We start from the raw sequence: 72,089 nt of genomic DNA on the forward strand, positions 1-72,089 counted from the left end.
TTTATGTTTTGTTGCTCAAATATATACATCAATAATTCTTTTTTAAGTAAAAGAAAGATGATACCCTCATGTTACAAAGAGGGTAATATATAGAAATGCGATATTTCATATGCTTGGCGGTAGATCTGTTCATGGGTCGGGTGGCCCGACGGGCTTGCCGGGCCCTCGGACGGGCTTGAACATACATTTGAGCCCGCGGGCTTGACCTCGGGCCAGAAAGCTCAGCCCGTAATAAATTTGAGCCGCACTCAGGATTTGTCAAAATAGCTCGGCCTGAGTCCGGTTCGGGCCGACCTATAGGTTAAACTCAAAAACCCTAATATCCTAAGTAACCCTTCTTCCTCATTCATCTCTTTCGAGTTAGCCGAACTGTCGAACCTCTCTTCTCTTCACAGTGACTCATTCATCTCACATTCTTAGGCAGCCACAAAACCGGTGAACACTCACCGACACAACCAATTAACTTCGACAGATCGGCGATGAGTCTTCTCCCTCTCTCTCTCTCTCGTTCCTTTTCTCACTTCTTCTCTCTCAAATCTTAGACACTGGCGAGGCAGCAAACATAGGCATCGGCGGCAAGTCCTCTCTCTCTCTGACACGAATTGACTTCACTTTTCATTGTCAAAATCTCAGCTCACTGGCGAACATAGTCACCGGTAGGTGAGTCCTCTGTTAAGTCGGGCTTTGAGCTCGAGCTTGAGCTTTGGGCTTTTTATCAGGGTCGGGCTCGGGCCCAAGTTATAGGCCCGTTGGTTGGGCCAGGCTCGGGCTTGGGCCTAATAAAATCTTGTTTATGAAGAATAAAAGCCCGGCTCGAGCCCAGACGGGGCCGGCCCATGAACAGGTCTACTTGGCTGAGTAGTAAATATAATTGAATGTAATCAAGATGCTTATAAGCTTGTAATGGAGTGTGGAGAGAGAATTGTTTTTTAAAGTTGTGTTAGCATGTTTGTACCAGATTAGATTAGTTTTGCATCTAAGATTATGGAAGCTAAAATTGAAAATGGTAGCTCTCCTTGCGTTGATGGCATACACAAGGATGTCTATAACAAAAATGCCAATTTTGAACAAGGTGTAAAAATGAAACATGTGAAATGATTTAAAACAAGGTGATATATACATGCTTTCTTTAAAAGAGGCAAATGACTGCTTATTTTAATAAAATTTAATTACAGTTTTTATAATTTAGGAATCTAGAGGTGGGGAATATTTGAATCATGTGCCTAAGGGGAAGAAGACAAGGGCACAAGAATTTAATCTGCTTCTCTAATATTCACGAGTATTAAGGTTTGGTATTTTTGGTATTAAAATTTTGGGTCATTTAATAGAACACCCCTATAATTTTACAGATTTTACTTAAACCTATTTTATAGTTTTCATTTTATTAAATACCCCTATAGTTTGCAACCTGTTACTTAATCAATCTGTAACTAAGATAGTATTTGTTTTGCCATTTGAAAATACTAATATGATCATCTAAACTGAATGGAAAATGTTCAAGGGCATTGACCCATGATTCTTTATTCCAAAAGTACCTCTAACACTTTTTCGACGAAATTGACCAAATAAAGCCAATTAGAGTGGTTGTTCATGTTTTACTGGGGCAGAAGTGACATTTCTATTTTTAGTTTTTTTTTAAATTTATTCAAATGGACATTTGGGTCAAAACTGTCATTTTCATTGGCATTTAATGGAAGGTCGATTAAGTAAATCGGTTGCAAATGGGGTGTTTTAGTAAAAAGCAAACTATAGAGTAGCTTTAAGTATATCTATGGAATTATATGGGTGTTTTAGTAAATAACCCTAAAATTTGATATTTTTTGTACTAAAATTCTCATACTATAAGAAACAAGGCATGGGAAAATAGTGAGACTGCTAAAGATAGATGTGATTAAGAGAGCCACATTCTAGATGATTTGCAAGTAAGTTATTGTCCACATGTTTTGAATTTTGGCATACTCAATATAGATTTGCAATATACTTATACCATACCATTAGGGATGACACTTTGTACCCTACCCAATAGGTACTCGCCCCAATGAGATTTTTTTTTTTTTTGCTTGAAAAGACAAATTTTAGGGTGGCAAATGGGTTTTGGGGGTCAGTACAAGGCAAGTCTACCCCTGAAACAGGTCAAAACCCAAAACTTTGTCGTGTATCAGTGAGTTATTTATACAATATGTATTAGCTGGCCAATACATTGCAAATTTTGATCATTGATGACGACAAAGGCTGTAGCAATTTAATGAGGTGTGGTTAGTTAATTGGGACTTGAAAAGGCCAAGGTTTCGAATGAGAGTTTAGGAGGGAAAATTTCCCCGTCCTTGGGTACCCGGGCTCTCCGACCTGGTGGGGTCGAGTATGGAGAGTGCTTTGATAGGGTCGGGGTCGGGGATGGGGTTAAAATTGAATCTCCGATTGGGTTTGGTGACAGGGATGGGGAATGCAATTCCTGCCCTGTTCCGACCTTGATTAATATATATAAATATATATAATATTTATATTATAATTACACAAATAATAAAAACTAAAAAAAGTATCATACAAAAACTTAAAACTCTCGACTCTTGAGAGTTTCTTAACTCTCTTCTACTACCTAAACTAATTAACTCGACACTTGATAGGAAAAGAAGAAAGAACAGAGGGTAGTGCCTAAAACTCAAAACCCTACCCTTCTTTAGTTCTTCTTCCGTTCTTAACCTATCCCAGTGTCTTCATTATCAGTAGTTGTCGTTGGTACTCTCTCTCTCTCTCTTTCAGGTGAGGCAACGCCTCAAGCCCACAAAGGTCCTCTCTCTCTCTCTTACTTTCAACTCAATGCTCACAAGTCATAGATTTGAAACTTTGTAACTCATGTGAATCAATGTGAATCTCAGTTGCAGATTTGAGATGGAGGAGCTTTCCTTTCCCTAATAGGGAATTCAAAAGCAGTTGGGGATCCAGGTTTCCGATGAGGAATTCATCCCTAGTAGGGTTGAGGATGGAAAAGCATTTCTTTCTCCAATGGAAATCAGGGACGGGGGATGGGGGATGATTTGGAAATCGGGGTCGGGGATGGGAAATGTAACCCCCGCCCCGTTGTCATTCCTAAGGAGAGTAAGAGCAAATAGGAATAGTGTTATTAATAAAAAAAGAGAGCAAATAAGAGTAGTGAAGTGCATAAGAAGGTGTTTTGTCTGAGGTCAAGGGCCATAAGCTCTCTATAATGGCTAAGCATTAACCTCACACAGGGCGCCTCACAACTACCTCACAGGCATATCTTACCGTGCATTGAAAACATTTCCCGTAAATAATAACACACAAGTACGAAATATTCTCAATGTACAATGGGATGTGCCTGTGAGGTCGAGGAGCAGATCTGTTCTCGAGATCATAATGCCTGCCATTAAGGTGAGAAATAAAATGATAGAATTGCCCTTTAAGGTCTATATTATGCCAATAATACCCTTGGCATTCCACGTGTCCAAATATGAGTGGAGATATGAACTTTTGCCACATAAATCCTTAATCTCAATCTCGCCAAACTTAACTGGCCTGACTTGAGACCTTTCTTGGGATTGAGATTATTCAATGGGTTTAGGTCACATTTTTTTATAGACCCCCTAACCCTAATCCGAGCCTCATGTGGTCGAAAATCTTAAGTCGGGCAACCCGCCTTTGCAGCCCTTTCGGGGGTTATGGGCTAGGAAAATAGGACACCCAGATGGTGATTACTCGAACACCATCTATTCTGAGAGTCGGAGAGAGTGAATTGAATTGACAGACTCCCTCCCTGAGCACGCGCCACGCATTCCAACTTGATCACAGAAAGGCGAGGGATCAACCACTGGAACAGCAGCAGCCATTTTTTTTTTTTTTCTGTTTGTATTTGGCCGAGCTGACTCAATCAAGTCTGTCAAGTTCGTATGAAATTCCTACAGCAATCGACCAGGAAATAGGTAATCTTCTAACAAGAGTCGTTATCGTAGGTATACTGGGCTGAGCTTGTTTTCTGAAAACACCAATTTATGCCAAATCACACTGGAACACAGGGTTTGCTCCTTTTTATTGCCTTGGCATAGATGTTTCTCGATATTCCGTCCCTAGTAAGAGGATCTTGACTTACTTCAATAGAGTTCTGGATCAAGTCGAGTTTTTGGATTTTGGAAGTGTTTGGAGGTGGGGGTGGAAAGGGTGAAGGCGGGATTTTCGAAGGTGTTGTGAGCAGAAGAAGATTGGTGTTTGATTATGGAAGACATAGAAGATTTGTTAGTTGGAAGTGGAGGAGCTCCACCTGGCTTTCGCTTACCATTGACGGCCGTGGGAATGAAGCCCAGGAGGAACAAGCCCAATAACCATGCCAGCAAAGAGCAGAACACTAAATTTCAAGGCCTCTCACCCACTTCCTCACCTGAAGTACCAGGCACCCAGGTTCTCAAGTTCTGTCAATCTTGATCAATTGTTTTCTTGAAATTTTCTGTATGCTTATCTCTGTTATTCTTGATGTCGCAGACTATTTACATGAAAACTTTTGGGTGCTCACATAACCAGGCAAGTCTTCCCTTTCATCCATTTGTTCTTCCCTTCCTTTGTTACCGCATGCTTGTTTGTGGGTTCATGCATCATGCTCCTTCAGTTCATGAATCATAATTTTCAAGCATTTTTGACGGAAGAACTCAGGAAAGAAAGAAGCATATGTAGATATTTAAGAAGAGATCAAGCTCTAATAAAATTTCTGACTCCAACCTCAACAATGCAATATAGATGTCAAAATGCGAGCACATTTATCAAACTTTTAGCATTTATATGCCCTCCAACTTTAGTGGGTGGCTTCTCAATCTTGGATCCAATTGGGTATTATGGTATAAAAAATGAGGTAATACTGGGAGGGGGGGTGGTGGTCTGGGACCCCTTTCTCACTTGAAGATCTCGTTGCAAAGCTCCGTAGAAAATGGGGCCTGTTGGTGGCTTTGGAAGTGAACTCGTGAATAGGGCTTCGCTGTCCTGTTTGCCGTCAGAGCAGGAGGCCTACTGAATTCTTAGAGAATGGTATGAAGGGCTGGTGGTTGAAGGTTTTAAACTCTGGGTGGGAATCGAGCACTGATTTGTGCTGGATTAGGGTGATTGGGTTGCTGCTTCATCTGTGGTGTTTAGTGGTGATTCAAACAATCCGTGAGATTTGCAGAGGCTATATCTAGGTTGATAACACTAAAGTTGAAATGGAGGGTTGCGACTGGGTTTGAATGGAGGCTTCAGTGGAGGGGTGTCTTGCCATCAACTGTCAGCATTGTTTCTAGTGGAGTAGTGTATGTTGTGGCAGTGTAGCTGAAATTTTGCTTGGGGTGGTTCCGTTGTGGGAAGACATTTTATTTTTGATCAATAACTCTAAAAAATTTCATTAATTAAGAAGCTTTAATATACAACAAGAAGTTACAAAGAAATCAGCACAGAAGCTGACCCAAGACAGAATTACTAAAGTGCCCAAAACATCTCTCTTCTTTGAACCCCTTGCTTTGCTAAGCTATCAGCCAATCTGTTGGCTGATCTCCTAGCCCAACCCACCTGAATAGACGTATTTCTAGACATCCATTTGAACCTTCTGAAATCATTCTTCAGCTGCTAGGTCACTCCTCCCCCTTTTTGCAACCATTTTATCAGAGTTTTTGAGTCTCCCTCGATGATCAGTCTACTAATCCCCAGCTCTTTGGCCTTCTCAACCCCATATACTGCAGCTAGAAACTCTGCCCTAGCTACATCACCCTCCTCCACAGGACCGGAGAACAACGCAAAAATGGAGCCATTTTCATTTCTAATGGCCCCCCAATACCTGAAGGGCCTGGATTACCCACACAACTCCCATCGAAATTCAGCTTCATCCAACCCTCTGTTGGAGGGGACCATGTTTCATAAATCTGTTGCCTCATAGTTGATGAAGTAGCACTAAGTCCCCAAACCCTGAAGAAGTCTTCAACTTTAAAATTTGAGAACTGCTTTAAGCTTTTTACCCAATGTTCCACCCTCAATGTTATTGTTTCCACAAGAGCTTCCTTGCATTTTTCCTTACTTTCAAATATTCTATCATTTCTTTCCTCCCAAATAGTTCAAAGTATTGCTGCTTTAGTGCACCTCCAGAGAATCCTTCCCCTCCTTGTCTTACCACTGCAACTATTAGGGTTGAATAAACCATCCAACCGGTCAGGAGAAGACCACCTGCACCCAAAAAGAGAAGTAAACCAATTCCAAATGAAGCTGACAAAGGGGCAAGATAAAAAAAAGGTGGATAGTAGTCTCACCATTCAACTTACACAAGACACACCAGTTAGGGGACAAGCACCTATTTGGCCTCTTCCTTTGAAGTACATCAAAGGTATTAATACAACCATGAAAGACTTCCCAACAAAAAACATTGATTTTAGGGGGAATAGGATGGTACCAAATTTCTTTGACTGGAAACTGAAGAGAAGACTGTGTGGCAATCATCGAATGAAAAAGGATTTACAAGAAAAAGATCCATCCGGATTAGGACCCCAAATTCTAGAATCTGACCCACCTTCCCCCAAAAAAACTGAATTCAGCAAACCTAACAACTCAGAGACTGCAAGCAGTTCAGATTCTCTAAGATTCCTATTAAAACCAAGGTTCCAATTCAATCTTGGCAAGTGAGAATGAGGAAATCAGAAATAGGCATTCCCTCGAACCTAGACAGATCACAAAGAGAAGGAAATTTCTCCCCTAAAGGAGTATCCCCAATCCACAAATCCTCCCAAAATCTGATTTTACTACCAGAATACAAATCATACCTGACGAGATTAAGGAACATAGGGAGGATATCATGAATAGCCTTCCAGGGAGCAGCCAAGTTAGCCCTACATAGACAACCAACATCCCATCCGTTGCATGACCTACCATGAATGCTTGCAACCACTTTGTGCCATAATTTCTCATTTTCATTTAGAAACCTCTAGAGCCATTTGCCCAGCAAAGCCTGATTCTTCATTCTAACATTACCAATACCCAAACCCCCTTTCTCTTTCCATTTACTCACCTTCTCCCATCTAACCAAATGATCATTCTTTTTTTCCCCTGGCTCCCATAGAAAACCCCTCATGATTTTTTCAACTTTCCTCACTATCCTTTATGGCATCCTAAACATTGACATATAATACACTGGGAGATTTGCTAAAGTGGATTTAATTAGTGTTATTCTCCCCCCCAATGAAATATAATTTCTTTTCCATGCCACCAATCTTTTCTCTATGCTTTCCACCACCGGAGCCAAAAAACTAGCAGATCTAGGATTATCTCTAAGGGGTAAACCCAAATATTTCATTGGCCACTCACCTTTCTCACAACCTAAGGAGCTTGCTAGAAACATTTACACCTAGATTTTTGTCTCTGGTAAATTTCCTCTTTCCTTAATACTTCTTCCAGCTCACACTTCAGCCTCCACCTTTCCTTCCTTTCCTCCCCACAAAGAATTCTAAGTGCTTCCTTCTTATCCAACTCCTCTACCCTTGAGGTAATTTTTTTCCTTAGACTCCACCTTTCCAAAGAGATCTTTATTCCAATCTTTTATCTTCTCCTTTAACCTCTTTAACTTCCTCAATAAACTAACACCTCTCCTTGAGCCCTTGCAACCAAGATTTAACCTTCTCCACAAAGGTGCGGTCTTCCAACCACATGTTCTCAAATCTAAATTGTGAAGAGTCACTGTATGAAGTTTCTTGTGCTAGGTAGATAAGGCAGTGATTAGAGGTAGCTCTAGGCAAAGCTTGAGAAACTAAGCTCTCCTACATAACTTCCTAATCTATTGAAAAGGAAATCTATCTAGTTTGGAGCAAATCAGCGACTCTTGAAAATTCAATCCCCTTGCACCCCGGATACTCCTAATCCATCTCTTGTCTATCTCCTAAAGTTTTGTTTCTTAAAATAACACCACATCTGACTTCTCCTTTTTGAGGGTTTCTCTTATCAGCCTTCTTTTCCTTGCACTCCCTAGTCCTCTCACATTCCAACTTAAGATCTTCATTCTAAATCAAACTTAAAGTCCAATGTTCTAAACCTTGACTAAGAACCTTCCACTCTTCTCCCTCTCCTCTTTCTCTCTTCCTTATCAAAGTCTATCTCACTAACCAATTTGTTCACTTCACTCTTTTTTCTCTTCCTTTGTCCCTCCCTTTATCCTTCATTGAGACACCTTCACCCCTAAAAGCTTCTTATATTTCTAGACAGCAAGGGTATTTGTGTAACATTGCAAGTTTAGAGGGCTTATATTTGGGGACATAGCATACTGAAGTGGATAAGCATTTTGTTCGAGGAAAGGTGGCTGTTGGAGAAATCTGCATACCCTATGTTTAGACAGGAGGTAGTTCGCAGACATCTTAGCTAAAGCAATTTGTAAAATACAATTAACTAGTGTTCTGGGCAAGTTGGGAATAATAGATATATAAATTATCTTGAGGGGTATTCATAAAAAAAGCAGCTTGTGTTATGGGCCCGTGAATAGGATCTCGTCACGGGTCGGTCCACGGGGAAAACCTCCTGTTTTCCCTTGTTCCTCCCTGCTCTTGATGAACCTATCTTGGCTGCCCTAATGGTGATTTGTCCAAGAGATCACCTAACTCTCCTTATTCTCTTCTTGACTGAAATTTTCGATGCCTTTATTGAATAATATCAACTCCTTAAATAGGAGATTACAAGAGATAAGAGTCCTACTTTTAGGAAGACTCCCTACTAATCTATCCTATTGAACTGATAAGATAAGATAAGACTCCCTTAATCTATCCTATTGAACTGATAAGATAAGATAAGACTCTTACTAATCCCTGCTACTTAAAGCAGATAAGGTAAGAATACTGAATAGATAAGATAGGATGAGAACACTAAATTGTTGCTACTGAGAACACTAAATTACTGCTGCTGGTGCACTAAATTACTGCTGCTGCTGCCGGCGCCCACATCATTACTCCCCTCCTGGACTACGAGCTTGTCCTCAAGCTCGAATTCAGGATGGGTGTCTTGAAACACAATCAAAGGAATCCTGGATAGGTGGAATGATTTTGCCCTCCTGGATTGGGTTCCAATGAAGAGGGTTCATCCTCAGACAGCTGTAGTGAGATACCAAAATTTGACCATGCGTAGTTGCATTCTTTGCTGCGGCCAACTGTAGCCTTAAGGTACTTCTGAGATGTCTTGAATTGTAGAGTACAAAGATTGTGAAGGCCAAGCTGGTGCCACTGAACCGCATCATCTAGATCCTCTTCTATTGCTTGCTTTAGCGTGTACAGAGCTCGCTCTTCCACTTTCGTCAAATCATTATGTCCAGTTCCAAACGTTGTTGCAATTTCATGCTGAGCCTTGTGAACCATGGCAAGTCCTGCCCATGCTATCCGAAGCTCAATTGTTGCATAGTCTCCTTCTCTGAGTATTGAAGCCATTTCATTCGCAGTCCACGAAAGTTGTTCAGTGGGATCTTGAGACCTTTCTGCATCCTTGATACGATGAAGTGCAACAACATATCGAGTTGACATGCAATTAGGCTCCAGTTTTGCTGCCTTCTCCAGGCACCTTCCAACACTTCTATGATCACCAGCCAAATAGTATGCATTAGCAAGATTCACCCAGATATGTGCAGCCCTAGGATCTGATCTGACTGCAGCTAACAAACACTCCTTTGCAACATTTGCAGCCGCAACATGAGGCATACAATCTCCTTCACCAGCACTTGCCCCAACACCTGCAACAACTTGAAGATATGCAATCCCAAGATTCTGCGACACCTCGACGACATCGGATTCTTGCTTAATCGGGACATTCTGGGTGTTGCTAACTTGCGCTAGGGCAACGACCTGCTGCTCGCCTGACGATTCTGCCACGTTTGGTCGGCGGCCGGTTGTGGTTGCAGCCCCTTCTGGGTTCCTTTCCTTGCTGGAAAAGTACAACTCCATCAAACGCCTTAATTCTCGGACGTCGCCTTTGATCTCACGCACCTCCGTGCTGTTTTCCATGATCTTGAGCTCCAGATCCTGAACCCTAGTCTTCAGCTGCTCAAGGTCACCCATGACGCCTTGCTCTGATACCAAATTGTTATGGGCCCGCGAATAGGATCTCGTCACGGGTCGGTTCACGGGGAAAACCTCCTGTTTTCCCTTGTTCCTCCCTGCTCTTGATGAACCTATCTTGGCCGCCCTAATGGTGATTTGTCCAAGAGATCACCTAACTCTCCTTACTCTCTTCTTGACTGAAATTTTCGATGCCTTTATTGAATACTATCAGCTCCTTAAATAGGAGATTACAAGAGATAAGAGTCCTACTTTTAAGAAGACTCTTTACTAATTAGGAAGACTCCCTACTAATCTATCCTACTGAATTGATAAGATAAGATAAGACTGAACTGATAAGATAAGATAAGACTGAACTGTTAAGATAAGATAAGACTCCCTTAATCTATCCTACTGAACTGATAAGATAAGATAAGACTCCTACTAATCCCTGCTACTGAAAGCAGACAAGGTAAGAATACTGAATAGATAAGATAGGATGAGAACACTAAATTGTTGCTGCTGCTGCACTCAATTACTGCTGCTGCTGCACTAAATTACTGCTGCTGCTGCCGGTGCCCACATCAGCTTGAGGGTAGAGTCTTAGAATAAGCGTTTTATCTTGTAATCAGATGTAATATTGTAATTTTACTCTATCTATCTATTAATAATGTTAAAAGTGGGAGTGAGGTCTAGATGCTGGACTTTTTATTCACTAAAATACCCTATTTAAAGTGTGCCATTGAGAATTTCAGCAACCAGAGACCCACTAAATTACTGAATGATGATGCATGGGCATTGATATTATTTTACCCAAAAATTTTATCAGATATAAAAAATATCCCTGAAATCGTTCCATTTTAAGTGTAGAATCTTTTCAGCATTTGACTTTCAACACCTATTTCAACAATTATAAAACTGCACCTCATCTTTACTTTTAGGAGATTTTGTTTTTCAAATGATAAGATCTAACTCTACATGGATTAAGAGTCCCATATTGGCAACAGCCCCATAAGCCTCCGATGACATGGTGAGGTTTTTTATAATTTGAAATGTGCAGACGGCTGTCAGAGTTTTGTTGGTTTCTGAACCAACCTGCAGCATCATTTTAAATGTTGAGCCAGTTCTGACTATAATTTTCCCTTTTCTTTTGAGTAATACCATCACAATTTATGTTTTATGCTTCCTTAGTAATGCATGTATCTGATCGACTGATCATTGCTATTTTGTGTGTATGTTTATTGCATATACTGAGAGTTGTTGCTCATTACATATTTAAGTTGCAAATTTAATTGTCATTCTGGATCTTTGCACTCATTTAATGTCATTGTATCAGAGTGATAGCGAGTACATGGCTGGTCAGCTTGCAGCGTTTGGATATGTGTTGAGTGACAATCCTGAGGAGTCTGACCTCTGGCTGATAAATACGTGAGAATGATCTTTCATGTTTCAGTTTTTCTTTCACAATTAGTAGACATACTTTTCTGTACTCTAGTCTGTTCTCTTTGGATTTTTTTTTATTTTCTTACAAGTAAACTATCATGCCTTTTATACATGCCTTATAGGTGTTACCATACTGATGATTGACAATATAGGCATGATATTGGGATTTTGATGCTATACTCTAGCTCAGTTGTTTTATGCTACATTTTGTGATTTATTTTTTCAAGCATCAGATGGTCTAAGCTCAGTTGTTTTATACAACCTTTGGTGTGTGTGGGGGGATCACCCTTTCTTGGCCCTTTTTCCTTGACTATTATAATCTGACCTCCATTAAAGATTGCTTGGTTTCCCATTGTGTTTCAGCCTCCAACAATGTGTTGCATTGGGATTTGGGATTAAGAAGGGATTTAAGGCATTCTGAAATGTCAGATGTCACTTCCATGTTTCCCATTTTAGAAGAAATCCACATTGACTCCTGTAGAGATGGGGACAGTGAGGTTTAAAGTTGTAATTTTACTTCTTGTTTTTACATATTCTTCCACTTTTATTTTGTATTATACTTCTTGTATCTTAGAGACAGAATTGTCCTTTTACTTTTCATTAATATAAATACGTTCCTCTCAGTGTGGTAAAAAATGATCAGACACACCTCAAATCTGTTCATCTTCTCTTGTTTTGGACTGTACTGACATGGTATCAGAGCAAGTTCAATCCTCTTGCTATTGATCTCAGCCCTCTTGCTCTTCAGTTGAGCATTGTTTTGGTCTCTCTCTCTCTCTCTTGCCCATTTACACTGGTATAGTATATCTTCTTGGTCTGTTTTGATTAGAACAAGGAGATTTGATTTTTCTGGGCTGGGATGCCATTCAGGAGATTTGATTTTTAAAGTGATAAGTATAATTTTGTTATTTATATACTGGATTTGAAAGCCAGCATGTGCAGGGGAAAGACTGCGTAAATCTGTCCTTCCCCAGACCCGCATTGGTGGGAGCCTTGTCCACTTGGCTGCCCTTTTTATTTGAAAGTCAGCATGTGGGAATGCAAATTGTAAAAGGAAGCGGGTTTCAAATGCTAAAATGAAGGAGCGGCCTCCAGTTTGGGGCCCAATTTATTTGGTTGAATGCTGTTTGTTCTTCAAGCCTTCATTTCTTTCATTCATTTCTTTTTTTGATACATTATACTGATTCCCAAACACCTCTCTACCTTGAAATGAAAAGATTGTTTCTATTTGATAGAGAAATATATGGTGTGTATGCATATAGACATGGGTGCATGTACACACGTATAGATGCCTGTATACTGTTAATTTCCAACTTATTTCGTTTCTAGTATGTGGCGTACCATTTAGATGGTAAATTAGCTGGTAGTTCACTTATAGCTTAGCTGTAAATTTTCTCAGTATCTTGATCTTTCTTAGATCATTTCCTTGCATTCTAGATTTGGAAATTCCAATTTTCTTAAGAAAAATGCTCAAAATTATTGATCTGGTTGAGTATTTTTCAGTATTATGAGAAAGAAAATGTAGTTAGTCTCTGATTTTGATCTTGAACATACATTCTTATAAGATGTTTTTTTTGATGAATACATTCTTATAAGATGTTAATTCACATACTACAAACAGATGTACTGTAAAGTCTCCTAGTCAGTCTGCCATGGATACTTTAATTATAAGATGTAAGAATGCGAAAAAGCCATTGGTGGTGGCTGGATGTGTACCTCAAGGCAGTCGAGATCTAAAGGAATTACAAGGAGTTAGTATAGTTGGAGTTCAGCAAATTGATCGTGTGGTTGAAGTTGTAGAAGAGACTCTAAAAGGTCATGAAGTGCGACTTTTGAACCGCAAGACATTGCCTGCACTTGACCTTCCTAAGGTATCTTAACATTTCATAACAATTATGACTATGTGCTTGTGAGTTGGAACTTGTGGCCATGCCATCTTTCCTTATGTTGTTTTATAGTTGGTGTTTCAATTATTCTTACATTTGGTTTTCTGTTTTCTTATTTGAGAGAGTTGTATTAATGTGGTTCTTCCAACAGGTGAGAAAGAACGAATTTATTGAGATTCTTCCCATTAATGTTGGTTGTTTAGGTGCTTGCACTTATTGCAAGACAAAGCATGCTCGTGGGCATTTAGGTAGTTATACTGTGGACAGCCTTGTAAGTACCTAAATAATAGACATGATAATTGCTTTAAAATTTCCGGTGAAGATTATTTCAAGCTTCAACACATGTTGCAGGTAGAGCGTGTGCGGACTGTTATAGCTGATGGAGTGAAGGAAATATGGCTAAGCAGTGAAGATACTGGAGCATATGGTAATTCATTACTGTTGTTTCTAATTGTTACTCTACTCTTTTTTTTTTTCCTGATAGCAAAAGTAGTTCTTGCTTCTGAACTATCTTAACATGGATTGGATTAAATAACAAGCAAATGCCAGGTTTAAATGATTTTCATAGATTTGATCCAGTGCACTGCCTTCTTCTTTGGATGATATCATTTGGGGATGGCAGGTAGTGGCGAGCCCATCTTCTTCTAGGAATTCCATCTCTCAAATTTGGTTCTCATCAACATCGCTTCAGTTTGGGCAATCTAAGATGGTCAGGCACAGGAAGAGAACCATGGACATATTATGGCTGTTTGTTCTGAGTCTACAAGGAATTCTACAAGGGCATAATTGATGGCTCCACTGCAAGTTTTGATTGAAGCTTTGATTATAGAGATATCTTTGAATGGAATTCAAGAGCAATTCTGGGTTGAATCAAAAACAATACCAACTATCTATGAACTTTTAGACACAGTGGGAGATATTAAAAGATGGTTAAGGAATTGAGAATAATATTGACAATTTACATGGACCTATCTGAAGGGGGATTACAAGGGCTTGCCTATCACATTAAGGGGGGTGCTTGGCAAACTTGTAATGCAATCCATTCTTTTTCTCACAAATTAATTAAGTTTCTGGTTACCAATAAAAAATAGAAGGTTTTCATGATTCTCCTGGCATTCTTCATATCTTATCCATTGTGTCTGTTACAGCTCCCAGACTTGGGTTTACTATGTTTACTTTTCTGTTTGATGAACATTTAAAGAGCATTATCTTTTTTTGATGAATAATAAAGCATTTCATTAAAATTTTTTTAAGATGGGTTTACAATTAATACAACATTTAGTTTTCCCAAGAAGTGTGAGATGCAGCCTCAAAAGTCAAAATAAATTACAGTGTAGCCCAGAAAAATTGACCCCTGTTCATCCCTTGCTTAGCTAGTAGCTCTGCCAGCCCATTTGCCGATCTTCTCTCCCACTGAATTCTGACTGTTATGTTGGTTCGGCTGATATGTTGTTATTCTCTTGTCTGGGCTGGGTATTAGAGTCTCTAGTTAATGGGCCTTAGTAACTGGGCCTAATTGTATCTTGTGTTTTATTAGACTGGGTGTTCCATCACTAATCAGGGGCATCCTGGTCCTTTCATGTAAATTATGTATTACTCTTATATTAGTGAACAGTGCCGGCTGATGAACAGTGCCCATTCGAACACATCAGACTCTCCTCTCTTCTTCTTCCTCTTCTTCTTCTCAGCTCTCTCAACAGGTTCAGTTCGGCAAACATGGTATCAGAGCTCTAGGTCTGGTCGTAGAACACCTCTCTCGCCTGGTTACAGCAGCTGTCTCGCACTTCTCTCTCTATCTTGGTACTGCAAGGAAACCCTAGGTCTGGTCGTAGAACACAGCAGAACCTATACCTAGGGTTTCCCTTGGTTGTAGGGCCCAAGGGGAGTTAGTCCTAGTAGCTGATGCCCTAAGAGATACATAGAGCAAGGTGTAGCCATTCGGCTAAGTGAGATCTGTGTAAAACAGATCTAGAAGAGAGGATTGATTTCAGCAGTCCTAGAGCAGTTTGTGGGTGAAGGTTAACCTGCGATAGCAGTGATTGGTGTGTGGTAGAAGCCACAACAGCTAGGTCAGGGTTGCAACAACAGTGGCCAAACACAGCAGAGTTTTTTTATTTTTTGGCTCGGCACTTCAACTGGTAGTGGCAGCTTGCGACAGTAGTGAGTGGAGCAGTACAGCAGAGTGGGAAGGGTATTACAGCCCTAAAACAGACCCTCAGGTCTGAGATTACAGTGCTGCAAGGTCCGGAAGTCTGAAGAGGTTTCACATAACCTGTGTGACAGTTTTGGTACTCTTGCAAGTCGGAGAAGATGTCTTCCATATCTGGGGAAGTTTCTTCTAGAGATATTAGGACTAGTGGGAGGTCTCCTAATCTGGAGAACCCTAATTTGCACAGCCTACAGATAACAAGTGTGTTACTTGATGAATGCAACTTTAGGGAATGGTCTGTTTCGGCCATGCTATTTATCACATCCCGGGATCTTACAAGCTATTTGGACGGGTAGAAGAAAGAACCCGAAATAGAGAGTGCTGAATATGCTGTTTGGAGAAGAGAGAATGCTATAGTCATGTCCTGGCTGCTTGCTTCAATGACTCCCAGGGTAGCTAGGACGGTTCAACACTTCTCCACAACTGCCAAGATATGGGAGAAGGTGTCTAAGACCTATGGGCAGAAAAAGAATAATGCCCGAATCTATAGACTGAATCGAGATATTGCTGCCCTGAAGCAGGGAGACATGAGTGTTGCTACATACTTTGCTACATTAGAAGGATTGTGGGAAGAGCTGGATCACCACCTCATCATAGACTGGGAGAATGCCAGAGATAAGGAGAAACACGACAAACAAGTTGAAGAGGGTAGAGCATTCAAATTTTTGACTGGCCTAGATCCGGTATATGAGAACATAAGGTCCCAAATTCTGGGAAGAGATGAGATGCCTGATCTACATCATGTCTACTATCTTGTGAGAAATGAAGAGGTGAGAAGAAAGGAGATGCTAGTTGATGCCCAGACTAAATCAGTAGAGGAGTCTATAGAACATTCAACTCTCATTTCTACAAGCCAAAGGGGGAACAAGTTCTCTGACAAGAGACACCTGAGGTGCACTCACTGTGGGGGAGAAAAACATGTGAAAGAGAACTGTTGGGTTCTCTACCCTCATTTGAAACTAGCAGCATTGAGGAAAGAGAAGAAGCACCAGAAGGGCCATTCGGCAAGTGGTAACCTAGCAGCAAGTCACAGTGATGGAGGTTCCAAACACTCATCCACAGTTGCTTCCTCTTCTTCGGGATAGACTACCAGTTCCCAAGGACATGGGCCTATGGATTTCACAACTGATGAGGTAGAGGTACTTAGCTGGGCACTGGCCCGCCTAAGGACAAATTCTCTTGCTTCCACCTCTCTTGCCAGATCAGGTATTGTTTCAGCCTTTAGTGCAACTAATTCCATTGATCCAGCCTCTTGGATTATTGATTCCGGTGCAACTGACCACATGACTCACATGTCTTCCTTATTCTCTTCCTATCATTTAATGTCTGGTCAAGACAAGATGAAGTTTGCTGATGGTTCCCTCTCTATCATATCTAGGAAAGGAGTGGTTGACCTAAGCAAGGACATCTCCTTCAAATCTGTCTTACATGTTCCTAATCTCTCTTCAAATCTTTTATCTGTTTCAAAACTTACCAAGAACTTGAATTGTAGCATAACCTTTTTTCATACCCATTGTGTTTTTCAGGACAGTTTGACGAAGAGAACGATTGGGAGCGGTCATGAGCGAGGAGGCCTCTACTACCTGGATGCAGACATCGGTTCAGCCCTTCAAACATTTACTACTAGTGGCCAATTTAATGTGGAGTCATTATCTAAGCTGCACCTGTGGCATGCTAGACTAGGTCATTTACAGTTCTCGTCATTGGAAATGTTGTTTTCGGAATTGTTTCAAGGTGTGTCAAGTCAAAAGTTAGTTTGTGAAGTCTGTCAATTATCAAAACAGTGTAGAACTGTGTACTCAACTTCTAGTAATGAAATTCAAGCACCTTTTGACTTAGTGCATTCTGATGTTTGGGGTCTTTCTCCCATTGTTTCTGTGGATGGCTATCGATACTTTATCAGTTTTATTGACCACTATTCTTGATGCACATGGGTCTACTTATTAAGGACATGAGATGAAGTGCTGCGGGTAACCATGGCATTTTGCAAAATGATTGAAACACAATTTGGCAAGAAAATCAAGCAATTCAGGTTAGATAATGCTGCTGAATATTTCGAAAGATCCTTAAACTTGTTTATGGAGGATGCGGGAATGATTCACCAGTCATCTTGTGCTAGTACCCTCCAACAGAATGGGGTTGCTGAGCGCAAGAATAAACACTTATTGGAGACTGCACGAGCTTTATTATTTCAGCACAAGGTTCCAAAAGTCTATTGGTCTCAGGCAATCTTCACTACATCATATCTGATAAACCAAATGCCATTTAAGGTCTTGGGAATGAAGATTCCATTTTCGGTTCTTTGCCTTCATCTCCCCGTTTTTTCTCTTCCACCGAGGGTCTTTGGGTGTGTATGTTTCATACATGTCAAAGATCCAAAGAAGACAAAACTGGATCCTCGAGCTACAAAGGGAATCTTCTTGGGTTATTCTCCTACTCAGAAGGGATACAAGTGTTATGATCTAGTCACCAAGAAAAGATATGTCACAAAAGATGTGGTGTTCTTTGTGTCTCAATCCTACTTCCAGTCTTCATCGAATCCTCTTCAGGGGGAGACTAGTAGGATGGAAGAGGACCCTCCGGTTGATTCTTCTATTCCCCATTTCTTTGCGCCTCTCTCTGCCTCGGATCTTCCATCTTCTCCTCTTGATCCTCCTAGTTGTGGTATCCCAGGTGAATCTAGTGAGGATCTCATTGGCCCAGCTACTACTAGTGATGTGGAAAATGTTACTAAAGGCTCCAACAGGCAGCAGAAAGATATCAAAGTTACCTACAATAGAAGGAAGAAGAGCCCTCCAACTCATGACAACAACCAATTGGACTTGGATCAACCTGTCTCAGTAACTCAAGGTAATCCTATCAATTCCTCTGACTTGGATCTTCCAATTGCACTTCGTAAATCTACTCGTTCTTGTACTATCAGATACCCTATTGCGGATTTTGTGTCTTACTCACACTTGTCCCCTAGTTATTGTTCTTTTGTGTCTGCTCTCTCTTTTGTGCATGTTCCTACTAGGTACTTTGAGGTTGTGTCTGACCCAAGGTGGAAAGAGGCCATGAATGAAGAAATGAAGGCCTTGATGAAACAGGGACTTGGGAACTAGTAGATCTACCAGAAGGGAAAGGTACTGTTGGATGCAAGTGGGTGTTCACCGTGAAGCATAGGGAGGACGGGTCCATTGAAAGATACAAGGCTAGACTCGTGGCAAAGGGGTTTACTCAAAAGGAATATTTGCTCCCGTAGCAAAACTCAACACTATCAGAGTCCTACTCTCATTAGCTGCAAACTTCTCATGGGAGCTTCATCAGTTGGATGTGAAGAATGCTTTTTTAAATGGTGATCTACATGAGGAGGTATTCATGGATCCTCCACCAGGTTATGAATTTGGCAGAAAAGTGTGTAGACTAAGAAAGGCACTATATGGCCTTAAACAGTCCCCTTGTGCCTGGTTTGAGAAGCTATGTGGAGCTATGAAGAAAGGTGGTTATACTCAAAGCGGGGCAGATCATACTCTATTTATAAAGAAGAGGAGTGGGAAACTTACTGCTCTTATCGTCTATGTAGATGATATGGTAATTACTGGGGATGATAAGGAGGAGATCAACAGACTGAAGGAGGTCCTAGCTGCTGAATTTGAAATCAAAGACCTGGGTCAACTGAGGTACTTCCTAGGGATTGAAGTTGCTAGATCCAAAGAGGGCATCTATATATGTCAACGGAAATACATCCTTGACCTTCTACAAGAGAGGCATATTGGGGTGCAGGCCAGCAGATACTCCAATAGAACCGAATCATGGTCTACAGGAGTCAGTGGGAGAGGACTACCCTGATAAGGAGAGATACCAGAAGTTAGTGGGGAAGATAATTTACTTGTCCCTCACTTGTCCCGACATTGCTTATGCCGTTCATGTTGTTAGCCAGTTTATGCACAATCCCAAAATTCCTCACATGAAGGCTATAGAAAGAATTCTCAGATATTTGAAGTCTTGCCCTGGGAAAGGGATTCTGTCCAGAAAAAACAATAAAATTGAAGTTGAAGGATATACTGATGCAAATTGGGCTGGTTCTGTGGGTGATAGAAAGTCGACTTCAGGTTACGGGTCCTAACACTCAGGGGACCACATACATCAGTATGTATAAGGTCAAGCGTGCCAGTACATCTTTCAGGCTTACCGATAAATGGCCTCTTTGTCATCTTACTCTGAAGGCAAGGCTCATAAGTGGGAAGATCTTCTACAGTTAGAAAATCCAAAGGACCATCCTTTACCAGTCTTGTGATTCCGTCAATATCGATATGGCCAAGTCGGTAATGCCACAGGCACGTGGGATTAACTGTATCACGTGCTCTTTTCTTGGGGATTTCGGCCGACGTAGTTTCGGCTATGTTAGTTTCTAGAGAAGGATGTAGAACATAGAGACCGTTTTCCAGTTTCCCGTATGCGATGAATTTATTGTTTCTTTTAATAGTAATCGTATTACTGAAAAAGACAGAATATCCATCCGCACACAGTTTTGAGACAGAAATCAAATTTCTTCTTAGATTTTGCACAAAATGACAATCTTTAAGTACAATATTTCCTTCTCTAAATTTTAATTCTACGGTGCCTATTGCCGTAGCTGCAACGCTTGCAGAAGTCCCCAAGTAGAGCATCACTTCTCCATCATTCAGCCTTCTGCTTACCTTGAACCCCTGCAGTGAGTTACACGCATGAGTTGAAGCCCCGGAGTCAATACACCAGGACGCAGAAGCCACCAATAAGTTAGTTTCTATGACACAAGATTCGAAATTACCTTTCTTGGATTCCAGGTACTGAGGACAGTTCCTCTTCCATTGGCCAGTTTGTTTGCAGAAGTGACATGCATCTGCTGTCCTGTCCTTCTGCTTCTTGGGCTTGGTAGTCTTTTTCTGAGGTTTCTTTGCCTTCCTCTTTTTCTTGCCCGTTTTGTTAGCTTCAACAAGCATCACCACAGGCTCATCCTTCTTAAGTAAGTCATTGGCCCTTTGCAACATGTTGCTTAGCTCTTGGACGCTGACATTCAGCTTGTTCATATTGTAGTTTAATATGAACCCATTGAAGGAAGAGGGCAAGGAGTTCAGAATGGCATCTACTTGAGTGCCAAGATCTAGCTCAGGTCCAAGGGCTTCCAGTTCGTTAATGTATCCCATCATCCGAAGACAATGGTCGTGAACTTTCTGCCCCTTGGACATCTGAGCGGTCATGAACATTTTCAAGACCTTATGCCGAGTAGAACGGTTTTGCTCTTCGTACATTGTTTTCAGACTGTCCAATATGTCCTTAGCGAGTTCGATCTGATCGAACTGCCTCTGTATTGAGTTGTCCAAAGAAGCAACGACATAGCAGCGGGCTAGGGAGTTTTTATCCTCCCAATCTTGGAATTCTCTCCTACGGGCTTCAGAAGCCCTATCACCCGGACGTTCCGGGGCAGGAGACTTGACTACCTTGTCCAATTTTTCAGATGTTAAAACCAGCATTAGGTTACGGTACCAGTCGGCATAGTTTGGGCCCTTAAGCTTGTTGTCGTCAAGAAGCTTTGCAAATTGTCCGTTTGCCATTTTCTGATAAAACAACAAATATCAGTCCACAACCTTATTTGATTCATGTTCAAATCATAGACATGGATTTTAATCTATGTTCCATTCCCATTTGTTCATCTCTGAGTTTTCCCTCCTGCTTAGGGACGGAGACAACGACTTGTCTCTGGAAATGTGGGAAACCACGTAGGGTGCATGGAGCCAACTGTTTCAGCTGCAAAACCCCACCACCTTTCTGTAAAGGATCATGTCCACTCATCATATGAGTTTTCCCTTTGGCCTCTGTCAGACAAGGTTCAGAGCCGTTTTCAGGTAAACCTTTCTGTCCAGTGAGTGTTCACCCATCATATTCGTGAACGCCAAGGTACCGTGAGAGAGTTCCCATTTTCTGGTGAAGCCCCTCCCACATCGGTTTATGACGCCCCTATCATCTTATGAAACACTTAGACAAGCCCAACAGCAAATGGATAGCCCATTTTCTGGTGCGTTTCCTCATTATTGAAGGACCCATCCTCATGCTAATGATGGAAGGCCTTTATAGAGTTCATCACATGAATCTCCCTATCACGTGCACTCATATTTACTGGAGGGAACAAGAATTACGTCCTAGTTTATTTTAGGTCAAACCAAAGTGGCTCCCACAGACTTTCATAAAGCCAGATTTTGGTGGGCCTAAATCGGCTAGGGTTACGCATGTAACATCTTCAGGAGGTGTGGGGCCCACCATTGAGGGAGGTCATCCAATGACCAAAAGGGACACCATGGCAATGATGTGCATTCAGCCATGGTGTGCGCAAGAGCCACTATCGAATCTGCATGGGCCAAGCACTTATGGCCCATGAACGTAGCACATCACACATCCATACATCACATGCAGGGAGGAATTGATCCAATCAATTAATTATCTGTAAAAGCCCATTTGAAGTCCATTTGAATCCATAATAATAACAATTAATATCATCTAGGTATATGGGCTGAATCAGGGTTACCCAGTTCAGCCCATATAGCTTGTTCTTTTGAAGTGGGCTTTTGGCAGTTTTAACAATTTAAAACTGGGCCTTATAGGTTGGGCCGAATTAAATATCCAATTAATTATCAATCCTTAGGCCCATATGAACAAAAATTAGGGCTGATATACAGCCTTAATCGAACTCTAGATTCGGTCCAAACAATTTGAACCAATCTTGGTTCGAATGGGTCTAGGGTTTGATTTTTAATTAAATCTTTAATTCAAGAAAATAATCTGAAATTAAAGAACTGATAAAAGAAAACAAGAATCAATCAATCCAGGGCTGTTCGTACAATCCATCCTGCAAAACAGAGGTTAGATCACAGAATGCAGTTTCACAAACTGCAAATCGCTGGTAGCGAATGTCACATCTGCGAAATCTCCTTCCTTGCGCTGCCATCTTTGATTCAAAAATAAAATGAATAGAAAACCTAATTTCTATTATATTTACATCAGATCGAATACCTAATACATTGAGTCAAAAAATAAAAAAAAATATTTACAGACCAAATGTAATGATTAAATCAAGAAACTGCAAATCTTGCAGGTTCCCTGCGCAAACCAAGAATTCGATCTCCTTTTGTACGAACAACCCATAAATCAAGAAAATCATAAAGAACTATTCTAAACAATAATTAGATTTATATAAAATTAATTTCAGATTATTCGGCTATTAATTTTGGGAACAAATTTCCCAAAACCCATATCTGCGCAAATCGGGTAGAACACCTTCTGCCCATTTGCGCAGGTTCAGATCTGAATTAAATTGATTCAAGATTTGATCTGGGCTCTGGTACCACTGAAGGGATGGGATATCCATCACATGGACGCCCAAGTCTTGCGGAATGGATTGGGCGAATTTCAAAAATTTCTCCCATCTTTGCAGGGAATCGAATTCCTTATATTTGAAAAACATGTTTTTCAAGGATCAATCTTGAATCAAGAACCAAAAGGAGTAGGAGGGAGGATGTACCTGATACAGAGAAGCAATATCTCTCAATGGAGGTGTTCACGCCCAAGGAAGGATCCAAAATCTGCTCCCACTGAAGATGGCGCAGTGCAGGATGGAGTAGAATCAGCAATGTTCTTCCAAAAGAACTTTGACCCTTCACAAGAATCAACTGGACGGCTTGTGAGTACAGCTCCAACCAACCTTTTCCCAAAAGATTGGAATCAAGATCAGATCTTGATTTCTCCCAAGAACTGGAGATCGAACTGAAGGTGATGGCGGCAGCAGGAAGGAGGCGGCAAGAGAGAATTCGTAGGGTGCAGAAATCTCTCTTTTTGTGATCTTCAGCTCTGAAGAGAATTGAACATCAATCACTAACTGTGTATCGCCCCTTTCTTTCTTTCATAATCTTAAAGGTCTTAAAGGGATCAACTCCTAATCCCATTAGGAGTTGCTAATCCAAATCATATTTGGATTAGAAGTCCCTTTAAGTGATAAGGGATAACCCTTATCTTATCTGCAGATCAGATCAGCCATCTCCTAATCTAATTAGGAGGCTTCTAGATCTAAATATCATTTAGATCTTGGACTCTCTAAGTGGATAGGGTCTAGGCTCAATTCTATCAGCTGATCCATCTCAGAATTCGCCTCTTTAAGTGACTGATCAAATCAGCCCAGTTCGAAATGGGCTTAAGGCCCATTTAAGGTTATATACTCACTTAGCCTTCCAAATTGCTGCCTAGTTGGGCTTCCTTGTATGGCGTGGGACCCAAACATTGATTTACACATCAGCCACATGGGTTCAGCCCAGCTTTTGTTACAAGGCCTGGCCGAATACATTGTTATGGACAGTGCACCCCCTGAAACCCATCTTGTGGGCTCTATGGGCCCAACACTTACCCTAAGTGGTCCTTGGGCCAAGCCACCTTGTAACACCCAGGGACTGTGGGCAGATGCAAGATTAGCCCATCAGGTATTATCCTCAATGGTTTTACACTTAACCTCTCAGCCCATAATGATCAAACACTGCCCGACAAGGGAGGACCTCTCCCTCGACTGCAAGGAACAGTGTTGCACTCTCCGCTTACATGGATCTCGGGAATTAAAACCTTTTGCAAATCATTTCGAAACCATAACATATATATCTTTATATATAAATATATTTTGTAAAACAAAATCTCAACAATTGAAATCGGTTGCCGGCAGTCTTGGTTTCCATTAGAGAGAGTGCATCCCCCGATCATTACCTTTGTCCGACAAAGGGGCTGATCCTGTCACTATGATCACCCACTTAGATGAATTCTCGGACTGTCCCAACATACCCAGGTTTTGACCCCTGCTAAGGATCTCACTGATTGGTACATCAAAGACAGCCCAATCCAGCACCTAGTGTAGTATCATAATCGAGTCTAGGGGTCAGGTGTAACTTTCCAGTTTTGCCCATCTATATCTAAGGTCCAAGGCAATACTGAAAATCTGGTCCGGTTCAGAGGTTCTATTAATCCTACACTGCATGTGCTTCGGGTCTCACCCTAGTAGCTGAGACAAGCCACCCCAACAGTTGGCCGCACATCAGTGTCAGCCTTGGCAGGATAAATCTCCCCAGACTTACCCAATGGCTGTGAACATTCTAAACTAACACAAGTCTCATTAAGTGTCCAGTTTAAGGGTATTACACAGAAACACACCACAGGAACATGAATCAAATGTGTACTTTATTCATTTACAATAAATTCATAATGTACATAATTCTGATTGAAGCCAAGGGCATACAACTGTCTAACAGCTCCCACTTGCACTTAGTGGGGAAGTTAATTTACTTGTCCCTCACTCGTCCCGACATTGCTTATGCCGTTCATGTTGTTAGTCAGTTTATGCACAATCCCAAAATTCCTCACATGAAGGCTGTAGAAAGAATTCTCAGATATTTGAAGTCTTGCCCTGGGAAAGGGATTCTGTTCAGAAAAAACAATAGAATTGAAGTTGAAGGATATACTGATGCAGATTGGGCTGGTTCTGTGGGTGACAGAAAGTTGACTTCACGTTACTGCACTTTTGTTGGGGGAAATCTAGTTACATGGAGAAGTAAAAAACAGAATGTTATTGCAAGGTCTAGTGCAGAAGCAGAATATCGAGCTATGGCTCATGGTGTTGCGGAACTGTTGTGGCTTAAAATTCTTCTTGGTGAACTGGGAGTGAAGGTTGAGTGTCCTCTCAAGTTGTACTGCGACAACAAGGCTGCTCTCAACATTGCAAATAACCCAGTGCAACATAATAGAACAAAACATATTGAGACAGACCACCATTTTGTTAGAGAAAGAATAGTCACAAGAGAACTCTACATTCCTTACACTCCCTCAGAGATGCAAATTGCAGATGTTTTAACTAAAGGGCTAACCACAGGGAAATTTTTGGACTTACTGGGCAAGCTAAACATGATTGACATCCATGCTTAGCTTGAGGGGGAGTGTTGGTTCGGCTGATATGTTGTTATTCTCTTGTCTGGGCTGGGTATTAGAGTCTCTAGTTAATGGGCCTTAGTAACTGGGCCTATTTGTATCTTGTGTTTTATTAGATTGGGTGTTCCATCACTAAGGATGGAGTTACTGATCCAGGTGTCTTCCAAGAAAAAACCCAATCTCTAGTACACACATCATACTTGATTAGGCTGAGGAATTGGGGAAGGATACTATGACTAGCCTTCCACAGAGAGTTCAAAGTAGCCCGTCGAGACACTCCAGCATCCCAACCTCTAGGTGCACATCCATGAATACTTCCTATAACCTTATGCCAAAGCCTCTCTCTCTAAAGGCCATCTCCAAAGCTATTTACCCAACAGAGCTGTGTTCTTCTTCTCTATATTACCAATCCCCAAACCCCCTTGCTCCTTACTTTTGCATACTATGTCCCACCTCACCAAGTGATATTTTCTTCCTTCTCTTGACTCCCACAGGAACTCTCTCATGATCTTCTCTACTTTCAGCACCTCCCTATGTGTCATCTTAAAGAATGAAAGGAAGAAAACTGGGAGGTTTGGTAAGGTCAACTTAATTAAGGTGATGTGACCCCCTAGAGACAATTCCTCCTCCAAGCTGATAATTTCTTGGCACATCTTTCAATGATTGGGATCCAAAAACTTCCTTCCCAAGGGCTGGCTCCTAAAGGCATACCTAGACATTTCAATGGCCAGCTAGTAATAGGACATTTAAAGAGCATTATCCACCCTAAGATATAAAGGTTTAAGTTTTATTATTTTCGTAGACATGCCATGTATTGAACTGTTACCATCATTAAGAGCAGAATAACTAATAAAAGTGAATGTCTATGTTTTTCACCAATTTTCACATCTTGTACATGGAAAGAATTTATTCTCTTTCTTGGGTTTATCTACATCATTACAAATATATCTTGAATAAGTTCTAGGGTTCTGGATCTTCTGCAGGTCATTATTTGGGGGTTAAGTGACATGTCTACGTTTTTCACCAATTTTCTCATCTTTTACATCTGAAAGAATTTGTTCTCTTTCTTGGGTTTATTTGCATTACAATGAATGGCTTATTTATATCTTGAATAAGCCTAGGTTTCTGGATCTTCTGCAGGTCGTGATATTGGGGTTAATCTTCCAATTTTGCTTAATGCTATTGTTGCGGAACTTCCCCCTGACAGGAGTACAATGCTTCGCATTGGAATGACTAATCCTCCTTTTATTCTTGAGTACTTAGAAGAGATAGCCAACGTTCTGTCTCATCCGTGTGTATATTCCTTTCTTCATGTACCTGTTCAATCTGGAAGTGACTCAATTCTGACTGTAAGTGCAAAGTCAATGTGATTATATTGTTTCTTCTGAAATACTTGGTCAACAGCCATATTAAAAATGTAAACTTAGGGTCTACTAGCTTTAGAGGTGCAGTTGTTGTATGTAGGCTCCTGAAAAAATGACTTCTCTCATTTTTCAGGCAATGAATCGGGAATATACTGTGAGTGAATTCAGAATTGTTGTAGATACTTTGATGCGACTTGTACCTGGGATGCAGATTGCTACTGATATTATTTGTGGATTTCCTGGTTAGTGTGCATAGCATAGTTAAAACTTTGGCAGCCTTGTCTACTTCTTTATTATCTTTATTGTTTTTTGGTAGTACCTATTAAAATGTGTAAAAACATGGCCTTGCACCTGATGTGTTCCTTGTAGGGAACATTTCTGGTTTTTGAGATATGATTTATAACCCTGTTCTTTACTATATAATGCTTATACTTTTCTTTGGCCTCATATTAAAATGGCATTCCAAAATTTTATTTCTTTTTTTTCCTCGTTTTCCACTTTCTCTCTCTCTCTCTCTCACACACACACACATGCAAATGCATGTTCCACTAAACTAGTCTATAGCACATTAGTAATATCAATATCCAAAAAGTTTCTGCCTAATAGAAGATCTGTTTGTAGTTAATTCTTGTGGATGTTTCCTTTCTTTTTGATGTTTTGGTTAAAGTTTATAGTTCATTATTGCAAACAAATACATTCAAAAGAGCGATATGTACACAATCAGAATGCAGATCCTGGACCTCTAGCAGGCTCTCAAATTGTTTATCTGCTTGGGATCTGAGCAAAAATCATGCTGTGGGGGTGGGGTGGGGAGTTGGGATGGGATTCCCAGGTTGTGATAAGATTGATGCAAGACCTATCTAAGGATCCTGAGCACTAGGCACATTTAGAATGGACGACTAGTTCAGATGGATCCCAAGGTCTGCATACCGACTTGATAATCCTCTTCAGGGATGCTTATATGCTTTAATAAAGTAATCAGGTTATTTTTCCAAAAAGAGTCAGCAATATTGAAGGTCAGCTATCTTGGAGGATCTTCTACTTCTGTTGTGTATGATTTATTTAATTCTTGTATGCTTGCCATCATGGAATGGAGTCTATACTGCCCTTTATTGATTCTTGCTTTTAACAATGTTTATTCAGTTATTGATTGTGTTGACATCTCCAAGAAGGAAAATAGTAGATTGGAGCATGTTTTAGCTCAAAATTGTTCAAGGGAATAAGAATATTTGTGAGAAAGTACTAATTTGTTGCATTTTTAGGTGAAACTGATGAAGATTTTTCTCAAACAGTCGGCCTTATTAACGAGTACAAGTTTCCTCAAGTTCATATTTCACAGTTCTATCCCAGACCTGGTATGCTGTTTTGATCTCTGTTACCACCTTTGTTTCTAATCAAATATTGATGCGTGATGTAGCTGAATGGAATGACAAAACAGGATTTATGTAGCCAATCCCATATGGTTGGGACAAGGCTTAGATGATGATGATTGATACATGATATAGCTCTAGTTATTACTTGGTTCCATTATATGTGGTTCAGTCCTCCAAATCTGAGATTAGTTTCTGATTACAGCAACAAAAAGAAAAGAAAAAAGGGGAAAACAGGAGGAACAAGAAGGTTGAGAAGAAGAAGAGGAAGAAGAGAGTTCGATAATTCTCTCTCTCTTACTAATCTTTTATTAATCAGACTTAATCAAGGTTAATTACAAACCTGCCCTTAAGTGGGCAGCCAGCTTATCAATAACTTAAAAGAAAACTAAAAAGAAACTAGCAGGCCCATAAAGAAAGGCCCATTAAAACATAAGTAATAAAAAGAACACTACTTAACAAGAGAACAAGCACTAGGGCCCATTCAGCCTAGTCTCTCTACACTCCCCCTCAAGCTGAGTATAGATATTAATCATGCCCGGTTTGCTTATATAATGTATCAACTTCCCTTTTGGAACACCTTTTGTCAAAACATCGACTATCTGTTCTTCGAAAGCAACAAATGGCAAGCAGACCTCCCCTGAAGCAACTCTTTTCTGTATAAATTGTTTGTCAACCTCTATGTGCTTAGTTTTGTCATGCTGGACTGGATTATGAGCAATGTTAATAGCTGCCTGGTTATCACAATATAGAATCCTTGGCTTCTCACAATCAATACCCAATTCTTCCAAAAGTGACCTAAGCCACAATAATTCTGAAACTTAATGTTCCATTGCCCTGTACCCTGCCTTAGTTGAGGATCTGGCCACTACAGACTACTTGTTACTCCTCTAGGAATTAGTGTTCTCTGCCACCATAGCACAGTATCCTGAAGTAGATCTCCTATCATCAATACATTCAGTGTAGTCAGCATCAGTGTATGCTTCCACCTTCATGTGTCCATGCTTAGCAAACAAGATACCTTTCCCCAGAGTACCTTTCAAGTAACACAAAACCCTTTGCAACTGCTAAATGTGTATCTCTGGGGGAATGCATGAACTGGTTAATGACACTCATCGCATAAGAAATATCTGGCCGGGTCATGCAAATATACAACAACTTCCCAAGTAGTCTTTGAAACACTCCCCGGTTAGTAAACAATTCACCTCAGTAGCTGAGAGCTTATGATTTAAGTCAATAGGAGTGGAAGCCGGTTTAGCACCAAGTTTATCAATTCCGCTAGTAAATCAAGAACATACTTGCGTTGAGAAATGAAAATACCATCCTTAGACTGAGCCACCTCAATTCCTAAGAAATATATGAGGTCACCCAAGTCTTTGATCTCAAATTTAGTATTGAGAAATCTTTTGAGACTAGTCACTTCCTAAGTATCATTACTAATAACCACAATGTAATCAACATAAACAATTAGATAGGTCACCAAGGAGTCTCTCCTCTTTTTTTTGATGAATAATAATAAGTTTATTGATTCAGAAGCAAATTAGAGTGAGTTCATACACCATCCCAGTGAGAGGCACGAGCTGCAACCCCTCATTGAAACTTACAAGTAAACTAGGAAAGAAAAACAAGAATCACAACTGAGTCCAAAATAATTCTTCCCTATTTACTCCTTGCTTAGCTAACACATTTGACAAGGTATTTCTTGATCTCCCCACCCACTGTACAGTGACCAACATATTCCTTGTCAACCAACTAAATTTCTTCATTTCATTCTTGTATCGCCACATAGCCTCTTCAGAATTTTTCAACCAACCCACCACCACTTTGGAATCCCCCTCGATTATTAGTTGTTGTACCCCCAGCTGGTTTGCAAATTGGACCCCTTGTACAACAGCTAAAAGTTCTGCCCTGATGGAATTCCCAATTCCCAAAGGACCTGAGTAGAGCAACAAAATCTCTCCCTTCTCATTTCTCAAAGCACCCCCACTCCGGATAATCCTGGATTACCTATGCTGCTTCCATCAAAGTTCAACTTAATTGAGCCTTCGGGTGGAGGAGACCAGCTTGTAATTGATTTGGCCTTTAAAGATGAACACCTTGCTACTGCTGATCAATTTCTCCAAATGTCATCAAAGGAGAATTGATGAAAGATTTCCAAGGTCTTCAGCCAATGTATTGCCCTGTTTAACACACAGTCTTTCAAATCATGGCTGTTCCTTTCCTTATCTTGAAAAATTCTGAGATTCCTCTCTTCCCAAAGAGTCCAAGTCAATGCAGCACGAGCACATCTCCACATAATTCTTCCTATTTTTGTAGGCCAATAAAAGGTAGAATGGTTGAAGAGTATGTGAACTTCTGCTGGTAGACTCCAACTACCCCCAAACAACGAAAGTAGCCAAGCCCAAAGGTTTGCAGAAAAGGGACAAGATACTAATAGATGGTAACAATCCTCACCGTGAGCTCTACAGAGGATACACCAATTAGGAGAAATACAGAGAAAAGGTCTTCTCTTTTGTAGGTTGTCTAAAGTGTTTACTTTCCCATGGAAAACTTCCCAACAAAAAGCCATAATTTTTGGGGGGACTGGCCTACACCAAATTTCTTTTGACGGAAAGGGTTGGTGAGTAGAAAGTTGAGAGATGGACTTGAAAAAAGAAGCACAAGTGAAGGTTCCATTGGGTCTAGGAGTCCAAACCCTCTTATCTGGCTTGGAGGGATCCAAACAAACCTGATTAAGACACCCGAGCAAAAAAGAAAGAGACTCAATTTCAGCATCCCTAAGTCCTCTACGAAAACCAAAATCCCAAGTAGGATCTAAGGGTGTTCCCAAGGGTGAAACAAATTTTGAGACCACCTCTTTTTTGTACAAAGAAATAGAAAAAAGCAAGGGGAACAAATCCTTTAATGGTGAGTCTCCTACCCAAATATCCTCCCAAAAAAGGATAGAGTTGCCAGAACAAACTTCATACCTGATAAAATTGAGGAATTGAGGAAGGGTGTTGTGAATAGCCTTCCATGGTGCTGCTAGGTTAGCTTGCCTCGATACACCAGCATCTCATCCATTCTCTGACCTCCCATGAATGCTTCCCCACCACCTCATGCCACAATCTCTCTCTTTCCAAAGGCCATCTCCACAACCATTTCCCTAATAGAGCTTGATTCTTTCTAGTTACCCTCCCAATTCCCAAACCCCCCTCTTCTTTACTTCTGCACACAATTTCCCAATTAACCAAGTGATCATTTTTCTCTTGTCCCGGCTCCCATAAGAAGTCTCTCATCAATTTCTCCAGCTTCCTAGCTTCCCTAACTGGTATCCTAAAGACAGACAAATAATAGGTAGGTAAGTTAGCCAATGTAGCTCTTATTAGGGTAATTCTTCCTCCTAAAGGACAGTGATCGGAGGTGACCCTGGGTAAAGCCCTAGCAACCAAGTTTTCCAAACTATTCTCCCAAGCAAGGTTAAAAAGGAATCTATTCAACTTCGAGCACAAAGGGGTTTCCTGAAGGTTGGACCAAGTGTAACTGGCTTGCAGCAGAGGTATTTCCTTCAGTTCACAATCTTCAATAAAACCTTTAAATTTCCTCATGCTTGTTGAGATTACCTGTTGGGGATTACTGGTTTCATCAGAGAATCTAATGACGTTAAAATCCCCTCCCAGGCACCAAGGACCATCCCATAGCCCCTTAATGGCATATAGTTCCTCCCACATCTCATTTCTCTCTCTATAGGAATTAGGGCCATAAACATTGGTTAAGACCCATACACACCCATTTTCTACATTCTTGCACTTAATGGAAACTGAGAATCTGCCTATCAATTCTTCCACTACTTCCACCACATCCTCCCTCCATAGTGTTACAATCCCCCCCGAGGCTCCCCAAGAAGGAGACGAGCTCCAACCTAAACCTCTAGACCTCCAAAAACTCCTCACCCATCTCCCATCTAATTCCATCAGTTTGGATTCTTGTAACAGCACAATATCAGGTTTTTCCCTTCGGAGTAGGTCTTTGATCACCCTTATCTTCCTTGCACTCCCTAACCCTCTTACATTCCAGCTAATAATTTTCATCGATACAAAATAGCAAAGGAACCCAATAAGAGGCCATATTCTCCTCATTTTAGGCCCTTCCTCCTATCCCCTCTACCACTGAATTCTAGATCCCCCTCAATGTCTGAGATTAGCCTTTCCACTTCAGATATTTTTTTCTTATTTGTTCCTCTTTTCCCCCCCTTCCCAATTTCTCCATCCTTTCCAGCCAATGTTTGAGAAAGAATTTTACCCTTCTCACACTTATTTTTGCTACAATATCTTTCTACGAGTCATCCCTTTTTATTTTGTTCCTCCATCATCATACATATCAACTCCCAAATTCTATCCGCCTACCCCTTACTACTTCCTTCCAACACCCTCTCTCCTCCTTCCACTATCACCCTCTCTCTTGCATCAGAAATTCCTGGATGGGAAGCTGGGATATCTATTACAGGCATAGCAAACAAGTCAGTACCTAAAACAGAATTGACACCCATACCTGATAGAACGGGGGTAGGACTAGAATCACTGAAAATAACTTGCTGACAGGCGGCACATGGTTTTAAGGCCTTTCCCCTTTTTGGACAAGGTTGGGAAGTAGACATGGTGAAAGAGTCACTTCCTGACGACCTACCCACTTGGAAAACCTTTCTCTGTGTTTTCGACACTGGAATACCTGCATCCATCCTCACGGCCGATTCTTGTCCCTCTCCACCAACATCTTGTAATTCATTAGACTCAGGGTCAGCTCCCTCGACGAAGGTAGGAGGAGTTTTCACAGCTTTAGAACCAATTTCTTCACCATTCCTAGTCTTCCTGCCACCTGCCTCTTCAGTCTCTTCCTCTAAGAACAACTCTGTATGCAAACTTTCTGTTTCAAGAAGATCATTGTTGCTTTTTGGAGACAAACTTCCCAGACTTAGCGTTTCGTCTCTATCAGAATCGTCATTGCTATTTTGTTCACTCAACCAATCTTCAAGCCCTGTTCTGTTCTCATCACTAGGCTTCATGTATCTCGGGTTGCGCCTATCTGGTGAGAGACGGTTCGCCTCTCCTCTTAACAAATAAAGTATGATCAAACTGAGTCTATGTATAACCGAAAGAAACAAGAGCAGCCCAAAATCTTTCAAACCATGCTCTAACAGACTGCTTGAGGCCATAAAGCGAATTTCTCAATTTACACACATTTCCTTTCCATACACCCTTGGAGATAAAGACATATAAACCTCATGTAAATTGCCATTTAAAAAGGCATTTTTAACATCTAATTGGTGAAGAGGCTAATCAAAAGTAGCAGCAAGAGATGGCAAAGCTCGAACTGAAGTCATTTTTTCCACAGGGGCAAATGTCTCTAGGTAATCAACACTGTACATCTGAGTATAACCTTTAGCAACCAACCAGGCCTTGAACCTCTCAATAGTGCCATCAGAGTGATACTTGATAGTGAATACCCATTTACAACCAATTGGCTCCTTCCCCTCAGGCAAGTTCACAATGTCCCAGGTATGGTTCTTATGCAAAGCATCTAATTCAGTCATCATAGCATCCCACCATTTAGGTTTAGATAAAGCTTCTAGTACAGACCTAGGGACAACATGTGTAGAAATAGAGGCAAGAAAGGAATAATAGGTTGGGGAAAGAAGGTTGTAGGATAGGTGTTTGGAGATGCAATGGGCTGTATACTTCCTTTTGCCTTTGCGAAGGGCAATAGGAAGATCAAGGTCTGTGAAGGTATCAAAAGGGATAGAGGAGGGCTGACCTGTTATCTTAGTAGTGACGGGAGGTGGAAGAGGCTCAATTGAAGGAGGGTAAACAACTTGCTCACACCTTAATCTTCGTCTTTGGTACCACCGTTGGAGTACAGGATGAGAAGTAAATGTCGGAGGATGAGGCAGAGGAGGAGGGGGAGCTGGAACATGTGAAGGAGACTCGATGGAAGAAGACTCAACAGAAGTAGATGACTCAAGAGGAACTAGAAGAGGAACAACTGGGGACATGGCAAACAATTCATTCGAATGTTCCCCCTCAGGAGAGGTGCCAAAGAAAGAAATAGCCTCTGCAAATGTGACAACCCTAGATACAAGACGGGTGCCACAGATTGGATCAAAACAACAATATCCCTTCTGTGTGGAGGCATACCCTAAGAAAACACACTTGCGTGCTTTAGGCTCAAATTTATGTCTCCGGTGGCTGTGAACATGGACGTAGCAAGTGCACCCAAAAACTTGGAGGGTAGGAGAAAATAACTCCTTAGAAAAGAGAAGGCTAAAGGGGGTTTTGAAACCTAGAACCCGGGACAACATACGGTTGATCAAATATGTAGCTGTAAGGACAACATCCCCCCAAAACTTAACAGGAACATGAGATGCAAAGAGGAGTCTTATTGCCACCTCAACTACATGCCAATTCTTCCTTTCCACCACTCCATTCTATTGTGGAGTGGAGGAACAACTTCATAGGTGTGTTAATCGAGTACCCCAGTAGTCACAACATGAGACACCTGCCTAGGCGTTGCCTTGACAACTATGGTTTCCTGTCTCAGACCACCACCAGTAGTCACTGCATGATTTTCCCAGGTTGAAGGTGGGCCATGTAGTTCATAACAATAGTTAATAGTATGTCCTTCCATACCGCTATGTGTACACCTCCTCGAACCATTACTACATCCTCGGCCACGGGCTCCCCCTGAATCTCAACCTCCAATACAACCACCAGCACAATTATATATGGGTCCATCACCACCACCACCACAACCAGGCTGAACCTCTCGGGCTCCTCCTCCATCTCCATGGCCTCCCCCTCTTGTAACTGCAAACACAGACTTATCTGATATAGTGGAGTTTTCTATAGGTCCAATCGAGATCCTCCAGCGACGGGCGAACATCTCTTCAAGAGAGGGAAGAGCAGATCCTCCTAGTATCAGTGCTCTCACCAGTTCATATTCAGACTTTAACCCTACTAAGAATCTAGTGACATCCAATTGCTCTCTCTGTTGTTGCTGAATCTTGACATCAGATGTAAGGGTGTGATACACATTCAACTCATTCCGAAGATTTCTCATACTAACATAATATTCCTCAAGATTTTGATTACCCAATTGCTGATTAAAATACTCTTGATACAGTTGGTAAACCCTAGTTGTGTTGTCTTGTCCAGAATAAAGCTTCTTTGCATGATCCTAAACCTCCTTGGTTGTATCTAAGAACATAAAGTTCACACTGATCTTGGGTTCTATACTATTCTATAACCATGTCATAATCTGTGCATCCTCTTGCTCCCATTCATCGTACCCTGAGAGTCATCTGAGGGTTTATCTTCCTTCACATGCTTCACTTTCTTCTTAGCTTCCAGAAAAACTTCAACAGATTTAGTCCAAGGCACATAATTCTCACCATTTAGTTTGATAGATGTCATCTGCACATCTGCACATTCAAATAGTCAGAGAGAACCATTACACTAGACTTGCTTTCACTACTGTCTCCCATGGCTGCAAAAAAAAAAAAAAAAATCACTAGTCTGTCACTCCACTTCACTAAAGAGTCACAACACTACACCTCAACAGCTTATTATTGCTAGAGTGCCTACTGTCACAAGTTTCAGCAACAACACTCACTTTTGTTCACCACTTTCAGCAACAACACCACTGCTGTCTTCCACTTTCAGCACCATAAACCACCAAAATACACCTCACGTGCATAGTATTAGGTTCTGCAACACATCGAAATCTATTCCTCCCTAAAACAGTCATGCAACCTACCTATTTTAACCCCCCAAATCAGACTTCTGCTGTCATTCAACTACACCACTGAAACCAGCCCAATTTTGAATCGAATAGAGGGTTTTCTACCAACCGCACAAAACAGCCACAACACCACCCATTGGAGGCATGAAAACCTCCATAACAAAGAAACGATCACTCCTTTTTAGCCTCTCTTTGGAATCTCCTATCGGTTAGTGAGAAACCTGCAAAACCCTAGGAGGATAGGTGCTGAAAAGGAGAAAACTGGGTTGGTCTGAACTGGATTATATTGGCTCTGATACCATGATAAAGTTCAGACCAGTGATATTCTTAAGTTCAAAATAATGAATAGAAATAAATACTGGAGAAAGATTAGGAGAAAGAGAAGAGAAGAGAAGAGAAGAGAAGGGGAGAAAACAAAGTCTGGTTCTATTTATAGCTTTCTAAAACATTGTACAAAGTCTATTGTGCCCTCACTTAAGTGTGGGGCACATCACTTAACTTATGATCTACTTGTAACTACATCGGCATATAAAACGATGTAAATTGACTATACTACCCCTCAACAGCCGACTCTAACAATGGCTTGCATGACAACTTCAGAACGTATTCTTTGTCTATAACCTTAGTTTCTTTGCTTTTGTTAATGATTTTGGAACAAGACAATAATTTAAAAAGGTGTATGCATATGCTTCTTTTATCATTTCATAAAATATCATTCTGCATTTTGCATGTTTTTCAATGACTCCACCGTGTCTATAATTTTTACAATATTCTCATACAACATTTCCGACATTTCTAACATGTTTCTTATGTTTGGATGACCGACATTTCCACCAACACCGGCATTTTAAACCTTGCTCCTTAAGCTGCCTATGTAAGAAATGGCTTTTGCATAATATTGATGAAAATTTTATCTATACTGTAACAAGCTTATATGATACCAAACTCATGCATATAATTTCAACATTACCTACATCATGTGGATCACTCATAATATGAGAACTCAAATGTCTGCATATTAGACTATAGAACAGAAGACATGCAGTTATTATCTGTTACTCCACCTGCTATGAGCTATTGAGTTCCAAATAATGGTTTGCACAACATTACAATGCTTAACATTTTATATAAAAAAAAGACAATTATCCAATGTTGGTCCCAGATATCTGGGGTCTTGGGAGGGGTAGACTGTGTATGTTCCTAAGATTTGGCATTTTTTCAGACTAAGTGGCCACCCTCAGACTCGAAACTATGTTCTTATGTTTGCCAGCCCGAGATTTTACCATTACACCAAGTAATGACCCCTATGCCTAACAATTTAAATATTTACTGTATATAAGGGTACTCTTGTTATATGCAAATATTCTTATTATGAAGTATAAGAATAAGGGCACTCTTGTTATATGCAAATATTTTGGGTTGTCACTTTATTAGTGTTATACCTTTTTTAAATATAAAATCTTCATGTATATCAACTCATCTATAAACAATTCTAGGGAATAAATTGTAATATGTGATTTTTTTTTTCCCAGTTTGTAGGAGTTATTTGTTTTGACCCGTGTATTGTAATGACAACGGTTTATCTATCAATTAAGTAAACAATGAGATTAATTCAGATTTTTGAAGAACATCGAGATTAATTCTAATTGAACAGAAAGCAAGTGAAAGAAAATAGGGAGAGAAGAGAGGAGAATGTGGGAATAAAAAGAAAATAACCACATCTGTTCAGTTGATATTTTTTCTACCTTATCTCTCAGTAATCATGCGGCTGCAGCTGGATATAAATAGATTATTAATAAGTATCTAGTTGCTTCAATTACCCTGTTAAGTAAAAGTTATAAACTAGAGTGTCCTTAATAATTCAAGAGAAATTCCAAACTACGCTGCCACCCATAACTATGTTGATTATATACTCTTTTACATAAAATAGCACGGGATCACTCTAAACGTTCCAACAATTAGTTCTATTTATATTATCTCTTCATGTATATCAACTCATGTAAAAACAATTATATGGAATAAATTCTAAATACGTGAGTGTATCAGTTTGTAAGAGTCAGCTCTTTCGATATTGCCATGTCTCTGTGCCTATGTTTTGTATGTATAGGAAAGGAAAATATGGTAATTTAAGAATTAATTAGGTTTTGTATTCCTATCTGAAGAATAACAGTGATTTAGCTATCAAAGAAGTAAACAGTCCAAATTGGTTATGGCATGAATAGAGGTCCTAAAGTACCAGTACCTGCTTATGAAATTGACTATATCCTATGATTTTGTGGGTTTACATAGTGAATGCAAATTTTCAGTTGATACTCTGGTGTGCATACAGGAACGCCTGCTGCAAGGATGAAGAAAGTTCCAAGTAATATAGTTAAGAAAAGGAGTCGTGAATTGACTTCAATCTTTGAATCCTTCACACCATATCAGGGAATGGAAGGTCAAGTAGAGAAAATATGGATCACTGAAATTGCAACTGATGGAATTCACTTGGTAAGACAATATGCGTGTACCTTTTTCTGGTTGTATTTTATTGCTAAGTGTCAGTAAAGAAACCGTATTTATTCTATAATAGGGGTCCTGGTGAACATCCAAGGAAGTAAAACTGAAAGACTGGGTGGTCAGTCATCATAGGAGATTTTCTACGGTCCTTCTGATTGGAAGAAAGCCAAAAGAGTGAGGGTGGTTTGTATTTAGACTGTTGGCACTAATTCAAGCAGGCATAAGTTTTCCTTGAGGGAGGAATTTGGGTATAGATCTGTGCCACAAAGGAAGGGCATTGGCACAAGGATCTGATAACCTTAAAAGAATGGACCTGGGTAAGTTTAGGTTGTGCATTTCTCCTCATCTTTCCAGCAGTCGATGAACTATAAAACATAGGTTGGAAAGGTGGTGCCAGGAGTGACTGTAGTTCAATCCCTTGTTCATCCACCCTAGGAATAAAATCAGTATGTTGTTCGATTATACCAGATTCCTAGTGTCAAATTCATGACAACCTAAACCATCAATTGTGGTTTAAGTTATGTAATCTGTCCTTTGTTTTTTGTCTTTGCGATATCTATGTTCTTGATGTGCTTTTAAGTTGTTATCTAATCTGTTCTCATGGCATGGCTCAAGGTGGGTCATACCAAGGGATATGTGCAGGTTCTTGTAAATGCTCCTGAAAGCATGCTTGGAACATCAACCAACGTAAAGATAACATCCATTGGGAGGTGGTCAGTGTTTGGTGAAGTGATTGACACTCTTGACCAAATACCAGACACTACATTCAGCGGAATAAAATCCACTGTGGATAAATTTCATCTTTGCTCTGATCTGTACGAGACTTGTGCATGCTCAGGACAGCCAGAGCCATGTGCTTGTGCAGAGCAAAACTGCAAGGAGCAAAATGTTGTGAGAAAAAGCACCAACACAAGGGCTGACAAGTCACTGGAAGAACAAAAGAGTAGGAACCCAATTGGGTGGTTATGTAGGAGGCGAAAGGTTCAGAGGCCAGAATGCATGGTAAATGGACATGCTGTGAAACCTATCGAGAAACAAGTGATGAGGAAAAGATTGGGTGAGCTGGGTGTTATTGATTGGGCTCTACTATTTGGGATACTTGTGAGCTTTTTTACAATTTTAGCCTTGCTTTTAGATCTGACTTTTAGGATGCAGTCGTCCAAATGAAAGAGAATAGTGTATCGTTCACATCCATAAGTTCTTTTAGTGATTAAGCTGCAAATTTTGACCCGTGTATTGTAATGCCATATATTATTTTTTTAAGGAAATGCATAAATTTTGCTTTCATTAGTAAGTGATTTTAGGCATCGATGTTCCTATTTAATTAAAAGCCATGGATTTATCCTATACTTTGGGGGTGGTGACACTCAGGTCGTCAACTTTGAGTGGTTATACCGAACTGTCTATTTGAAAATCCTTTTGTGCAGTCCTGATATTGAATTTGTTGAACTGGTTTGGGAGAATGTTAGATTCTGATGCAAGGTCAGTCTAGTAGAACTCGAAAAAGCCCCTTGTGAAAAGGTCTCACAAAATATATGGAGTTATGGGATTTCTAATGTTTCAAGGCGCACATGCTGCAGGTAACTGAAGGAATGAATACTAATACCCACTTAACGTTTCCCTTCGTTTTCCTTATTTGTTGTGACTTGTGAGAACCCAAAGTCTTTCACTTCTAATTTATGACAGAAGAACTTAGACTGGATTCCTTACTGTTCCATTTTATCTCCAGTTGGTAGGTTGGAACTCAGCTGCTCAATAGGCTGTCTAGTCTAATGTCTGGCTTCAGTCCTAAAGGCGTTGCTCCCAATTCATAAGTTGCAGGCATGCAGCCTTTCATCTCCTTGGTAGCTGACAAGGTTCTAGAGATTCTGGAGTAAAGAGCCACAAAGAATGGTTTCATGCGTGGGGAAGAATATATAAAATATGCGTGTATATGTACAGGAAAAGAGATTCTTTGGTGGGTGGGGGAGTTTATTAAGGCCTATTTGTTTGTTCCGTTGTCTGGTGCTGGTGCTAGTTGGGATTCACATTCTTTCTTACACTTGAGTAGATAATGGTGGGTACAGGCGTACAGCCAATGTTTGATACATAACTAATAAATAACATGGTCTGGACAAAATAGTCTCACACTCTCAAAGAAGCATGTCTGCTTTGGCAGGCAATCTTTTGAAGAAATTGAATGGTACTGAAGGCATCCTGTTCCTGAACCTGGGATGCCGTAAGAGATAAAGCCCCACCAGCACTGCTACCACCTGAAACGGTGTCACATACAGAAACACGGCCAGCATCAAAGAGAAGAAGATGAAAATAGCAGTGGCCCTTGGATCACGCCAACTTAGTATGCCTTGAATCCTTTCCCCCTGTGTTGCCAGGTCCCCAGCCACCGTCTGCACCTTTCCTGCCACGCTACGCAACCTATCATACCTCATCCTCACAATGTCCGGTGGCCGTGAAGTTGGGAAGGTGTCAAATTCTTCGTCTAGCTCATCCGGATGGGCCATGTCTGCCTGTGACAACTTTGTGTCCATGTAAGGTGGGTGCCTTGGCCTAAACCTGTAGTTCCATATACCAATCACAAAGAGGTAGAGAAACACCGTGGGTAGGATCAGTTCTGGGTAGCAAACCAGTATGAAGAAGAGCACATGCACCAGGCAGGACGTCACTGGGTTCCTCCAGTTGCAGATATCATCAAACCATCTGAACACAGCCGTGATTATAGTGAGAAGCGACATTATGCGGTGGAAGTTGGCCTTGCTTCTCCTGAGGCTCCACATGTGGGAATCCACATCAAGCATGTATTCAACAACCTCCCTCCGCAGCGGTGGCTCGGCGCGAGCAAGTCTAGACGCCACTATCTGCATTGCCTGGAAGCGAAGCATGTCTACATGCCGGACTGGAATTGGCTGGACGTAGTGCATCTTGGGAAGCAATGGCTTGGAATAGAGGGTGATCATGTTCACCCAGGCTGTGCATGTGAAGCGCACTGCTAATTGGAGCTCTCCCGTCTTCTTCAGACCACTGGTCTGGAGGGCCAGCAATGGGTAGAAATGGGTGTATATGCGATCAGTCTCCAATGTCGATAGCCGGATTCTTACCTTTCCGATTCTCTGGTCCTTGGCGTCACTGCCTCCATTAATTTGACAGTTATCAAAAACGCCAATGGTGATTACAGTGCAGGGGTCGTGTACCTCCCAAGTGTACTGCTCATTCCATCGAGGCGCCAGACTGTTGAGTTGGGTTCGTGTTCGAATCCACTTATTCCCATACTTGGCAACGCAGTATGCATCGGTTGTTCTGCCGCTTTTGGTCTTCATGGGTAGCAGATTTCTGGCACTCAGAATTCCCAGCTCTAGAATTCCAATACTGGGTTTCCTGAGGTGCTTGGAAGATGGCTGCAGATCACTGCTGTAATGTGTGGACTCATCGAGGACATGGTATCCTGTATCTAAACAGAGTCGGATATGAATCTTGCTAGAGAATTTGACCTCTTTCTTCTTCTCACCCTCTGCAGCAGCTTCTTCACTTGATGATGGTTTCTCAAGGTTGAACCAGCGAGGGTTGGGGAACTTTTGGGGATCAAGTCGTGGTGGGGCAACTGAAACGGGCAGTGCCATCCTTCCCAGGATTTCATCCTTACCAGGCCCGACTCTGTCCTCGACGGTGATGACTAAGAGCTCATCCAATGGCTCGGATGCCACAAACATGAGCTCTTCATTCCAGATTGGATTGACAGAACGCATTTGGGAAGTACGACTCATCCTGAGCTGGTTCCCCAGTTGTACCTTGACGTACGTGTCAGGAGCTCGGCCTTTGTCGGAGGGGACAAGGTCCTGAGCTTCAAGAACAAGCAGTCGGAGATAGAAGAGTTTGGGAGAGAAGTAGACCTGTGATCGAGTGTTGGCAAGCTTCTCAGGATTAATGGAGTGAGCATCAGAGTGCCACGCCTCGGAAAAGCACTCGTCGGCTTGGGTGCCCACCCACACTGCCAGCATGATCTCCCCCTTCACCTTCTCGCCTTTCTTGTCCTCCAATCTGTACCACTGCGGTGCCAATGGGCTGTCCGGCGGGACTCGCAGCGGAACCTCTGTAAGATCGAAGGCGACTCGACCCACAAAGTCATCCTTGCCTATGTCCTTGTCCTTCACCACAATCTCCAGCATGTTTGCCTGAAATTTGTCCTTGGAGAAAGCAAAGATTTGCCTCCATACCGGATTCTGGTTCTTCTCGAAGTGTTTTGTGGACCCTTTGTAGTTGCCCAGCTTCACTTCCACGTACGGGTCGAGGCTCCCTGTTACGTCCATGGCTGGAAGGTCCTTTGCTTTGACGACATTTACATACAAGTAATGCATCTGCTCGACGAGATCGTAGGTGCTTGCAGTCTTGTCGCCACCCCTGTACCCCATACGGGCTGCCACCGACGGGCTTGTCTCCACCAGCCCGAATTCTGGATGTTGTCTCAGGACCTGCATATTCATGGCGGTAGGTGGACCGGCACGGGCATAAGCACTGCTCATTTCTACTGTGACCGGCTTGTCCTTGGGTGGTTGGGACTCAAACGCAAAGCCAGAGAACAATGGCGTCGGACCAGGCATTGGAGCAGGAGCAGGACCGGGAGGGGGAGCACCGCCAGTTGCAGTCCCAATTGAGTAAAAAGTTCTGACTTCCTTTTCCTTCTTTTTCTTCTTCTTTTCATTGCCCTTGCTGTCTTCTTCGAGCTTGTTTGTGTTGAGTTCCTGCAGAGGAGGAGGCTCCACAACACCGGCGGCATTGGATTGTGGAGGTGCAGAGTATGGTGAGTCATGAGCAGCATAGAGTTTGAGAGCGATGTCACCGCGTATATTGGAGAAGATGCCTCTTTTGTCAAGAGGGTAGCGTTGGATGGTGGCTTCAGACTCGGTGTAAGGTACAGAGACGCCGGAAATCCTTACTCGGCCGAGGAAATTCTTGTGATGACCACCACCTTTCCGGTCGTTGTATACGATGACATCAATGATCTTGTTGGGAAGATCATTTGGGTCTGATACATTGAAGACAAGCTTCTCATTCCAGGCCGGACTGAGGTCTTTGGTCTTGGTCTGAGTGCGGTGGCGCTGATCATCAAAGTCTACTTCAACGAAGGGACTGGCCGATCCTTGCCCATCTTTGGGCATGAGGTCGCTGGCGTTCAGAACCTCCACAATCAGCTTTGTCATGGCGATGATTCAGAAGAGATGGGCAGAGGTTCAGGATTAGAATTCGGCCTCAAAGCAGAGATTGAAGTGGAAAGTAGGAATATACAAAGAGAAGAATAGTAAGACTAGGGGAAGGTGGGGGAGGAAAAGGAGATAGGAAGAAGAGTAGGCGGTGGGTGGTGGATGGTTTTTGAGTAAGAAGACAGAATTGCTAGAGTGAGGAGAGAGAGAGAAAGAAGGTTTAGTGAGAGTGAGGTGTCGTTTGGTGGAGGGAGGCTGGGCCCATGCGTCTACATCTCTGATTGAACAAGAGATTCTGGTAACTCAGTGAGAGAGAGAGAGGTGTAAACTGTAGATTACCTTTTGATGGAGAGAGAGAGAGAGCAAAGGCTTTGTTTGTTTATTTATTTTGATTGAGAAGAAATCATCTTCTCCTTGAAACCAATGAATGAACGATTTTAACAGAATTCGGCCTTTTTGACAGAATTCTTCCTTCACAGGGATGTTAAGCTGACCCACAATTAATAGCAGCAGGTGGGGAGTCAACTTTTGAGGCTAAAATAAAAAGTTCAAGTACTGTTTTCTCCTCTTACTCTGACACAATTCACTCAGCCGACACATGGTATTCGGTTGTCCGGAATGAACTTCGAACCCGATCCGATTGAGTGACCCGGATTCAATGTTCCGCTCTAGTGGGTGTTTATTCGGATTATACATTTGAATGATTCAATTTATTAATAACTAATAGGGGTTTGGAATGGGAATTGAAATGGGCTATCCTGATTTCAACTGTTTGGTTGGGTGGAATAGGAATTTCATTCTCATTCTTGCTGGAATGACATTCCCCTATTGAGGGAATGGCCATTTCCTATTCCTCCATTGGAAATGAAATTCTATTCCTGCTGATTTTAATTTCCATTTTCATTCCTGTCTGAACCAAACAGTTTATGGGAATGGACCATTCCAATTCCGATTCTGAAAGATTTTGATTCCGATTCCGATTCCGATTCTGACTACGAACCAAATGGACCCTAAGTTACTTGGCACCTGGGATTATATGCTGAAGATATATGATATTTTGATCATTTTTAGTTTAATTTATTAATGGTATTTAACATTGAAATTTCTCTAATGTATAAGTTTCGGATTCATATTAATATATCCGATTTCAGTCTAAGTATATCCTCTTCGATCATCTATTTGCATCACTATGGATATTATTTTATAAGGTTATGTTTTGTTTGACATAAAATAAGAAAGAAACCACATTTTAAAAGAATTGATTTATCGATGAGAGATATCAAACTTGAAAAAAAAAATGTTGTATACTTAGAGTAAGCAATGTTTTCAAATTGATTCAGACGGTTGGATCATTCGATTCGGGAACTGTCCAGGCAATCAATTCTATTTTACCCCAAATTATTGATATGTTCAAAGGTTTTTGACCATTTTTTATTTTTTTTTAATTTTTTTGCTAGAATAGATCATTCGTTTGAACTGGATGATTGAACTGTAACTTAAAAACCGGTGAATAAAAAGGTTTCTATTTCGGGTTATTTTTTAAAACATTGAGAGTAAGTGCTGTTTTTTTTTTCACAATTTTTAGTATAAGTGGTTTTGATGTTAGTAACATGGCAATATTAAAACATAGGGGAGATTTCTCTCTCTTCTTTTGCCATCCATTTCTCTCTTTTTTTTTTGTTTGATTGCATTTGCACTTATATATGGGGAATTTAAAAAATTGTTTTATGAGGGGATATGGACAAAATAATCTACTTTTATAAAGTTGATCCATTTACTAATGGCTTTTTGTTTTTGTTTTGGTAATGGGTTGATTCATGAGGGTAATTTTCAATCACATTCATAGAGCATTCAAGGTCATAATTTAGACAATAACCGAGTGATCTTAACCATCCATCCAACAAATTAAATGATTGAGTTGAAATTCTGAATGTATGGCTCTGATGTGATAGCAATTAGGCGATGGATTGATGCGATAAACTAACTTCAGACATTTAATGGAAGATCTCTATCGTTGAATATATAGAGAAAGGTGGGCCCCGCAACATGGAAGTATTGGTGTTGTATTGTCAAAGGCCTTTCTTGGAGTTGGGTATTTGGGTAATTCGAGGATTGGTCCCCAAAATGAGAGAATGAGAGAATGAGAGAATGAGAGATGGAATATGTGTGGGGTAGAGGATGGTGCGTGACAGAGCACTGAGAGAAGGCTGTGTGGTTTTGGCTTGATTGGGCTTGACGCTCAGGTGGAGGAGCAACTGAGGATATATACACACCACACTTACCAAATGCTTTTGAGAATTGCTGAACAGATAATAATAAAAATGATAAAAACAGAAAAAATAAAGAATAAAGTAATAAACAAATAATGGATAACTGGTATTTGATAAAAGTAGGCTATGTTTGGTTTGATATAAAATAACATAAAACAGAAAATTGTGGGAAAGCTTTTAATAAATTTCATAATTTTTTTTCCTTCTTTTTCTTAAGGTTTCGTTTGCTTATTTGGGTAGGTACATTTATCCATGTTCTTTTATTTTTTAGGTAAATAGAAAAATAACCATTTTAACCATAAAAAATCTATTATTAAAAGAGAATTTTATCCCATTTAAGTGTTGGCAATTTTTTCTTCTAAATAGGAAAGTTAACTGTCCAATTGAGAGATTGGTATCACTTACTTGGGTATGTGAGATTCAAGGAAAATAAATTTTCTCTGAACCCCACATGAATCTGAAAAAGAAATATTTTCCCCTCTCAAAATCTAAAAATCAAATGAGCCCTAAGGCTATGTTTGATTTGAAGGAAAATGTAAGGAAAGGAAGGGAAAGACAGAAAAATCTATACAATGCTTGTAAAAGTTTCTCAACCTTTTCCTGCATTTTTCATCAAACCAAACATAACCTAAGAGTTAAAAGCATAAAATTCTTTGCTTCTCTCTTATTTTATATCAAACCAAACATGCCCCTTATGCTTTTGAGTTACTTCTTAAAATCAAGTGTTTAAATCTAAAAATCTTAGGATTCTCTTAAACTTACACCGAATACATCTCTATCAAACATTCTCCGGTAAAGACAAACATATTATGAAAATTTACCGCATACCCATAATTATTTCCTTAACTTACAGAGGAAGGAGGCCAAAGTTTGAAACTTATTTAATGTGAGAAACAAATAAGGTGATGATATGTTTGAAATGAGTGAAGAACATAAAAAAACTAGGGAAAAGAAATGAACAATGGGTACTTTTATTATGTAAAAAATAATTAATAAGGTCGATTGGTTGGTCAGCGTGATTTCCTTTTTGTTCAATAAACAAGTGTTAATTGTGCATGAGAACCATTTCTGTCATGATCACTAATAGTGACCCAATAAAAGTATCAAAAGTCAGAATAAATTTAAGAGAATCCCAAAAAAGTGAAGTGAGTCGGCTGGAAACAAAACCTTTTAGGGGATATTCAACAAGAATGTCGGTTTTGCTTTTAAAAATGAAAACAACTGTAGACAAAACAATGCAATTTTACTGCTGTAACAGTTCTTTTAAACAAAACCAATTATCTTGTAGAATACCCCTTAAACAAAATCAGTTATGTTCTCTACTTTTCCCTTTTTTTTTCTACTTTTTCTTTTAGACCAAACACAGCTTTAATGATTTTGTTATGGATCAAACAGTTTGTCCATTTGAACTGTTTTTATATCAAAATAAACTTGAGAGAATGGATAAAATAATTTGTAACATAGATTGGTATTTGTATTTGAGAAAGCTTTGAACAAGTGAACCATTCTAAGAACGGCAGTCCAAAAACCATTTTACTAGGCATTTGACACAGTATTTTACAAGTGTTCCTTTTCTGCTGCTATGTCATGCATGCCACATCAGCAATTAAATGGAATCGGGAAAAAACAGTATTTGGCAAAAAAAAAAGAAGAAACAAAGCTTTTGCAATGATTCTCACAGAAATGTCAAAATTTTGTTTCATGAATTGCGTTGGTGATCCTGAATCGCCCTGGTGACATGGCACATTGAAATTTTAAAAAGCTATCTATTTTTTGAGATGTCACATACTTGTCATTATAAATGTATAATAATATTAAGCCAAATCACTTTAAACACCTAGTCAAAAAAAAAAAAAAAAACAGATGAAACAAATCACTTGTTAATCAGGGACTACTTGTGAAACAGAATGCTTGTGAAACGCTTCGATGCCAAATATCACCATGATTATTGGTTTATGATTCTGATGGTCCAACTGTCTGTTTTGGTTCAAGTCTGACAACACTGCCCAAGGTTTGTACAGGTTTCCCTACAGACCTACTTTTCCCTTCCTTTCCAACCTTTTTCTTCAAATTAAGCAAACACAACCGTAGTGTTCATGTTTTCAAAGGCAAAATAATTTTGTAAAACAATATTTTTGGTAACAGCTGAATTGGCTGAGTGGACAAGCGGTTGAATCTGGATCAGCTAGAAACAAGGCTAGTGTTAAATAAGTCGTTAAGAAATTCATGAACTGCTTAATGGCTGAAATTGAAATTGGATTGTTTATTATCCTTGAATATTTTATTAATTAATTACTTTCGTTTAATAAAGAAAAAATCTATAATGCTGAAAAGACATGATACCAGAAGAGCTTAGACTTTTTGGTACCATAATTGAACCCTTCAATAAAAACAGAGCAATAGATGGTTCAATTCAGCCATTTTAAGCCGTTATCAAACGGCTGAAAGCATAATTCAACCCCTTCTTCACCGACCAAATTAAACCAAAGGTAGTTGGATCTACCAAACTGTCTTACACTTTGTTTGTTTGCAATGCAATCTCATTTGCACTAATACAATCTTAAGGGATTATAAATAAAAAAATGTAATTTACTTTTGTTTTGGTTTTTGCTTGATTTTACTTTAAGTTTTAATGTACTTCATTTACAATACTATCAATCAAAACTAAAGAAAATTTAGAACAAAAATAAATCAGAATTTGCATGAATTGATTTGCACTATCATGTTTCTCTGTAAATGCAAATGAAATTGCATTGCAAATAAACTAGGCCTTATGCTCTTCATTGGTTAGAAATCCTTATCTCAGGGAACATCAAAAAACATCCTGGCCAAGTAAAATAAACTCTTTTTCTTGAAGCCCACAAATGTCTCTGTCTTAGGGGTGGATTCTAGCCAAGCTGAATAGATCTATTTGAGCTTGGCTCATCAAGGTAGTACAAGGCTCGAGTTCGGTTGGTCCATTTTGACAAAAAAATAAAACAATTTTAAAAAAATAAAAAAAACAGTCAAAATCATTCAAATGATTCGAACGATTAACCGGCTGATCAGCGGTTTATTGACTAAAATCAATGATTAACCCAAATGACTCCACCATACTCCACTATATATATATGTGTGTAACTCCATGATTAAGCTTCATACATATGAATCTAACATGTTAGATTGATGTGGTGTTTTATGTCTTGACTTAAATGTCTTGACTTTGTTTGAGTTCAAGGAAAGTTCCACAAATTTGAATAAAATAAAAAGTTCTACTACATGGTAACGTACTAACATATAGAGTTGATGGAATCAAGAAAGCCAAATATATGATCGATACCGAATTTTTTTTGTCTGATAGACGGTTTGGATGGGTCATATGGTATAAGCAAACGTTCTATGGTGTTAGGATAGGTATTGATCAGAACCAAAATAATTCATATTAGGTGATTTTCCCTTTCTCTTTCTTTTTTTTATTTTTTTATTTTAAGTTCTCAAAATTTATTACCAACAGATATATTTCTATATAATCAGTTACAAGTTGAATGGGGTAGAAGACTTAGGCTGCGTTTGGAACGTCATCAGTGTAAAAATACACTGATGACGTTTTATACTGAACCTTAAATATATTTGACCGTTGTATTTTAAAATTGATGTAAAAAGTGATTTAGGTTTTTCATCGATAAACTCGATGTAGTTTTTACATCGATTATCGATATAAAACTTTAAATGTGATGAGGTTTTACATCTATCATCGACGTAAAACTACATTCCATCCAAAACCACACAAAACTGAACCGGAGTATAGTTTTACATCAGTAATGATTACACTTGTTTACCAAACATGTACAAAAGTGAACCGATATAAATTTTACATCGGTTCTTGATTTACATCGCATCCAAATACAACCTTAGGGGCGGATTAAAAAGGAAGTAGGTGAAAGTAATAAAAATGATTTAGTGGGTGCTCAATAACATGATCGGTAATGTTTTTGCTGATGTGGCAATTATTTTGTTTTGAAAAATAAAATCAATCATGTTGTATAATACCCTCTTAAGTCACTATAATTTAATGATGGATACGATACTGAACAAACCAATAGAATGGCAAAGCAGGATTCATGGACCCCATATGGTTGGCGTAAAGCTTGGATGATGATGAGGATATGATTTTGGAGACCGAATCAGCCCCCACAACATCCCACAGCACATCCCCACCGTGTACTGGGAATATTTCTCGATGATAATATCATCATTCTTGGTATTATCATCGAGCGATATTCCCAGTACACGGCGGGGATGTGCTATGAGATGTTGTGGGGGCAGTCTTGTGGGGGGCTGACTTGAACTCATATTTTTGATGAGGGGTAAAGTGACCTTCCAATTATGAGTTGCCATGTGGTGGCCAAAATCGTTGTTGGATTCCTCAGTGTCACACATAGCACGACCTTGGAAGAATGCTCCTCGACAGATCGATTTATGCCACTAGACAACACTGACCTCGGTTCATCTTAAATTAGTGGATGAGACCTAGGTGATCCACAACAACCCCAACCTACCAATTTGACATGGGCAATTGATGACCTGATGAACTATCCGACCTTGGGGGTACCAATGTACGTGGCATGCCTCCCCTTATCCGTTCGCATCACATGGCATCCCCAAAATGCACAATGACATGTCACACACTTGGCAACAGTGAGACTGATTCTGATGAAGGGGAATTTCGCCCGACCTCGTAACAAGGAGACATGTGGACATAACTCGGCATAAGCAACAACTCAACATGATCAGATCGGCACGTGGGCGTGACTTGACACAAGTGGCAGCTCAGCATGATCAGTTCGCTACAAAGTGACCTCGGGTATCTTGATACCCCGAACTAAGATCGTCTCAGTACCAGATCGCGACCGGGATAACGATATCAAGTCCGCTATAGATCGAACCCGGACAGAACGACCACATCGGTCAAAGACTACCTCGGGACGAGTATACCTCGGCGCAAGATCATACCAGGACCACCTCGGTCCAAGGGCACTTTGGCATTCGTATCAGGTCAGACCTAAAGAGCACGAGCTCAAGAAGCTCGCCACCAGGCAGCCCGATACCTTACAGGCAGCTCGCCTCCCGTTCAGGCCGACCACCGCATCGAAATCCCGAGGATCTCACCACTGTGTTCCGCATCTTACGGGATCGTACCTCGCAACGGCTATATTAGCTCACCCACTCCCCTATTCAAACAAGAGAGGGCAATCTTGCCAGTTGGTGGTATTTTACCCAACTAACATGCAAGCGGATCCCATCACAGCGAGGATCCAGGAACCGCTCCACCAACCCACGGGGACTCCAGTATATAAAGACTTCACCCCCCAAGGGCGAAGGTATGTTCTTTGATGTGTGTAATCTTTGCTCCCTAGCCCTCAAACCCTCTGATATCATTTTCAAGCTCTCTACTACTACTGAGTGCTAACTTAGCCATCGGAGTGTCCCCGCCGAGTAAGCCACCCTGGGATCTCTGACTCCTCTATTGCAGGTTACCCAGTTCTCGTCGTTGCTGGTAGCCAGATCATCTTCAGCAGGGAGCAGCCAGATTATGCCACATCATTTGGCGCCGTCTGTGGGATATCGTTACTAAAAGCCTTTTACCTCTATTTCAAAAACCTCAAGCTCAAGATCAAATCCATGGCTTCCTCTAGCAATGCTGGACAACACAACGAAGCAAACATCTCCCGGGGGCAACCTCAGTTCCCGTTTGTTTGCATAGGTCAGTTCACCATACCGCTCCCCACGGGTGGGAGTCCAGCACTGACTGTGCCTCAACCAACTGAGCCTGTGAACGCCCCACTTCCCCCTGTAGTGGGTGCGACCTCCGTTGAAACCTTTGTAGTTCCCCCTAGAGTCGGACAGAACCAACTAAGCGACCTGGTATATTGTGTGCGGGCTGCTATTCAAGTCCAAATGCAGCAGGTCCAGCAGTTCCAGTAGTACCAAAAGTACCAATAGCAAGTTCTGCACCACATGTACCAGCAGCAGTTCCCACTGCTGCAACAGAACCACCAACCAACTCCACCTCAGTGTCCGATCACCCCAAGCAAGCCTCGCTGCCAAAACATTTGTCCTTGCCGGGGAGAGACGTCGCAGGTCTCGTCTCGTGGTAGGAGGGAAAGACAACTTGTTCCTCTCATCTCCCAGCACGTAAGCAGGTCGAGAGATACTCGACCCACCAGAACCAGTCCACCTCTGTTCTCGCAACCTGAAAGCACTCTTGCTAGAAACCGGTTCGAGGTCCTTGCCAAGGATTCCAGACAAGGCATTTCGGTCCATAGTAGCTGGCAGTCTGAATCACTTCCGACCAAGGCACCATCTGACAGTGTGGAGGTCAGCAGCACTGCTGCGGAGCCAGTCCAGCAGCAGCAAAGGAGACGTGCTAGGGCACCTTGCGCAGTAAATCCAAGCCAGATCGCGGGACTTGGACAACCTGAGCAGCCTAAGGTAAGGTGGAGGTAAGGTCGAGAATTACAAAAATCGCTCCCCTCCTCTCTGTACCCTCTTCACTATCCCCTGAGCTCCTGGCCTCCCCGATGCTGATGAACTTCAGGGTCCCCCCTGGATCAGTATGACGGGTCTTTCAACCCAAATGATCACGTAGACTCTTTCTAGTGCCAGATGCACCTCGCTGGGGTTGATGAAGCTTGCATGTGCGTTGCTTTCTCCACGACCTTCAAAGGGGTAGCTCGCACTTGGTACAGAAACCTCGCGCTGGGGACTGTTAAAAGTTGGGTGTAGCTTGTACAGTTGTTCGCCTCACACTTCATCACCAATAAGAAGTGCCCAAGGTCACAAGGAAGCCTTCTCAATATAGTCCAAAGGGAAGGAGAGTTGATTCGAAGCTACATTAAACGCTTCAACGACACTCGTTTACTAATCTCGGACTTAAACCTTGTTGTGAGGCTCACGACAGCAAAGAAGGGGATCACCCACAGGGAATTCATGTTAGACAGTTGTGTTCCCTTAGATCCAATTAGAATGATGTACATTATGAATTTATTGTAAATGAATAAAGTACATATTTGATGCATGTTCCTGTGGTGTGTTTTTGTGTAATACCCTTAAACTGGACACTTATGAGACTCGTGTTAGTTTAGAATGTTCACAGCCATTGGATAAGTCTGGGGAGATTTATCCTGCCAAGGGACACTGGTATGCTGCCACATGTTGGGGTGGCCTGTCTCGGCCACCAGGGTGAGACCCAAGGCACATGCAGTGTAGGATTAATTGAATCTTGAACCGGACCAGATTTCCAGTATTGCCCTGGACCTTGGAGATTGATGGGCAAAACTGGAAAGTTACAGTTACACCTGACCCTTAGACTCGATTATGATACTGCACTAGATGTCAGATTGGGCTATCTTTGATATGCCAATCAGTGAGATCCTTAGCGGGGGTCAAAACCTGGGTATGTTGGGACAGTCCGAGAATTCATCAGAGTGGGTGATCATAGTGACAGGATCAGCCCCTTTGTCGGACACAGGTAATGATTGGGATGCACTTTCTCTGATGGAAACCAAGACTGCCGGTAGCTGATTTCAATTGTTGAGATTTGTTTTGCAAAATATATTTTATATAAGATATAAAAGTATATATATTATGGTTTCCAAACGTTTGCAAAATGTTTTAATTCCCGGGATCTATGTGAGTAGAGAATGCAACACTGTTCCTTACAGCCGATGGAGAGGTCCTCTCTTGTCGGACAGTGTTTGATTATTATGGGCTGAGAGTTTAAGTGTAAGACCATTGAGGGTAATGCCTGATAGGCTAATCTTGCATCTGCCCATAGTCCCTAGGTGTTACAAGGTGGCTTGGCCCAGGGACCACTTAGGGTAAGTGTTGGGCCCATAAAGAGCCCATGTGATGGGTTTCAGGGGGTGCGTTGTCCATAATAGTGTATTCGTCCAGGCCTTGTAACAAAGGCTGGGCTGAACCCATGTGGCTGATGTGTAGATTAATGTTTGGGTCCCACGCCATACAAGGAAGCCCAACTGGGCAGTAGTTTGGAAGGCTAAGTGAGCACATAACCTTATTGAGCCTAAAGCCCATTTCGAACGGGGCTGATTTGATCAGTTAAATAAGGGGCGAATTCTGAGATTAGATTAGCAGATAGGATTGGGTCATAACCCTATCCACTCAGAGAGTCCATATCTGAATGTGATTCAGATCTGGAAACCTCCTAAGAGGATTAGGAGGAGGCTAATCCAATCTATAGATAAGATAAGGGTTTACCCTTATCACTTAGAGGGAATTCTGATCCAAATATGATTTGGATTAGCAATTCCTAATGGGATTAGGAGCTGATTCCTTTAAGCTTATAGAAGGAGGAGGGGGCGGCAGCCTTTAGAAGACACATATTCACATCTTCTTCAGAGCTGAAATCATAGAAGAAAGAATCTAGCAATCCTGCAAAATTCTTTTTTGCCGCCTCCTTCCTATCGCCGCCTCACCTGCCAATTCGATCTCCAGTTCAGTGGGAGAAATCAAGATTGGATCTTGATATTAGTTTCTTGTGAAGGGACTGATAGGAAGCTGTGCTCACGTGCCGTCCTGTTGATTCTTGCGAAGGATCAGGTTCTTGGGAAGAACACTATTGACTCTGCTCCATCCTGTACTGCGCGATCTTTAGTGGAAACAGTTTTTGGTTCCTTCCTTGGGCATGAACACCTCCATTGGGAGATACTGTTTCTCCATATCAGGTATATCCCTCTCCTACTGTTTCTGTTCAGATTTGGTTCGGTTCTTGGTTCAAGATTGATCTTTGAAAATATGATTTTTCTGAAATAGGGAATTCGATTCCCAATAGGATGGAGAGAAATTTTTTTGAAATTTGCCCATTCTATTCCACAAGATTCAGGCCTCCATACGATGGATATCTCATCCCTTCAATGGTTTTAGAGCCAGGTTGAAGTCTTGAACTGAATTGGATCAAATCTGAACCTGCGCAAATGGGCAAAAGGCGTTCTACCCGATTTGCGCAGATATAGGGTTTCGTTGGAAAATTTGTTTCCTGTTAATGGGCGATTAATCTGAAATTAAATTTTATAAATCTGATTATTATTTAGAATTGTTCTTTATAATTTTCTTGATCTATGGGTTGTTCGTACACATGGAGATCGAAATCTTGAATGGCACAGGGAACCTGCGATTTTGCAGTTTCTTGATTATTTTATTACATTTGGTTTGTAAAATATTTTTTTTTCATTTTTTAGATTGAATGTATAGGCATTTGATATGATGTAATATTAATAGAAATTAGGTTTTCTATTTATTTTATTTTGGATCGAAGATGGCGGCACAAGGAAGGAGATTTCATAGATGGGAAAATCGCTATCTGTGATTTGCAGTTTATGAAAATGCAAACTGTGATCTAACCTCTGTTTTGCAGGATGGAATGTGCGAATAGCCCTATCTGACTGATTCTTGATTTTCTTTTATCAGTGTTTAATTTCAAATTAATTTCTTGAATTAAATCTTTAATTAAAGATCAAGGCTGAATGTCAGCCCTAATTCTCCCACTAATGAGCCTGAGGATTGATAATTAATTGAATATTTAATTCTGCCCAACCTGTAAAGGCCTAGTTTTAACTTGTTAAAACTGCTAAAACCCCACTTTGTAGATAAAGCTATATGGACCGAATTGATCAACCCTAATTTCGGCCCATATACCTAGATATTATTAATGGTTAATATTATGGGCTTTAAAATGGCCTTACAGATATTAATTGATTGGATCAGTTCTTCCTTGCATGTGATGTATGGATGTGTGATGTGCTACGTTCATTGGCCATAAGTAATTGACCCATGTAGATACGATAGTGACTCTTGCGCACATCATGGCTGAATGCACATCATTGCCATGGTGTCCATGTTGGTTATTGGATGACCTCCCTCAGTGGTGGGCCCCACACCTCCTGAAGAGGATACGTGCGAAAGCCTAGCCGATTGACTCCTGAGGCACAAAAACCAATTTAGGGCATTTTTTATGTTCGCGATAGCTAATTTTTGCATCCCACGCGTGCTCGCCACTCAACCTTTTAGACGATCCCGACCAGACAAATTAGACCAGTATGAATTTGTGATTTGATAGAACCACTCTCGGAACGTATTGCCTACGAGCAACCTACTTCTTTCACCCAAGCCATTCACCTTAATCTCAGAAGTGGAGGGCAATTGCTGAGGGGTAAAGTAACCTTGCAATTATGTGCTGCCACGTGGTGGCAAAAATCGTCTCTTGACACCTTGGTGTCACATGTGGCAAGACCTCAGAAGAATGCTCCTCGGTGGATCGGCTTATGCCACCAGGCAACACTGACATCAATTCATGGTAGATTAGCAGATGAGACCTAGGCAGTAGACAACAACCCCGACCTGCCAATTCGACCTGGGCAACCGATGACTTGATGAGCTACCCAACCTTGGGGGCACCAACCTATGTGGCTTGTCTTCCTTATCCATTCGCATCACTTGGCATCCCTGAAATGCATAGTGACATGTCGCACACCTGGCAATAGTGAGATTGGTTTCTCCTGCTTCTTGGGGAATTGGATAAGGGTCAACATGATGGCTGCGTGGGAATACCCCTCCCCCCCACCACCCACCAACCTTGGGGACACCAACCTATGTGGCTTGTCTTCCCTTATCTGTTCTTATCACTTGACATCCCTGAAATGCATAGTGACATGTCGCACACCTGGCAATAGTGAGATTGGTTTCTCTTGCTTCTTGGGGAATTGGATAAGGGTCAACGTGATGGTTGCGTGGGAGTACCCCCCAAGTATTGGGTGGTTAAATACCGTTACCTCTAAATACGTTGGACACACTTTGACTGTACTCCGTAATCTAGTTAAGGACGACTTTTTGCTTTCTAACGGTACGCTCACACTTTTGCTCTCATACTCTCACTCTTTGCTTTGAATCTCTTCCTTCTCTCTCTCTCTCGCCATAAACAGCTCGGTACTAACTTGACCATTGGTGATCCCTTTTCTGGGTCATTCCCTCGAGCTCTTTGACGTGTTCTTGCTTTGTAGAACTGGCCTGCCGATCTCATCAGATTCGTCCGAGCTGTAGGAGGGACTCAGCATAGTTTGTGCTTCATTAGTTTTTATATTAAACATATGGCTGAGAATTGAATGAGAAGAAATGTAATAGTCCAAATTACATAGGATCTGCTTGGGAAGAGTTTAAATAGAGTAAAAATGCAAATATGTAGAGTATATTCTAGTCCATGCAAATGCAAAGTTGGCTTAGTTATACATTGATAAACTTACTTTCTTGCCAAATGATTTTTAGTTGTGAGATGAAACATGAATCCCGAGACTGCAATATACCTTTTTAACATTGATCAACTTTGAGTGCAAAAGTTTGTATCCATTTTTTGATGCAAATGCTGCTCTCATTTTGAATGCAAACATTGTCAAGACATGGATGCATTCTTGTTAAACACTATATTTTCCCAAATGGAGCCATAATAGTAATTAAATGAGAATCAATGTAGTAGTTCAAATTACATTTTGTGCCTTGTTAGAGAGAAACCAAATTCAAAATAAAGCAAGGATATTCTAGTTACAATAGGATTCAATGAATGTTAATGGAAATTAATACCTTAAATATAAGACTTAATGAGAAGAATTTGAATGAGGAGAAAAGTGATTGTTCAAATTACATTTCTGTCACAACCCTAAAAAATTAAGATATTTTAATCAAACGAAAACTTCACTCTCATTTACATTTATAATAATAGCATGTATGTAGTGTTTTTAACCCATCATTAACAAGGCCAGTCCAGCCCTGTGACCCGGTTATAATACTGGTTGAGGTTAATTTCCAAACTCAAACTGCTATCTTACACAAAACCTGTTGACCCATCTTACCCAATGATTCAATTGGTGAACCACAGACCTGTCGACCCAGAGCGAAAAATGGTTCAAGCTCTGGGCCAGGTTTTAAAACACCGTATGCAGGTTATCTTGTGTCTCCTGGTTTTTCCTTCGTTCGGATCATATACTGAACCTAAGGATATGTTTGATTTGAAGGAAAAAGTAGGGAAAAGAAAGGAAAGGCAGAAAACCTTTACAAACTTTATATAGGTTTTCCTTCCTTTCCCTACCTTTTCCTTCAAACCAAACATAGCCTAAAAGAGTAGGATTGGAACTGCCATCTACCAATTGAGTGGCAGCCAAAATGGTTTTTAGGCTATTGAATTCTTGAAAATGTGTTAATACTGTTTTGTCCTATGATATTTGTTATTTTCAACTTATTTTATATAGAAGAACATGGGAAGATAATCTAAAGAACAATTTAAAATATCTCTTTTTCTGCAATTTTAATTCATTATATTAGTATTTGAACCATTTTTTACTTTATTTGTTAATGATATAGAATATCTGGATCTGATCCGAATCCAAGAATAAAGTTCAATTTCAATTTGAATTAGAATATTAATGGGATTGATTTTGGCTTTAAGTTGTATTGATTTGTATTATGCCTCAATTAGATTATTTGGACCTTTCCAATCCATCCAACCCTAATCACCTCAACCACCTAATAAAGAACACAAGCGAAAAAAAATGATAAAATTGATTAAACCATCAGAAAAGAACATCAATATATTAAATATTACATATACGAGAGATTTGGGGGTTTATTGAGTAGACCACCTCATTGGAATAGTTTGGAAAGGAAATGATTAACTGATCTCTCTATAGCTATCATAATACTATATTATCTTTAATCATGTCCTCAAAATGATGGGTTGGTTGTTGTCGGCACTTATAATTAAATCTTAGCGTTGAAGTACTTGAAATTGTATGGTGTATGACCTCAGTATGGGCCTAATAAGTTATGGGAAAATCTATGATATAGGAAAGATATGATATGAAAATAGTTTTGACCAATTAAAATTCATCCATCAATTTTGATAAATAACACATGATTACTTTGAAGTCTATGATTCCAGTTGATTGGTTATATGTTTTTCGAATATCATATCTTTTTCATATCATAGTTGAACCCGTAATCAATGAATTCACTGTGATATTGAAAACATATGATACCTTTTCGGTATCATGTCTTTCCTGCATCATAGATCTTTCCATCAAATATACAATGAATAACCTATCATGAATGTGTCATTGACTACGATGCCAAAAAGATGTGATACAGAAAAACTTACAACCCTACATCATAAAAGTAAAACCAATCAGATGGGTTTTCATCAAATTCACGGGGGTTGTGATTATCATATCTTTTTTGCATCATGGATCTTTCCATCGAATATACAATAAATTACCTATCATGAATGTGTCAATGCAAATAAGGATGCATTCTGATAACGATGGAGAAGATGGGGAGAGTGTATCTTGTTAAGGAACTGGTGTATTACAAGACAGAAATCCTCCATTACAAAATAATTACTATGATATTCTTTGATCTTATCTATTTTATTAGTCACAAAAAAAAAAAAAAATATCTTGATCTATCCTTTGGGCTGTGTTTGGTTTGATAAAAAATAAAAGTGAAACAGAAATCTGAGGGAGTGTTCTTAAGTAATTTCGCAAAATGTAAATTTTGGTTTAATTTTGTTTTAAATTTTACTTTATTCTACTTTGGGTCTTATTTTACTTCATTTGTACAACAACTAAATAAAGTAAGGTAAAATTTGAAATAAAATAAATAAAAAATTGCATACAAATCATTTGTGCTGCCATAGTTTTGAATCAATACAAATAAATTTACACTGCAATCAAACACAGCCTAAGGAATTTCACAAAACTTGTTAATAAGCTTTTCCTAATTTATGTATCTCTCTTGTTCTCCGCTCAAACCAAACATAGTCTTAGCGTTATATAATAAAAAATGTGGTCATGTAAAAAAAGAATAATAATTAAACTTTAGATTAAGTAGGACCAACAGGACCCAAACCACGTGTGAGAAGCCTCTCGAGAACATCAAGTAGTAGTAGTAATAATAATAATAATAATAATAATAATAATAATTCATTGAAAGATTAAGGGCCTGTTTGGTGCATCTTTTTGGGAAGATCTTCCGGTAGTTCTAACAATCAAAAAATGCATTGAGCTTTTGCATAAAGATCTGAGCAGCCAGAATCACATTTGGCATTGCACGTCTTTCCATGTCTTTTCATGCAAGAATAAAATGCGAAAAACGCAAAAAGATTCATTTGGAGCTTTCTGAAATCAGCCCATAATGGGTTTTTCATGTCTTTTCAACACTCCAGCTTTTAACGACTAGATCTTCTGTGTCCCAAATAGAAATAGACTGAAAATCGATCTGTCTAACTTATAAACAGCTGAAAGACCATGCAGAATGACACACCAAACAGGCCCTAAATAAAAGGGGGATGGAATCCAAATAAGGTATATCTGTGTTTCTCATTTTTGTGTTAAGAAATTGATGGATGGACTACCCTCACCTTCCTCTCACATTCAAGCCACTTTATGATTTTGTTTGTATCATCCTTCCCACTTGCATAAGCACATGATAGCTTTTGGCTTCTTTTCCAAATAGCCCTACCCAAGATGGTGACTTCCCTTCTGGCCCACCCACAAAATGCCTACTCTCCTACCAAATAAATAAACAAAGAAATTGAAGGAAAAGAAATCTCCTTTCAAAATATTAAATAAATAAAAGCAACTATATCTTGTTCTCCCATTCAAGGTGATAAACTTTTCAACAGGTTTAAGGCTTTTAATGTATACAACACATTTTTAAGGCTTCAATGAAGCACATAAAACATGGTTTTAATAAATTTATTATAATTGTCACCATGTACCCAAGTAGTACGGTCAAGGAGACTGCCTGTAAGGCTGTAGTTGTAACCGAGTATATATTTTTCAAACTAACAAAGAAAAAAAAAACTTAAAAAGGGAAATTTTATGATTTACTCCATATAGAAGTTTTTATTATTGATTTTTTGAATATATTGTGATAGATTTCTCTATTTATAATTATTTCTAATTTATAAGTTTATGAAAATTTATGAAGTAGACGAATCTATAAAAACAAAATATATAATTTTGTTATTAATTTGTTTATATAATGATATCTTTTATTTTTTATAAGCCAACAAAGTATATTAACTACATAAAAACAGAATATACAAATCAAGGTTTTCAAACCGCTGTTGATCCGGACAGTCGGATCGTTCGGCCTGGGAACTGTCTAAGCAACCAGTTCCATTTTACCCAAAACCTGGTTTTTGGTCAAAAACCGTTGAAAAGTTAACAATCCATTGACCCAGGTGGTTGAACCATTGACCCGTTCAAAGGTTTTGACCATTTTTTTTATTTTTTTAGTTTATTTGTCAAAATAGGCCGTCTGTTCAAACCAAACGATTGGACCATCGACCTGAAAATCGGTGGCCAACACGGTTCCATTTTCGAGTCGTTTTTTAAAATGTTGATACAAATTGTTCAATACACTTAGGAGGATAATCCCACTAATTTGTATCAGATTTTCAACAGGTTTAAGGCTTCTAATGTATATAATACATTTTTTAAGGCAAAGGCTAAACATGGTTTTAATAAATTTTATAATTATCACCATGTACCCAAGTAGTATAGTACTCAAGGACATTTCCTGTATGTTTGTAGCTATAACCAAGTATATATATTTTCTTAGTAACAAAGAAAAAAAAGACTCAAAAAGGAAAATTTTATGGTTTAGGGAAACTTTATGATTTACTCCCTCAAGAAATTTTCATTGATTTTCTGAATGTATTGTTCCAAACTCCATTAGCTAAGCTATAATATCCCCCTATATTGTGATAGATTTTCCCACCTATAATTATTCCCACTTAGAAATTTATAATAATTTATGAGTTGGTGGAACCTATAAAAAAACGAAATATATAATATAATGGTATCTTCTTTTCCATAAGCCAACAAACTACATTAACTACACAAAAACAGAACATACCAATTGTTCAATACGATCAGGAGGATAATCCCACCAAACCACCATCATGTTTGGAAACGATTTAGCCTCTTGAGGCAACAAATGAGAGGCTAAGAGTATACCTCCTACATATATACACAAATCAATTATGCCAACCCTAAGATTTTGGGGTCAGGCCTGATCCAACCCAAGCACAATCTAGGGTCAAATCAGGCTTGAGTTCTATGGCCCAAGCCCATCCTAAATCTTGAAAACTCATCCTTTACAAAAGCTTTGGCTGGACCCACCCAAGATGCAGCCCTAACATGGAGGGCCTGATGACATTTTTCGTAAAAAGAAGAAGGGAAAGAAAAGAAAGCATCACTAGACCCTCCATATTAGGGCCTGGGTTACCTATGCTTCTGAAAAATTCTTTATTTTACCAAAAAAATCTTTATCAAATCAAGGATATCTACTAATATTCAACCCAAACAAGTTATCTAGTAGCAGTGTTGTTAGAATCAAATTGGATTGGATGGTTAAACTATTAGAATATGGAATTAAAACATATTGACAAGCCAAGCTCAAAACCCTTTCCCTATAATAAAGCTAAGCTTCAATATAAACAATAAGAACAAATAAATGCTAACAAGATGATGGCAATTGAAAGTAAATGAATTGGGTAAGTATTATAACTTTCTATCAGGTTCGTGATACTGTAGTTAAATAAATAAATATAAATGTTAAAAATAAATAAATTCAAGAAATTAAATGAATAGCTAAATGTAAATAAACATATAAAAGTAAAAGGCACTTGCACCAATGGTGTGTGTTTGAAATAGCAACTAGAGAGAGAGGACTAGCCACTAATGGTAGTTGAGAGGACCAACTATGTAAGTTGTACCAACTTGAGATTCAAGTAGTTGTTAGATTGCTACGAAAATGTCAAGGACAAATTAACTATTGAAAGCAGACGTATAGTTGAATAATAAATGAGCAATGAAAGTAAATAATTGTAAAGAAATAAATGTAAAGCAATTAGTGTAGTTAGTAGGGTTAGTGATGTTAGTAGCTTAAGAAACCTTGTATCTTGTTGATCTATAGAAATAAAATAAAGTAAATGCAATATCTATAGGATCTCAAGAACTTCAAGTTGTTATAGTCATTTGAGAATGTTAGTAAAGTTAGTAAACACACAAACCGTAAAACCTAAAAAAAATAAAATACACACAATGGTACACAAGATAGGGTTGACCAAACATAGATAGGTTTGGCCAACCCTATCTATGTCATTTAATTCAAACCATTATTGAGGATTTCCACTAACCATCTAGACTTCTTAGGTGTTAGCAAAGCCTTTACAACAAATGCCTACAAGACTTAAACTAGTTGGACTTCACAAGTGCCAAAAAGACCTAACTAGCAAGACTTCTGGGTGTCTTCAAAAACACTGAACACCCTACCTTCTTAAAGATATTTATTTTCTAGCATAACAACAAGTTTATAGCAAGAGAGACCTCTAAGTAGGCAAATATAACAATATAAGCATAAAATAACTCAATTGCTAAAGTTTCTCTACAAATGATCAACTCAGTGAAGAGATATACAATAGATGGGTGAGACTATACAAGCTCAAGGGATTCTTAGATTTTCTCACATTTAACACTATTGAACCTCAAGAATCTCTTCAACAAAAGGAATCTAGCTAACTTGCTTTCTTTGTAAACTATGAATAAGGAAAGCTCTAGTTGATTTTTTCTTGATTTCTCTTGCCTTGTTTTGAATCAAGCTAAACTCCTCTATGTATAGAGGACTTGAGAGAAAATGACCATTTTTTAACCATTGGAAGGACTTTTCATTTCTTAGAAATGATTCAAATTTCTCCAAAATGTTAGAAGGCATTCTATAGATGGAAATAGCCATTTGTTCTTTCAAACGGTCAAATTTCTTTGAACCAATCAATTGTCAAAACTGTTAGTGGACTACTTGATAAAGAGAGGAATCATTTTCTCTCCTAGTCAACTTGTTCCTCCAAGTCAGTTGATTGGTATCATTTTGAACTTAGTTTGTTTGGGTTAGTCAACTATACTTTTTTGGGTAGTCAATTACTCTTCTTAGACAAGGTATATTTCATGTATTGGTTATCACAGTTAATCGACTATGCCTTTTGGGATAGTTAACCATATATCTCAAAGTCCTAACGATTTATGCATTGGTTGTCACAATTAGTCCATTATGCAATTTGGGGTAGTTGATTATATCTCATAAACTTGTCTTGACTATCACATTTAGTCGATTATACATTTTTGAGTAGTCGGCTACTCTGTGGAGTCGGTCAGTCTTGCTTAATAAACAACCCAACACTTAAAAATCTTAGAAATTATTGTCCAAAGGTTTGGGATCTCTTTCATTGGCTTTCAAAATATATATTTCTAATTAAAATCACTTGTTTAAGTCTAAGAAATCTTAAGAATCAAACATATTTTAGCCATTGGTCTCTAAGGTTGCCTATACTAAGTTCAGTCTTATTGATTATCAAGAGAGTGCATCATATGCAACTGGCCAGTTATATCAAGATCCTAAAATATTGACATAATTTGATAATGGCTTGATGTAGTTTTCTCCTCAATGAGTTGCCGTAGCCATTGGCCTTTGAGCATTTTCAAAATCATTTAAGTTCTTTAATAATCTTGATATTCTTGAATTGCTTGGAGCTTCCTTGGCTCGAGAAATGTGATGATGGTGTTGAGAATATGAGGATCAGGCAGTTAACTCAGTGAAACTTCAATTTCTTCATTTGTGTAGAATTCTTGCTTTAATACATTTTTAGCACAAAAAAGCTTACTAAAATTGTTACACAATCATAATATTAATATTCTCAATAAGTTTGTTATCATCAAAATATATAAGATCAACAATTTTAACTGCTCTTATCAATTATATGTTATAATTAATGGAGATATTGTAGATATTGTATATATTTAGAAATATATTGTTTTAGGAAGTTGTTAATATTGTGTTTAGGAAGTTACTAATATTGTATTTAGGAAGGTGCTATTTTAGGAAGTTGAAGTTGCTAATATTGTGCATATGGATTTTTAAGAAGATAGAGTTTTAGGAAGGCATTGTTTTAGGAAGTTGCTATTTTCTAGAGTTGCTACTTTGATCATGATGTAATTATATATATATGGGGCGATTGCCTCCATTGAAAGCAAGACAGAAGAGCCATTCCTTTGAATTTCGACCCATGCAATTATTCTTTATGGTATCAGAGCCATACTTACACCATGGCTGATTCGAAATCTCCTTATTACCTTGGTTCGCAGGACAACCCCAGCTTGGTCATGACCCCTATTGTCTTGAAAGGGGATAACTATGATGAATGGGCCAAAGCTGTGAAGAATGCGTTCCGGGCAAAGAAGAAATTAGCTTTCCTTGAAGGAAATGTGACGAAACCTGGTGATGACGTCGGTGAATTGGAAGATTGGTATAGTGTGAATTCCGTGTTGGTAGCATGGATATTCAATACCATAGAACCAGGGCTCCGATCTATGATCTCCTATATGGAGACAGCAAAGGAACTGTGGGAGGATCTTCGGGAACAGTTCGCCATCGGGAACGATCTACGGATTCACCAATTGAAGAGCGACTTGGCCAATTGCAAACAAGAAGATATGACTGTATCCGCATACTATGGAAAGATGAAGACCATGTGGGAGGAGTTGGCTAGGTATGTGAAGAACCCACAATGCACGTGTGGTGGATGCAAGTGTGGAGCAGCGGCCGAGCTGTCGTTGGAGCGGGAAAAGGAGAAAATTCATCAATTCCTTATGGGTCTTGACAGTGTAGTTTATGGCACTATTAGATTGAATATTTTGAGTACAGAACCTTTACCTTCTTTGAACCGAATACATGCAATAGTTGTGCAAGAAGAACAAGTGCATGCAGGTTGGCAAAGGTGGACTCATATGAGCTGTGGCACAGGCGAATGGGACATCCCTCAAAACAAGTTGTTAGTTTACTTCCTACTATTAAAAATAAACTTGCTAGTCAAGAAACATCCAGTGAGTTGTATGATATTTGTTTAAGAGATAAAAAAACTCGTGATGTGTTTCTTCTAAGTTCTAATAAAGCTTCAGCACCTTTTGCCTTAATTCATTGTGATGTTTGGGGACCATATCGTACTCCTACTTCATGTGGTGCTATATATTTCCTGACCATCGTTGATGATTACTTACGGGCAGTGTGGAATTATTTAATGGCAGAAAAGAGTGAAGTTAGTGCTAACATTGTGAAATTTTGTGCCATGGTAATGACCCAATTCGATAGTAAGGTTAGGGTGATAAGAAGTGATAATGGGTCGGAATTTGTAACCTTGAGTAATTACTGTAATATTCATGGCATCATTCAACAAGCATCTTGTGTAGGGACACCTCAACAAAACAACAGGGTGGAATGCAAGCATCGACACATTCTGAATGTTGCACGTACTTTGCGTTTTCAGGCAAAATTTCCGGTGAGTTTTTGGGGTGAATGTGTGTTGACTGTCGGGTACCTGATTAACCGTACTCCAAGTTCTTTACTTGATGGAAAGAGTCCATGTGAATTGTTGTTTGGGAAGGAACCAACTTACAAACATATTCGTGTTTTTGGGTGTTTATGTCATGCTCATTATCAGGGGCGTGACAAAGACAAGTTTGGTTCTCGAAGTCGAAGGTGCATATTTGTTGGGTACCCTTTTGGTAAGAAAGGATGGAGACTCTATGACTTAGATACAAATGAGTTCTTTGTATCTCGTAATGTTGTATTTTCTGAACATATCTTTCCTTATAAAGTTGTTGTTTCTGAATCCCTTAACCCTGGTGTGGCCGAGCAACTATCTGTTTGTAATAATGATGCACAATTCTTTGATGACCATGAGGCGAACAGTGCAGACAATTCGAATGATGCATCAACTCCTGAAGAAGATCTGACTCCGGAAGCAAGGGGGAGTGGTGAAGATCTTAATGAACAGAGAGAGGGCAACGTGAACTTGGAAAGCAACAGTGAAGGTGAAAACCTTGGCCGAGGATGTAGGGAAAGGCATCCTCCTGAGAAGTTGAAGGACTATATATGCCACACAGCACAGCACATTAACGACCCCCTTGCGGATCATGCCACACCATGCCACTCCTCAGGTGCGTCCTATCCTATTACACGTTACGTGACTTGTACTAACTTTTCTTTGAGACATAGACAGTTTTTGGCAGCTATAACTACAGGGAAAGATCCCACATATTTTTCAGAAGCAATCCGTGAGTCACATTGGAGACAAGCCATGAAGGAAGAAATTGAAGCTCTTGAGCGTAATGGAACCTGGACCCTTGAACCGTTGCCCCCAGGGAAGCGAGCGATCGGGTGCAAATGGGTATACAAGACCAAGTATAATTCAGATTGAACGATCGAAAGACACAAGGCAAGATTGGTGATTTTAGGGAACAACCAGAAGGTCGGGATAGACTATAATGAGACTTTCGCACCAGTGGCAAAGATGGTGACTGTTCAGTTGTTCTTGGTTGTAGCAACGGCACGAAAGTGGGAGCTTCATCAGATGGACGTGCATAATGCCTTTTTGCATGGTGACCTGGCGGAAGAGGTGTTTATGCGATTGCCACCCGGTTTTTCATCTACACATTCATGGAAAGTATGCCGTCTGCACAAATCTTTGTACGGATTGCGACAGGCACCCAGAAACTGGTTTGCCAAATTAGGTATGGCGTTGAAGATGTATGGTTTTACTCAATCACATTCAGATTATTCTTTATTCACTTACCATAAAAACGGAGCTACACTATGTGTTTTGGTGTATGTGGACGATCTTGTTGTGGGAGGAAACAATGGGGAGATGATACATCAATTCAAACAATATCTGAGTCGGTGCTTTCACATGAAGGATCTTGCGACACTAAAGTATTTTCTTGGCATTGAAGTCGCCAGAGGAGATGAGGGCATCTATCTCTGCCAACGAAAATATGTAGTAGATATTATTTCTAAAACAGGATTGCTGGGGGATAAATCGGCCCATCTGCCCATGGAACAAAATCATCGACTTGCACTGGCCGACGGGAAGTTCCTGGATGACCCAGAAAAATATAGACGTCTGGTAGGGAGATTAATTTATCTTACTATAACACGGCCGGAAATTTGTTATTTTGTGCATATATTGGCTCAATTTATGCAACAACCATGACAAGAACATTGGCATGCAGCTCTACGGGTGGTCCGACACTTAAAAGGAAATCCAGGACAGGGAATCATCTTGAGCGTCAACAGTGATATCAGATTATATGCTTATTGTGACTCCGACTGGGCCAGTTGTCCTTTTACACGACGCTCTTTAACTATGTACTTTGTAATGCTTGGACAGTCTCCTATTTCTTGGAAAACCATGAAGCAACATACCGTCTCACAGTCATCTGCAGAAGCAGAGTATAAGTCTCTAGCTGCCGCGACGTGTGAATTGAAATGGTTGAAGAGTGTCCTTCGTGATCTTGGGGTGGAACATCCCAGACCTATGAAATTGCATTGTGATAGTCGTGCTGCTATGTATATTGTAGCTAATCCGGTGTTTCATGAGCGCACCAAACATATAGAAGTTGATTGTCACTTTGTTCGTGATGCCTTGCATGCCCGGACTATTGAGATTGCTCATGTAGGGACTTACAATCAATTGGCAGATATTTTGACAAAGGCACTTGACCGACGACAGTTCGATTTTCTTCTTCACAAGTTGGGCATACGTGACCTACATGCTCCAACTTGAGGGAGAGTAATGGAGATATTGTAGATATTGTATATATTTAGAAAGATATTGTTTTAGGAAGTTGCTAATATTGTGTTTAGGAAGTTACTAATATTGTATTTAGGAAGGTGCTATTTTAGGAAGTTGAAGTTGCTAATATTGTGCATATGGATTTTTAGGAAGAAAGAGTTTTAGGAAGTTGCTATTTTCTAGAATTGCTACTTTGATCATGATGTAATTGATTTAAGAATTGCTACTTTGATCATGAATTTCAACCCATGCAATTGTTCTTTAATAATATTTATTATTTGAAACTTAATTTGATTTAAGATAACTTTGAAAAATAATCCAGAACTAATGCTATTTTAATGGCCTTTCTTTTTAATTTTTTATTTGATAAGTCAAATGGTTGAATCGGATTCAACGATGTAAATGGTTTTGCATCCACTCTGAATCTAAAACACTGATATAATAAAAATAAGAAAGAAAGAAAGATGAAATACCCATATATAAAGATACATCAAAAGTTTTTTTTAAGTTACACAATTTAATGTATTATTCATTTGATAGAAAGATTGACACATAAAAGCAAAGCAAATCTGACCATTTAAAAAAGCAACGAAACTATGGATAGAGCTGTTCTCAACAAATCAGGATCCAACTGATTGCAGAATCTCACTTTTTGTGTAAGGTGGTTTAGGTTTCCACTTTCCATGATCCAGCCAATGCCTCTTGAATACAAGCAGTACTATTGCTGGTTGAATATGTAATGACCATTACTTCAATTATAATTTTGTAGGGAGACATGTTCAATAGTTGTCAGTCCTCTACAATGACCTGGCTGGTCGACCAATATTTTGGACATTTGGGCCATCTTGCGTCTAATCGATATGTAATTAACAACCAAAATGGCCTGGACCATTACTTCAATTCATCTAGCTGACCTAATCAGGGGCCATTACTTGGTGAAAGGGCAAAATATTGGCTATCGAGTGTAAGGATAAAATCTCCGGTTATAATAGGGATAATGGTATTTGAAAATTCGATTTTAAATTTGAGATTTGAGATAATTGAATTGAATTTATATATTTTGAATATTTAATCGATCGAATTTGGATATTTTATTCATACCGAATAGTTGATCGGATTCAAATTCGGATATGACCTTATTCGATTCGATAAATATTCAAATATTTATTTATTAGTTACCTAAAATAATTAATTAGTCATTCAAATCGAATTGAATATTCGAATATTTAATCAGATTTGAATTTGAATATTAATTTTTAATATCCATCGGATATCAAATTGAATTTGGATATTAAATTTTCTAGTCGGATTCGAATTTGAATATTACTTTATCTGATTTGAATTTGATCCATTTACACCCCTAACTATCATTGAGAATGTAGGTTCGAGTTTAAGGATGGCCACTTTGTGTTAAAATTGTCAAAGGTTAGGATCATATTCAGTCCACCCCTCTCAGATTATGTAGAGAGAGTTTCCAAAGAGCAAAATTCCTTTTTTTGTTTTTGTTTTTTTTTTTTTTACTTTTTTAATTTGATGTTTAAACAGTGGAAACGTCACATCATTAACATACACTACCATTGAAATTGACAGTCTCATTGTTTAAGAACTTGAAAACAAATGAACTGGGATCTGCTCTCATTGAGCGCTCTCACACCGACTTCACAGCCACATATCCCACCCTATATTGGGAACATTTCCCCATGAATAATAAATATAATGGAGAATGACCGATCAGCCCAGGGTCAGAATTTGTAGGCTCAAAGTAATGTCGGGGTAGGTGCCAGCTTGGAATTGATGCCAATTCACAGGCAGGCATTGATGCATAGAGTATGGATTATTGACCTTTTGTATGCTTATAGCTCTACAGTGAAAATCAGAAATCTGCATTGGGCAAATCCATACTTCTCCATAAATATAAATACGGGAGATGTTCTTGACGTACGGCCAGAACATACTGTGAGATTGGTGTGAGGCGCACTCTGTGAAGAGCAGATTCAGCCTCAAAACTAATATGATATGTCTTGTATTAAACCTAAAAACCGATATAAAACCTATCAAAATACTTTGCACCTTGGGACCAATATTGGGTAATGACCTTTTCTTTGCACATTGGGACCAATATTGGGTAATGACCTTTTCTTTTCCCTAGCTAATCTAATTGATAACCAACCAAGGCTGGGCTTGCTTAAAAGCAATGTACTGAGGTTGCTGTTATTGGAAGAATGATGTATGTGCAATTTGGAAGTCCCAAAATGGTAAAAGATTGAAATATGGAATTTAAATTAAGGGATCCCCTTTTGAAAAGACAAAAGATGCCCCCAGTCTATGATTACAAACAATTTTATCTAGGGATGCTTTTGTCCTTTGCCTTACTAGATTAGGGGTGTGTCTCCTTTAAAAAAAGGGGGTTTTATAGGTCAGTTCACCCTTAGAAATCTAGAGCTCCACTCTAGGGGTGGATTGAATCCTGACCGTGGATTGATGCCAAATTCACGGATAGGATGCGGTTTATAGAGGGCTACTAATTAATTAGAAAGGGCTGCAATTCAGATTTTTTAGGGAGATTGCAGTCCAAAAATCCCTAAAAATTGCATATCAAGACAAAAAAGAAACCCAATTCTATAGTCAAAAACAATTTTATTTGGGGCTACTTTTGTCTTTCAACCCTTATTAGATTATTAGATTAGGAGTATGTCCCCTTCATCAAAAGTGGAATATACCCAAATTACAGCACTAAATTAAATTTTAAGTACAAAGATGCCGGGGGAGTGAGGGAATTGGAATGTCCCTCAAAAAAAAAAAGGAAAAAAGACTGATAGAATACATGTAAAGCGAAAAGAACTTTTGCACAAAGAAGTTTCTCTAACTTCATTAATCCAGTCTATATTGACACATAGATCAATAGAATCCTTATATTGACACATAGATCAATAGAATCCTTCCTATAGATAAAGAAAAGAGAGATAAAGAAGAAAGAGAAAGCCAATACCAACAGCTGTCCAAATTTTTCTTGTACTTCTATGACAAATCCTCATAAGGAAACTACAACAAGGACACGTAAGAAATGCATTTAAGGTTGTTGATTCATCTTTATCTTTGCTTAGAACAAGTAGTACCACCCCAAACAACAAGTAAATAGAGATGGAGATACTTTTGTCTTCTGGGAAAGTAGTCTTAAGCTATGAAGCTACGTATATTGAAAAAAAAGCTAATAATTAGGAGTAATGTTGTTGTCAGACTTGGGTCTATTAGAAAAATGAAAAGCTCATTATGGGTCAGAAATTTATGGTTAATGGGACGGTTATATCATTCAACCACATAAGAAGGGACTCAAAAATTAGGGATGATCATGAGCCC

General features: G+C 39.7%; 3 protein-coding genes across 4 annotated transcripts; 2 read left to right on the forward strand and 1 right to left on the reverse strand.

Moving 5' to 3' along the window:
- The first annotated feature begins 3,670 nt into the window (after positions 1-3,670).
- LOC104588556 (Methylthiotransferase) lies at positions 3,671-39,822 on the forward strand. 2 transcript variants are annotated; one of them, XM_010246535.3, is made up of 12 exons: positions 3,671-3,938; positions 4,032-4,410; positions 4,492-4,530; positions 11,356-11,447; positions 13,084-13,333; positions 13,500-13,619; positions 13,700-13,775; positions 26,670-26,878; positions 27,027-27,135; positions 28,156-28,248; positions 38,366-38,526; positions 39,151-39,822. In XM_010246535.3, exons 2-12 carry the CDS (start codon positions 4,228-4,230, stop codon positions 39,700-39,702), a joined length of 1,884 nt encoding a protein of 627 aa, XP_010244837.1. In that variant the 5' UTR covers positions 3,671-3,938; positions 4,032-4,227; the 3' UTR covers positions 39,703-39,822. The 2 variants fall into 2 exon arrangements, with proteins under 2 accessions (XP_010244837.1, XP_010244836.1); XM_010246534.3 differs by having other exon boundaries at positions 3,671-4,410.
- Positions 39,823-40,550: 728 nt separating this feature from the next.
- LOC104588557 (C2 calcium/lipid-binding plant phosphoribosyltransferase family protein) lies at positions 40,551-44,292 on the reverse strand. Its single transcript, XM_010246536.3, has one exon. It carries the CDS (start codon positions 43,725-43,727, stop codon positions 40,668-40,670), a length of 3,060 nt encoding a protein of 1,019 aa, XP_010244838.1. The 5' UTR covers positions 43,728-44,292; the 3' UTR covers positions 40,551-40,667.
- Positions 44,293-65,208: 20,916 nt separating this feature from the next.
- Positions 65,209-67,358, forward strand: LOC148791664 (uncharacterized). Its single transcript, XM_088888280.1, has 3 exons — positions 65,209-65,869; positions 66,349-66,437; positions 66,600-67,358. Exons 1-3 carry the CDS (start codon positions 65,209-65,211, stop codon positions 67,356-67,358), a joined length of 1,509 nt encoding a protein of 502 aa, XP_088744406.1.
- The last annotated feature ends 4,731 nt before the right edge of the window (positions 67,359-72,089 follow it).

This window comes from Nelumbo nucifera, chromosome 5 (genome assembly GCF_055504915.1).
Source record: "Nelumbo nucifera cultivar China Antique chromosome 5, China Antique-T2T, whole genome shotgun sequence".
In the NCBI taxonomy this organism is placed as follows: domain Eukaryota; kingdom Viridiplantae; phylum Streptophyta; class Magnoliopsida; order Proteales; family Nelumbonaceae; genus Nelumbo; species Nelumbo nucifera.

Coding starts and splice junctions, on each gene's coding strand:
- LOC104588556 (XM_010246534.3), top strand. CDS start 4,228: ATGGAAGACATAGAAGATTTGTTAGTTGGAAGTGGAGGAGCTCCACCT. Junction 11,448..13,083: donor GACCTCTGGCTGATAAATAC/GTGAGAATGATC, acceptor TACTACAAACAG/ATGTACTGTAAAGTCTCCTA. Junction 13,620..13,699: donor GTTATACTGTGGACAGCCTT/GTAAGTACCTAA, acceptor CACATGTTGCAG/GTAGAGCGTGTGCGGACTGT.
- LOC104588557 (XM_010246536.3), bottom strand. CDS start 43,727: ATGACAAAGCTGATTGTGGAGGTTCTGAACGCCAGCGACCTCATGCCC.
- LOC148791664 (XM_088888280.1), top strand. CDS start 65,209: ATGGCTGATTCGAAATCTCCTTATTACCTTGGTTCGCAGGACAACCCC. Junction 65,870..66,348: donor AGAAGAACAAGTGCATGCAG/GTTGGCAAAGGT, acceptor CATCTTGTGTAG/GGACACCTCAACAAAACAAC. Junction 66,438..66,599: donor GTTTTCAGGCAAAATTTCCG/GTGAGTTTTTGG, acceptor GCTCATTATCAG/GGGCGTGACAAAGACAAGTT.